The sequence below is a fragment of the Aristolochia californica genome, unplaced genomic scaffold (assembly GCF_029961685.1).
Source record: "Aristolochia californica isolate CCGP_79_NKW_82.1479 unplaced genomic scaffold, dmAriCali1.0.hap1 SCAF_12, whole genome shotgun sequence".
Classification (NCBI taxonomy): Eukaryota; Viridiplantae; Streptophyta; class Magnoliopsida; order Piperales; family Aristolochiaceae; genus Aristolochia; species Aristolochia californica.
In genome coordinates, this window is record NW_027181793.1 from 8,713,198 (window position 1) to 8,785,286 (window position 72,089).

General features: G+C 38.3%; 1 protein-coding gene across 3 annotated transcripts; it reads left to right on the forward strand.

Moving 5' to 3' along the window:
- The first annotated feature begins 20,783 nt into the window (after positions 1–20,783).
- On the forward strand, positions 20,784–43,487 carry LOC137945861 (la-related protein 1B-like). Of its 3 annotated transcripts, none has more exons than XM_068791925.1 (7): positions 20,784–21,174; positions 22,610–23,276; positions 23,364–23,661; positions 23,880–23,970; positions 41,939–42,010; positions 42,108–42,390; positions 42,839–43,487. In XM_068791925.1, exons 1-6 carry the CDS (start codon positions 20,908–20,910, stop codon positions 42,339–42,341), a joined length of 1,629 nt encoding a protein of 542 aa, XP_068648026.1. In that variant the 5' UTR covers positions 20,784–20,907; the 3' UTR covers positions 42,342–42,390; positions 42,839–43,487. The 3 variants fall into 3 exon arrangements, with proteins under 3 accessions (XP_068648026.1, XP_068648027.1, XP_068648028.1); XM_068791926.1 differs by lacking the exon at positions 42,839–43,487 and adding an exon at positions 42,472–42,807; XM_068791927.1 differs by lacking the exon at positions 42,839–43,487 and adding an exon at positions 42,475–42,807.
- Positions 43,488–72,089: the final 28,602 nt, after the last annotated feature.

Consider the following 72,089-nt stretch of genomic DNA (forward strand, 5'->3'; position numbering starts at 1 on the left):
ATCTATGTTATACCCCCCCCCATAATGGCTTTTATGTCTCTTTCCCCTTGAGAGTTTTTGTCCTGTGAAGGAACACGGTGGTGGACACTTCAGAGCAATGCCGATAGAAACACTACCGATAGAAGTGGTGTGTGTCCTACATCCAACATTAGGACTAGAGTATGAAGCAATGGCTTACCATCTAGGAGTGATTTTTACTCTCACTTATATAATGCCGCAGGGCCTCAATGCAGGACGCAATAGCGTGAGGGGGAGTATTGGAAGATGAAGGCATATTGGAAGATGTGCCATTTTACACAAAAATATTCTATACATCATTTGCAGTAAGTTGGGAGTTCATGTTTTTCTCTCACCCCCAGCTTGAGTGGGAGTGTTGAAAGATAATCTCAAGCCCACACGACCAAGGAAGACCTACATATCTAAGATTATTATAAGATGGGTCACACGACCAAGGAAGGCCACAAGATGGGCCCAAGCCCATTAGAAGTAGGACCCACAATGATTACCATGAGCTGACATCCTTATCACATCAATTGGAAGATCAAGAAGGACTCACAAAAGTATCTTATCTTATGGTCACATCAAAGAAGAGTTTTAGTTTTAGTTATGTTCGTATTTTATCTATATTAAGTTATTTAATTATGTTAGTACTTATCTTTAAGTGTTAGAGTTTGGGTGTAATTGGGACAAGGGTAGTTTAATTGTAATTGGACTCTACTACCTTCCTCTATTATAAATAGAGGTTCATGTACTCTGATTACAAAGAGTTATTGATGTCAATGAAATATTTCACTTTTCCATAAATTCAACATGAAATTTGTCACTTTGAGTTCTAAATTGGCCATTTCTGAATTATTTTTTTTCCATATAAATCCTTTGAAGATATCTACTGATGAAACTCACTTCATCTGAGCTTTCTTCACTAGTGTTGCTTTCAACACTCATCTGTTGGCCAAGGCGGCTTCTCAAGAGGGGGATGAATTTTAGATTATCAAGTTAAAAATGAGTTTTGCATGTAGTTAAAAAATTCGTGCATAAAAGAAATTCAAGATAAATATAACAACAACTCACCACAGGGACAAATTTAGTCACCGCCCAAGAACACTTACTTGGAAAATTTCCACTATTTGTTCTAATTGCTGGAAAAATACAAAAGAGATTCCAGCACTCTTTGGCCACATGTATCTAAATACGCAATTTGTACAAACCCTCCCAACAGATTGTTGCTAGATTCTAGCTCTAGCTAAGCTTTTCTATCTAGATAAACCTTTCACAAATACAAATAAAAGAAAGGTATAATCTTCCTCTTCCTTTGCAGTACGATGTGAAATGATCAAGGAACTTGGACTATATGAATTCAAAGATTGATTGAAAGAGAAAATGGATTTTTCAAAGTGTAAGGCTCTCTCTTTCACTCCAAAACACTTTAAAGGGAAGTTTGCAAGATAGAGAGTAATGGCTTGAAAAGCATATTAATGCTCATTAACTCCTCTACTCATAGTTTGGTGGGGTATTTATAGCTTTTCCAACTCAAACTAGTCGCATTTACCCATTTTCAAAAATTAGTACTTTGATTGATCGATCATTAAAAAGTGATTGATCGATCAATAATCATAATGGCTACTTTTTTGTCAGATAGTGATCTATTGATTGATGTCCTGATCAATCAAAATGTTACTGTTGGTCCAGAAAAGTTAAGATGATCGATCAATCAAGATTCCCACTAACTATTCAATACAAGTATGATTGATCAATGCATTTTCCTATGATCAATCATGCTTTAAGTCCCCTACTGGCGAGGTTCTTATTGGTCGATCAATTTGGTGGGATGATCGATCATTCCATTAGAAATTTGAATGTCTGAGTAGAGATGATTGATCAATCAGGTGGGATGATTGATCATGCGTTATAGCATGAAATAGCCATGTCCTAGATGATTGATCAATCAACTATGATTGATCGATCATGCTTTATATTTTTAGCCTACACAGTTCTGGATGATAGATCATTTACCAATGGCTGATCAATGATTCCAATGCCAATTCAAAAGTGTAAACTTTTAAAGCATGGGAATGTTTTTTTTTCTAAGTGTTCTAACATGTTCTAAATGATGTTTATAATGTCCCAAAAATGTATATATGCAATTTATAACCTAAAGATCTGATTTCACATATGTGCTTAAGGAAAGGGAGTTTAGAATGCTCTCTTACAAAAGTGATTGAGTTTAGACATTTGTCTGTTACACTTGAAATCTAATCTTCATCTTGTCTTCTTCCTTGTGGGTGCTTCTTCAAGAGACGTTCATCAAATATGCTTGAGGTCTCGAGTTTTGCTTGAAGTTTTACTCCTTTTACTCTTGAAGGTAAAGTATCTGAAATATTTAGATTTTCAAGTTGTTATTCCATTTAAGTTTTGTCATCATCAAAAGAAACTATGGGAGTCAACCTACATTCAACATCATCTTGGCCTTAAGAGCAATGTTTTTCTTCTTAGGTTGCCTTCCTCCACATCTTTTGGTTCCATCTCATATGTGAGAAGGATTCCTAGTGGCTCTTCTGAGCTTATAGTTCTAAAATAAGCATTCTCATGGATGGTTGTGACCTTGGAAGTGGCTTGAGAATCTTATCATTTTGCCTATATAAGGAAATCTCTTCTCCTATAATACTCAACTCATTGATTATATGAGTGAAATTTGAGTTCATTTAAACTATTGACTCAAGGTGAATTGAGTTGGGGAAGCTATAAATACCCCCACCAAATCATGAGTAAAGGTTTGAATGAGCATTTATTATCACATCTTCAAACCACTACTCTTTACCTTGCAAATTTCCATCTAAAGTGTTGACTTTAGGATTCCATACTATCACGATCCTGAACTTAAAGTTTTAGAGAGAAGAGGGAAGAAGGAGAAGAGAAGAGCATAGGTGGAGAAGAGGAGAAGAGAAGGAGAAGAGAAGTGAGGACGACTGAGAGATAAAGGGAGAGAAGTGGTCAAGTGGAGAAGAGAAGTGTAGGAGAGAATTAGGGTTGTGATAGATATCCAAACATTCTCCCTTACCCTTTATTTATAGATGTCAAGAGTACATAAATTACAAGTTTATCCTTCACCCTAGAGAGAGTGAAGAAGAGACAAAAACATAAGATATTTATAATAATGACACATAAGCTCTTCTATGTCTTTCAACACTCCACCTCAAGCTGGTGGTGAAAAAACATCGTATATCCCCAGCTTGGTACATGTAGTGGAGAGAATTTTAGAGTTGACTGACTTCGTCAACATATAAACAAATTGTCTATGAGTTGAGACATGTTTAAGGCTTATGATTCATGTTTGCAAGTTTTCTCTCATGAAGTGATTGTCCACCTTCTGTCATGAGAAATTGGGTTAGAGGCAATGTGCATCACTGCTTGGTTATCAAAATAGAGTTCCATAGGGCATTCTTTGTGGAATCCCAATTTTGGTAGAAGAGATTAAATCCATAGAAGCTCACTTGCAGCATGTATCATGGCTCTGTATTCTGCTTCTATAATTTGACCTTCTAACCTCATTTTGTTTTTTACTCCTTCATTTAATAAGGTTGTCTCCAACTAGAGTACAATATCCTAAAATATATTTTCTATCATCTGGTGATCCAACCCAATCTGCATCTACAAAGCTTTCAATATTGAGATGATTATGACACTTATATAAGAGCCCTTGTCCCAGTGTCTTTTTCAAGTACCAGAGAATCCTCTCCAATGCCTGCAAATGAGAATATGATGTTTATGTATTTATTGACTGACCACACTAACTACAAAAGAAATATCTGGTCTAGTCACAGTGGGATAGATAAGCTTTCCAACTAGCCTTTGGTACTTGTTAACATCACCTTCTTCACCCGATCCAGCAAATAGTTTTGTATTTGTCTCCATAGAGGTGTCAGTAGGACGACATCCCATCATTCTTGTTTCTTCAATCAAGTTGTAGAATTTAAGATCCCATGAAAAGAACCTCAACCAAAGTAAGAAGAAGAAGGAAACAAGAGGAAGAAGAAGGGGAAGAGAAGAGAGAGGAGAGCTTCAAGGAGAGCTTGGCTACCAAAGAGAGAGGGAAAGAGCTTGATGCTATACCTCTTAGCCAAGGGCCTCTATTTATAGTTTTAGAGAGTGTGTTACAATGACTATAATGCCCTTGGGACTACAAGCTTTACAAAAGAAAATGTATATCTCTTTAACTAATTACACTCTCATGCCATCTTTATGAAAAGTCTTCTTATTACCAATATGCCACCTCTTGGACATGTGGGCTTGAGCCCATCTTCTAACACTCCCCCTCAAGCTGGAGGTGATACAACATCATAAATACCCAATTTATCATATATACATGATAGGATTTTAGTTGTAACTGGTTTTTTAAGAATATAGACTACTTTCTCTTGTGATGAAACATGCTTGAGAGATATTATACCAACTTGAAATTTCTCCTGTGTAAAATGGCAGTCCACCTCAATGTGTTTTATACTTTCATGGAAGATTGGATTTGAAGTGATATGAATAGTTGCTTGGTTATCACAGTATAAACCCATAGAACCTTCTTTATAGAATCCAAATTTAGTAAGAAGAGACCTGATCCATAGGAGTTCATTGACTGTGTGAGCCATTGCCCAATATTTTGCTTTTGCACTAGATCTTGCAACCACATTTTCCTTCTTACTTATCCATGTAACCAGGTTCGCTCCAACAAGAGTGCAATATCTTGCAAATTACTTCTCTTAGTATGTGGTTAACTTTAGTAGAGTTAAAATAAGTTGCTCGAATGTTTTTCTTAGTATGTGGAAAACTGTGTAGAATATGCATATTAGAAATCTGATATCATTTCTTGTCATCCATGAGAATTCAATGGGATAACTTACTATTGCATTAGACTTGGAACTTAGTTGCAAAAGAGAACATGTAAATCTAGTGTTGATCTATGTTAGTCTGAATAGTCTTGTATGCCTATTTGATCTTATTCTTTTTTATATCTCAGTGAAATTCTTTGTTGTAATGTATGAATGCAAACGGAAATGCTCTTGCTTGCAAAACATAGATAACCTCGGAAACAGCCTGGGCAAACCCAGGGACATGCACCGGAATAGTCGGTTACTTAAAAAATAAGTGCATGTGCAGTGAGGATGAATACAAAATGGTGGTAATACCAAAAGTATTCAGTGTTAAACAATTATTATGTTGGTAATAGCGAAAAATGGGTTTAAATCTGGAAGCAATGAGTTTCCATAACTTTGATGATGAATTGTAAGTTGAAAGAAGTTGCAGGTCAAGATTGAAGTATGTATACTTCTTTTGTGAGATTGTTAGACAACAGGCATACTCTACTATTTTCTCTTAATTGTTATGTGACCAGGATTTTATTGTTATCTGTTGCCTCTTTGTTCTATTGAAGTAATTGTTTATGGGTCACATTGGTTCAGGTGGAGTACCCGTGAGTGTATTTGGATTGATATTGTGTTATATTTTACAAAGGTTTTCAAATTGAGCAGGGTTTCAAATGATTTTTAGACATTTTACGATACTAAGTGTTAGTCATATGCTAATGAGGAGTAGATTTCTTTAGTTTTCTTTTTATATTACTGATTTAGATGAATTTTGTGGGTAAATTCCATGCAAACCCTCACGAGACACAACTCGTCCACTACCGTAAAGTAGGGGTTTAACGGCTTGCTGCATACGTTAAATGCAATCATGTTCCCTACGAAAGTAGCATTTTTTTTTCTTAGGCTTAATTTTGGTTTTGTTGTTGTTTTGCTAGGGACTAGCAAAGATTTAGGTTTGGGGGTGTGATAGATGTCAGATTCTGACATGAGAACTAGGTTAATTATAATAGAATAACCCTTATAATTGTGTTATAGGTTATTTATCGGTTTTCAAATGAAACGTGCATTTATTGAATTTGGCATTAATCACAGCTTATATTGCATATTTTTCTCTCCTGACTTATATTTCATTGCTTTTTGGGTTTATTTCTTCCTGAAATGATTTTTATGGATTCAATTATGGAATTTCAGGAGAATTTTGGTGGAGAAGGAGATATTTACAAAAATGCCATTAGTGAAAGAGAGGGATTTTTAGGACAAAATCGATCAATAGAAAGGAGCTCGGGGGGGAGAAAAGGCGGAGCTATCGACCGAAAGAAGAGAGACCTGAGAGGATTTCGCTTCTAGCCGTCGTTTGCCGCACGCCACTGTCGTCCACCGTTGTCCGGCAAGCGAGAACAGACCCGAGGAGAGCTCGAGAGAGTCTCCATTACTACGAGTTCGACACTGCCATTTTCTGCTCACCAGGCCGAGAGGTGACTCGAGAGGGCTCCTTCGACTCCGATTCTGCATTTCGACCATCCTCTGGCATCGATTACGCATTTTCGACCACTTCCCGAACCTAGTCCGACTCCGACCGAGACTCGAGAGAGCCGGTCAGAGTATTTCGCTTCCATCTCGTCTTCCGCCGCACCACCTCCTCCAGCGCCGATTTCGATTCCTCTTCGCTGGCATCGCCTCCACTTCCGGTCGCTCACTCCTGCAACCGTGAGAACGGAATTGCTACCTGAGCGAGAGGAAGAAGAAGGGGAGTAATCCATCATTTTTTTAAATTTAATTAGTTTCATATAGTTTGAACTAAGGTTTGAATGTTTATTAAATTTGATTTGAGAATTGATGTTTATCAAATATTTGTTCTCCAAATTTTCCGAGTAATTAGCTAGTTAGGGCAGGATTATACTTTAGGTTGGATTCTGGTATTATAATCTGATCCTTTTCTTTAACACTAGGCGCCCGAGAGGGGCTAGAGGTAAGGATTGAGAATCTGGATTCGTGGTTACGTGGCACTCGAGAGAGGCACTAATTACGATAAAATCCAGAGTTGGCTTTTCCTATTGTGCAAGTAGTTAATTAGATCATTGTTTGATAATTTAGGATATAATCAGTGTTTAGTTCAGATTAATTCATCATATTTGGTTAGGCTAGTTGACTAAAGAACACACAAAATTCAGTCCTCCCTGTGGATATGACCTTCGCGTCCCGCTAAATTACATAAACGATTCGTACGCTTGCGAGGTATAAAAGCCAATGTAATTAAATTTCACATCAATGACCAACTAGGTCCTTTGTGATAAGAAACTAATGAACCGATGTGGACCAATTCATAAAATTTTGTAAGGGTATAGTGGTGATTCTAAGTATGTCACTCTTGTAACTCATATTATCTTCAACCATAGTAGGCAAACCAAGTAAAATAGTTCTCCAATTAAGTAATCAAAATATGACCAAGTGGAAGGCTTTAACCAACTCGGTTAATGGAGATGCTTAGCATAAATGCTAAGTAATTAATTTTAATGGATAATGACTAATAAAAGGCTCAACATCATCCTTCTTTATCCAAGAATCTTGTTCTTACAGATTTATAAAAAAAATCCAATATGCACTAGTCTTGGTCAAAGTATTGTGCAAACCGACAAAAATTGCCTTGATAAATCTCTTCTAATCAAATATAATCAAAGATGCATATATTATCATAATTTCATAAGATGAAAACATGCATAAGAACATCTCTAAACCACCTCTTAATATTAAAAACTAGTAGCATAAAATTAATAATATCATAAATAAATACTTATCTCTTGAGCTTCAATCTTGCTTCATAAGGAGCCTTCTATGAGCAGCTTTTAATCATATCTTCATACAGCATAATAAGGATCCTAAATTGGTAGCTCTGATACCATGTTGACTTTAGGATCCCATGAATAATACCTCGAACAAGGGGAGAGAGAAAGAAAAAAAGGAAAAAGAGAAGAGCTCTCGGGTAGAGAGAGAAGAGAAGGTAAATAAAAGAGAGTAGAGAGAGAATACTTCACACGAGAGAGAAGAAAAAAAATAAGAAACTTGCTTAATGAATTCCGAATTACAGTCACCTCTATTTATAGTTGAGGAAGTGATAGAGTCCATGTATAAGTAATTTTAGGACTCTTAATTACATTCCAACTAGAACTCTCCAAGATAAGCCTATCATGAAAAGATTACATTATCTATTTAAGAGATTAATTTAACTCAACTACAAACACCTTCTTTAAGGACGTGATTCAAGCTAGAGAGCCAACTCTTAATCTTATTCCACATGATCTTCCAGCTCATGTAGATAGAGATACCAGCTCGCGATATCTTTGTGGGTCCCACTTGATCTTCAAATCTTCTATTTTATTCCAGAACATGTTCCTTATATCTTAGTTAGAACCACTTTGTATGAGGAATCTTGTTGACACCTCTCGAGCTCATGGTGGGTCCCACCCGCTTGTAGGGCCATGGTGGGTCCCACATTGTAACAATCCCCTCTGTAATTTTTTTGTGCACCTCCTATAGGGCCAGAATAGTGGCATGTGCCTTCCGAACTAAGTATATTATGAGGAAACGAGGCTGGCTAATAGCATAGATGGGTTGTTGGTTCTCCAAACGATGTGACAAAGCATCTGTTGCCTTGTTTAATCTCCCAGAGCAGTACTCGACCAAAAAATCAAATCCCACCAACTTACTGATACAGTGGTATTGTGGAGAAGTAGTGAGTCGTTGTTCCAGCAAGAATTTAAGGTTGTAATGATCATTGCGGATGAGAAATGCATGTCCCCATAAGTAAAGTCGCCAGTGTTGGACAACCTTGGCCAACCCGATTAATTCTCGTTTATACGCAGCCAATTTGTAATGTCGTTTGACTAACTGCCTGCTGAAATATGCAATGGGGTGGGAGTGCTGATGTAAGATAGCCCCCATGCCCCCACCGGATGCGTCGCACTCGACCTCAAATAACTCATCAAAATTGGGAAGTTGTAGTACGGGTGTGGAGGCGAGAGCTAGTTTGAGTGCCTAGAAGGACTGTGTGGCTTCCTCATTCCAAATAAAGAAATTTTTCTTGAGGAGACTGGTCAATGGTGCTGCCAAGGGCCCATAATTTTGAATGAATTTGTGGTAGTATCCAGCTAGGCCCAAAAATCCTCTCAAAGCTGAGCTATTATGGGGTTGTGGCCAATTGCTAACTGCTTGAATCTTCTCAGGATCAACCATGCCCCCTGCGTGGGATATAATATGGCCAAGATATGCGACATGTGACTTTCCAAAAGATCATTTAGATTTCTTCAAATAGAGCTGGTGGGCTCATAATAATTCAAATACGACCCGTAAATCCACTAAATGTTGTTCCCTGGACTTGTTGTATATGAGTATATCGCAAAAAAAAAACACAAATTTTCATAGATAGTTGCGGAATACCTCATTCATCAACGCCAGGAAAGTGGATGGGGCATTTGATAACCCAAACGACATCACCACCAACTCAAATGGCCATGATGTGTGTGGAAAGCCGTCTTCTTGATGTCGGACGAGTGCATACGAAGCTGATGATATCCTGAGCGCAAGTCCAATTTGATGAAAACCAATGAACCGTGTAATTCATCTAGGAGTTCCTCAACTACCGATGTAGCAAACTTATCCTTGATAGTTTGGGCATTTAATTCCCTGTAATCGATACAAAAGCGCCATGTGCCATCGTGTTTCTTCATGAGCAAGACTAGTGAAGAGAATGGGGAGCGATTGTTGTGAATAAGGCCCTGTTGCAGCATGGCTTGGCATTGCCATTCGATTTTATCCTTCTGGAGATGTGGATATGTTATGGACTCCATAGCATCAAGAGTGGCGAACCGGAGAAGAGAATAGATGGAGTAAACTTGTATTTCAGTACCTTAGGGGTTTAATTGTAATTTGAAGTTCAATAAGGGTCTAATTGTAATTATAAAACCTTTGACGTTTTCCCTGATCTATTTAGGGCGTCAAGTGATTGAAGGAAAGACAAGCATTGATCAATTAGTATAGATGAGATCAGGTACTCTCTCTAAAGAGGCCTAAGGTTGGAGCTCCTTCAAAGGCTCACGTTCCTTCATCATTGGGTGTTCTAAGACCCCCAAATCCTTCCCTTCTTCGTCAGCCAATCTGAAAGCTAGAGGAGATCGCCGGGTGACTCGATCCATGGCGAGAGAACCTAACATCGTGGTATCAGAGCGGACCACCATTGGCGATTCCTCTTCCCCTACAGAAATTCAAAATTTTGTGGAAGAGAACCATGCTGATCTACAATCTCAAATCAATGGCCTAGAGGGAAAATTCCAGATGTTGATGTCCCGAATGGAAGAGGGTTTTGCCCAGCTTTTCGCCCAGATGGCATCTTTGTTAAGCACTTAGCCAATACTACCTAAAAGACCGGCCTGTTAGGAGCGGAAGGCATAGGTAATTAACCCTAGAACCATAATAGTAAACCCTGCCCTCCCGAGCCGACGACCACGGCGGCCTTAACACAGCAACGAGGACTGGGTCAGGAGCCCATACTCCCTTACGGCTCCCCGCCAGGGGCATGCAGTCCACCTGCGCATACGGGGACTCAAAGTCAGGACGTAGCTCCTATTCTGATACCAAATGTTAAGCACCTAGCCAATACTACCTAAAAGACCGGTCTGTTAGGAGCGGAAGGCATAGGTACTTAACCCCATGACCATAACAGTGTTATCGTATGGTCTTGGTCATGGTTACTTGCTTCCAAGTTTTTCATGTTAAGCTTCAGCAACTTCATGAGTCCAAGCAAATGAACAACTTCATTTCGTGTTACATGTAAAGCCTGTGACAATAATCCAACACAGTCATCCATATAAGAAGAGAAACATTCAAACTTGTCAGTAATACGGTTATTTAGCACTTTTTTTTGGTCATGGTTACTTGCTTCCAAGTTTTTCATGTTAAGCTTCAGCAACTTCATGAGTCCAAGCAAATGAACAACTTCATTTCGTGTTACATGTAAAGCCTGTGACAATAATCCAACACACTCATCCATATAAGAAGAGAAACATTCAAACTTGTCAGTAATACGATTATTTAGCACACTGAATCCTGCCAAAAAATTTGGGATGTAAAATGAGATACTTCCAGAAATATCTCCAGCACTTCTCTCACTGTTCTCCACTAGAGGATTTAGATTGTCTCCATTTTCTGGGCCCAAATATAGTTTGGCCATGTGAGGATAATTCTCAATGTCAAGGCAATTTTGAAGCCAATCAGAACCTTTCTCCACAAATTGTGTTCTTATTTCTTCCATGGTGAAATGGGTATCATCACAATCAAATGTAAGATTGCGTGCAAGATCAATTGCTGCTTTACTGTAAGCAGTTCCCGACATGTCACAAAACCCTTCTTTTTCAAGTTCCTAGAGAAGGACACCATGTCCAGTGCCAATGTCAAGGACACTCCAACTAGACAACCAGTTGTTGACCTCTTCAACTGACTCACATTTGGAGCTGGCTTCATCAGCAAGATTCTGTGTACAATTGTTGGATATGTTGACGCACAAAATTTTGGTCCAATTGACAACAATCTCCATAACTTCAGATCCAAACCAAATTTCACCTACATGACCATGCTCATAAAAATTTTCCAGGTCATCTGCATACGCAACTTCCCAATAGCTTTGCAAGCCTAACATAGAAGGCTCAACTCCATCATCTGCCTCATCCTTGGCAGATCTATAATTAGACGCAGCAGGGAAGGTTCCAACGGAAAGCACCTGAATGGTCTGAATTGCCAATGAATCACAGAAGAACTTGCACTCCTCTAGAAGGCCGATTCTACCATCTAAACCAGTTGTAATTAAAAAGGAATTAAAATGCCATCCAACATCCATTTGGCAGAATCCCAATTTGCCAATTTGACAATGCCCTCCCAAAAAAATAAGCCCAATTTGAAGGCAGCGTTGCTGCTGCTCCGGGCCTGGGAGCCCCATCCATTGCATGGAAGAATCGAATTGAGTGGAAAATAGAGGACGTTGTAAAGGCTTACCCACGATTGCGTGGACGAGGGGGTTCCCCACTGGCTAGCCGAGAAGGAGATTGAGACTGATTGCAGTTGGCCGGAAGCCAACTCCCCCCGAAAAATTTTTTGAAGCCGCGCCCACCCAATTTGGAATTTGGGTTCCCTCGGTTCTGCCAAGAGGGGGACGACGAGTGGGAGGGAATGGTTGGAAGTCACATCCCACCGGACATGTTTTCGACGGCGCTTCCTCTTTTTTCGGTGGAATCTTGTGGCTGCCGGAGCTGGTCGATGTACGGAGATAGAGGAGGAAGGGTTGAATTGCTTCGCCGTGACCGAGGAAGATGAGAAGACTTCCATCTGCGGTGCTGGAAGAGGTGTAGCTGGCCGTGAGAAGGTGACTTGGGAGGTCAAACCCATCGACGGGATTGGGGCAGAAATTTCTGCTGATTTCCCAAAATCTGGGTCCTTGTCATTTGATTTCGGGATTTTGAAAATCTCTTCTGAAAGGGCGAGCTTTCAGACTTGAGGGGGACCTGTAAACGGTGTTCCGTGGGTGTCGCCGAAGGGATTTCGTGATATTCTTTTGATTTAGGACATGTTGAGTCCCCAATTTCGGAGGTCATCGTCGCGAAATTGACGCCAGTGGTCGGCACTGGTGGAGGTGAGGGTGGTTGGTGGTGCTGAGGCATTTGGGGTGAATCTGGATTTGAGGTTTCCCCCAAATCCTTCGCAAGAGTCTTGGTCGGTAGATGGAATGTAGCCAAAGCCTTGGCGTTACCCTTTTTCCTGTCAGAGACAGTTTTTCCATGGGATGCCTCTCTATACCTCTTCATTCGCCATAATTTTACTCCGTCGGAGATATCTTCTCTGAAGAATACCTCTCTGTACTCCGTCGTCAACCAATATTGCACCCAGCCAACACGCCACATCTGTATACTTTCCAGCGTCTCACCATCTTCAACCATTTCACGGACTTGTCTGTGCATTGCCAAATATGGGTCTTCGATGGCCATCATGTTCCTGCTCTGATACCAGTTGTTACGGTCCCGGATCTGACACAAGGATTCTTTGGGAGGATCTGGGGTCTGCCACGGGTTACGGGTCTTCCAAGCATTACCATAGGGATAGTAGGAAAACATGGGGAAGACGAAGATCAATGGAGGATGAAAGAATACGTGGGTTTTTTAGGAAAACCCTAACCTCGGATCTAACCTCTTTACGCTAGATTTAACCTAATTCTTAATACTTCAATGCTTGTATTTCTCATTACTCATACCCCTTAAATAGGGTTCACCCTGTTAGGGTTTAAGAGAAACTATTACAAAAATACCCCTATGGCTTAAAACTGAAATAAATAAAGTAAATTAAAGAAAACACTAAAATAATAATGTTATTGCGTGCATAAAAATCTTCCTCACGCACAGCAGATCATCTCAACCCTCATCCACCGCCACCACCTCCTCCCCTGCGCCAAACACCTCCACCTCGTGGGGGTATCAATCCAGCACCCCCTACCGTGCCCAGGTACACAAAGCTTGATTTTCCAACGTATGATGGGTCTTCCGACCCTTTAATGTGGTTACACAGGTGTGATCATTTCTTTTCCAATCAAGGAACTCTGCCCGAGGGCAAGGTTCAATTAGCTGCCTTCCACATGCTCGATGAAGCGCTTATGTGGTTTTATCAATTCAAAAACGAGTTTGTGGTCTATGATTGGGAATTTTTCAAGGAAAATTGTATGCTACGGTTTGGTCCTCCACTTCACAGCAACCCAGTTGGGGATTTGGTTAATTTAAAACAGCTTGGAACTATAGAACAATATCAAAAATTGTTCTAAGAAAAACTTGCCCGTGCAAGTCATTTGGTGCGACCTGAACTTTATGTCAGTTTGTTCACTGCTGGCCTTGTTGAACCACTTCGCCTAGAAGTGGAATTGGAAGCCCCCACCTCCCTAGCCCACGCCATGAATTTGGCAAGAGCATTGGACACCAAACAGCTCCTCTTCCGAGATTCATTAACCAAACGTCCCCCATGGCAACCTCGCCCACAACCCACTGGCCCTTTTTCCACTAACCCAAGGCCTCAACCCCACACCCCCTCTCCAACACCACCACCTGGATTTATCAAACGTCTTACAAAAGCAGAAATTGATCAAAAAAGGGCTCAGGGACTATGTTTCAATTGTGATGAAAAATTTGTAAGGGCCCATCAATGCAAAAGATTTTTTTGGGTAGAAATAGAAGACCCCTCAGAGGATGACTTTCAGGAGGATGTGGACCAAACTGTGGATATCGGTACGGTCTAACCACCACCACATCTGAACCTGGTTTTAAATAGATCATATGGTCATAGTGCCTCAAGGAAGGCAATCCTGAAGGCTCGTGGAAGAGGTCTGAGAACTTGTCGAGGAGTTTGTCCATAGTATTGTCCAGTTGGTCCTGTGTGTAGATGGTATGAAGGTGATGGGGCTTGTCCACTTGACTACCTTGTAATAGCACTTGGCGTCCGCCCATAGCAAAGCTCATAGTTAACGCAGAGAAGTCCCACAAGATCGGTTCCAATGTTTGTAACCATTTGATGCCCAATACCATATCAAATTCTGCCAAAGGAATTACAAAAAAATTTGAATGAAAGAAAGACGTACCAATTGAGAATTTTACCGCTTTTCTGATCCCATAGCTTGGGACTTTCTCCCCATTGGCCATTGAAACTGTGGTTGTTGGGTGAGGATGGATCTACAACCGAAGATGTTGAGCAGTTGTTAAACTGAGAAAATTGTGCTTATTGCCCAAATCCACGAGTCCCATGAGTTCCTGGTCCATGACTCGAGCTCAGACTTGCATAGTTTTTGCCAATTTCTGCCATGTAATGGCATTTAGAGAAATTTCTGGTGGGTCCTCCTCAATAGGACCATCACTGTAGTCTATTTCCTCGGCTTCCTCTACTTCGAGCCAGAACAATCGTTTACATTGATGGCTTGCCCTGTATGGTTCATCATCGTTGTAGCACAGGTTCTTGGACCTCCGTTCCGCCATCTCCAAACTTGTTAATTTTCTAATATACTGCGATGGTGGATTGCTAGGGCATGTCTCAGCTGCAAGAGTAGTGATCAGATTATTTTTTGGTGGTGTTAATGCTGGATGTGCCACTTGAGGGGAAGTATTTCACCTCCCTTGCCAAGGCGTAGAAGTGTTCTGGTCCCCTTGCCAAACTGGTCTTCAAAGTTGAAGCCATTGCCTTTGTTCCATTGCTCGAGCTAAATTCATTGCCCGAGCCAAGTCTAAAGGTGAGTGAAGTTCCACCTTAGCCTCAGAGATTTATTGAGGCCTGTTGTAAATAAGTTGACTTGCTGGTCTACCCGCACCAATCGGCCAGCTCGAGCCAATATTTCTTGGAATTGTTTCAAAAACAGTTCAACAGATGCGGTTTGTCTCAACAACACCAAATCTCCTAAGGGGTTTCTGTGGGCGGGAGGGCCAAATCTAATTGTGCATAACTCTTTAAATTCCTCCCAATCCAACACTAATCTTTCTAGTTCCACTTGATGAAATCATAGTTGTGCCTCATCTAGCATGTGGAAGGCAGCTAGTCCCACCTTGTCAAACTCAGCAGTCCCTTGATTTGAAAAATAATTCTCACATCTATGCAACCAAATTAAGGGATCGATTGACCCAATAAATGTAGGAAAATCCAATTTTGTATACCTGGGTATTGTGCCTCCACTCTGTGGTGCATGGATTGGGGTGTGCCCAACAAACTGCTCTTCCCTTGGGCTGTGCAAATTATCCTCCCCCCTTCGGTCAGGTGATGCGAACAAAGGTTGGTTTTACAAACCAACCTTTGTTCGCATCATCTGGGGTAGTGTGTCACTCTGCCATGATATCAGACTGTTATGGACTCCATAGTCTCGAGAGTAATTAGTAGACGTAGCTGGTAGAATATGTAATTTCAAGCTTTATTCCATTAGCATGTTTTATGTAATTTCCTTGAAACTTATGGCCTCTTGTTTGGCCTGTGTTGGTGTCGTTTCCTAATCCTTTTATAGGGACATCGGGTTATGAATGAATTAAGCATTGGTCAATTAGAGTAAACGAGGTCGGATTCTCTCTCTGACGAGGTCCAACGCTGAGCTCCTTCGAAAGGTTCAAACTGTTACAACAATAGGTCGTTCTAAGCATTCCAAATCATCTTCAACGTCACCATTCAATCTGGAATCTAGAGGTGATCGTCGGGTGACTCGATACATGGCAAGAGAACACAACAACTTGGTGCAACCATTTAATCCCCAACACCGAGTCAAATCCAGCGAGTGGAATGACTAAAAAGTCTGTCACAAATGTGTGGCCTTCAATTTCAAAAGGTACATCAGTGCAAACTCCAGCACTTGAAATTTTTTCTCCATTCACTACCGAGACCGACATTCCAGTGTTCTTCTGAATCGGTAAGCCCAGTTGGTGTGCTGCTGGTTGGCTAATAAAGTTGTGGGTACTGCCTGAGTCCACTAAGGCCAAAAACTATAGGTGGTGGAAGGTAGCTCGGACCTGCATTGTGTTGGTGTTGTGGAGTCCGGTCATAGCATGGAGGGAAATTTCAGGTTCTTCCAGCTCAGGCTGGACAACCTCTTCCAACGGTGTAGGCTTGTCTGAATCATCCACCTCTAACCAGAATAGGCGTTTGCGTCTATGACCCTGTGTGTATTTCTCATCACAATTATAACATAAGCCGTTGGCCCTTCGTTGCTCTATCTCTGGTCTGGACAGGCAACGAATGTATTGTGGTGGGGGTGCCTTGGCCACCTCCGATATGGAGGTCGTAGTAGTGCCTTGGCGCTGTGGTGATGCAAAGGTGGGTGGGGCAGCAGGGGCAACCCGACCTGTCCATGGAGGCCTACGCCCCAGGGACTCTTTTAAGACCCATTGTTTAGCATCTAAAGTGCAGGCAAGATTCATGGCATGTGCTAGGTCCGGTGGGTCGTGTAATTCCACTTCAAGACGAAGGGCCTCAACTAATCCAACAGTGAATAAATGCACATATTGAGTAGGATGCACATACCTACTGGCGCGGGTCAGCCATTCCTGAAATTGTTTTTGATACGCCTCGATGGAATCGGTCTGTTTTAAATTGACCAAATCGCCCAAGGGATTGCTGCGGGCGGGGGGACTGAATCTTAACATGCAATAATCCTTGAAAATCTCTCAATCGTGGATATGATGCTCTGAATCAAACTAATGGCACCATAGTTGTGCTTCGTCGAGCATGTGGAAGGCGGCTAAAGGTACCTTGTCCTCTGCTTGTGTTCGTTGTTCCAAAAAAATTGGTCACATCTATGTAACCAGACCAGAGGATTGGAGGAGCCATCATATGTGGGAAAATCTAACTTGGTATACCTAGGAACCGTGGTGGGGCTGGGGCCATGGCCACCCCCAGCAGTTGGGTGGGGTGGACGCCTGGGCATATGCGGAGGGGGTGGATGAAGAGGTGGTTGTTCGGTGGTTCCGTTAGAGCTTCCAGGTAGAGCAGCCTCTCTCGCAAACCATTCCCCAATCCGATGATTTATCTGCATGATTGCATCTTTGAGTTCCACCATTTCATTCCGGAGGGTGTTTGTACGAGTTTGGCCTTCTAGCCGAACTTCATCAATGAGATTTCGAAAATCAATGGGAGAAGATGAATCGCCGATAGTGGTCCTGTATGATACCAAGTTGTTGTGTTCTCTCGCCATGGATCGAGTCACCCGGCGATCACCTCTAGATTCTAGATTGAATGGCGACGTTGAAGAGGATTTGGAATGCTTAGAACAACCTATTGCTGTAACAGTTTGAGCCTTTTGAAGGAGCTCAGCCTTGGACTTGTCAGAGAGAGAATCCGACCTCGTTTACTCTAATTGATCAATGCTTAATTCATTCATAACTCAATGTCCCTATAAAAGGATTAGGGAACGATGCCAACACAGGGCAAACAAGAGGCCATAAGTTTCAAGGAAATTACATAAAACCTGCTAATGGAATAAAGTTGGAAATTACATATTCTACCCTCTGCGTCTACTAATTACTCTTGATGCTATGGAGTCCATAACACAGACTTCATGCTAGAGAGTCACTGGAGTTGCAAGTTAATGCCAAGAAGTTGTTCCAACTGCTGTCATGTTTCAGCTTGTGCATCTTGCACCTCTTTGATTATGCTTCTCAATTCTTCATTGTTGGATGTATCCCCCATGTTACTGTTAGGTTCTCTGGCCATGGATCGTGTCACCCAACGATCTCCTCTGGCTTCTAGATTGGATGACAAGGGAGAGAAGGATTTTGGATGCTTGGAACGACCTATGCTTGAGGAACGTGAGCTTTTGAAGGAGCTCCACCCTTAGGCCTTGTGAGAGAGAGTACCTGATCTCGTTTAGACTAAATTGGAGTAATGCTTACCCTTTTCATTAATCTCACGTCCCTATATAGGGAATTAGGGAAAGACACACATGGGCCTAAGCATGGGCCATAAAGTTCAACCAAATTACAAGAAAACCACTAATGACTTAAAAGTGCAAATTACACAATCTATCCTCTTTGTCGACTAGCCACTCTAGATGCTATGGAGTTCATAACAGTTACCCTGCTCTAATACCACGTTGTTATGGTCCTTTGTCATGGATCGAGTAACTCGGCGTGGGATTGGTAAATCCAGCGTTGGGAGAAAGAGATGCTACTCTCGGATATGAGGAAAGCAACCTCCTTTTTGCAGCTAGACTGTTGTTCTCGATAAGGGGCAGGGAGCCCTTGCTGTTGTTGTTCGGATGAGAGGGGAAGAGCCCCTTGCTGCTCACGGCTGCGAAGGGTTAGAACCCTCCTTGTTGTTGTTCAGGTTAGGGGCTGAAAAGCCTCTAACTTAGATAGTCCTCAAATAAGAGGTTTGGAGTCCCTAACCCTGTTGCTTGCTGGCTTTGAGGCTGAAGAACCTTTGATTTTGGCTGCTCTAGCTATAGTGGTTGGAAAGCCTCTATCTTTGCTCAGAAAGAGAGAGAGAGACCCTCTCTTGCTGTTGTGGATCGATGAGAGGCTGAAGCCCCTGGTTGAACTCTGAAAAGGGAAAGAAATTCCCCCCTTGTTTTTGGTAAGGAGCAAGGTAAAGCCGAAATCAAAGAGAGAAGGAAGAAACTCAGATTCTAGAGGGAACCTGGACCTGGAGCTCATCAAGGAGACCCCCAAACCCTAGAGCTCGTCAAGGAGAACTCCAAACCCTGTTTAACCTAATTCAAGACTTTCATTTTCTCATTCTCCTCCCCCTCTAAGTAGGATTTATGCCAACATAGTTTTAGGGTTTAATTTTATAATTTTTCCCCTATGGTAATTTAACTTAAAATAATGCATAAAAACGAATTTAAAACAATATGAAAATAAATCAATTTACTCAATGACTCAATGCACCTCCTTTGGATGACTCAATTAGCTATTGAGTCCTCAACATTAGAGGCTTTTCAGCCCCTAACCCAAACAACAGTAGGGAGGGTTCTAACCCCTCTCAGCTGTGAGTAGCAAGGGGCTTTTCCCCTCTCATCCGAACAGTAGCAGCAAGGGCTCCCTGCACTTACCGAGAACAACAGTCTAGCTGCAAAAATGAGGTTGCTTTCCTCCTATCCGAGAGCAGCAACTTTCTCTCCCAACGCTGGATTTACCAATCCCATGCCGAGTTACTCGATCCATGACAAGGGACCACAACATTAAATTTCTAAAATCCAATAGATAAAAAAATACTCATAATAGGCTTAAGAACAAATTTTTTCATTAGGAAAATCTTGTTCCTACAAGATTGTAAATTTTTATGCAGAAAATCTCAACATAGACCGATTTTTAGTCAAGAACTTTCAAACCGAGAAAACTGCTTTGATAAACTTTTTCTAATCCGATATGCATACATCTCAATAATTTCATAGGATAAAGACAACAATAAAATCATCTTAGAACCATCTTCTAAAGATCTGAAAACCAAGAGCATGAAGTAATAATAACAATCATGAAAAACTTATCTCACAAACTTCAATCTTGCTTCACCTATGAGTAGCTTTGATCATAACTTCTTAGAGCATTTTTTTGACGTGGGGATCCTAAATTTGATGCTCTGATACCATGTTGAATTTAGGAGCCTATGATTGAAACCTCAAGCCAGATGAAAGAGGGAGAAGAAATGGAGCAAAGAGAGAGAGAGAGAGAGAGAGCTCGGGAAGAGTGGACAAAAGAGAAAAGAGAGAAAAAAAGTTTAGGCTAGAGAGAGATTCTTCACGAGTTGAGAAGTGGAGAGCATGATTGAATCCTTCAACCAAGACCCCTATTTATACTATTTCAATTACATATTAAGAGATAAGATAAGATCCCTAATATCCCTAATTATATCAATCATGATTATCCAAATATACATAAATCAAAGGAAGATAAATCGATTACATTAATCAAGGAATATTACCAAATCTTCTAATTCATGTGATAAGGATTCTAACTCGTGTGATGACTCATCATGCCACCTCACGTGATCATGGTGGGTCCCACCAGCTCGTGCGATCATGGTGGGTCCCACCAGCTCGTGCGATCATGGTGGGTCCTACCTTGTAACAAATTTATCTCGTCCCGCATGACCAACTCCCACCTGGTTGATTCATCAGCTTATACTGGTTTACTTTTATTAGTTAACAAAATATAATTTAGTGCAGGGGAGTACCTCTGTGGTGGTCTGCTAATTCTAGTAGATCTCTCGAGTTCAGTTACAGGAATGTTCTTATTCACATACTTCGTCACCATTGTCACGCTGGGGCATAATCGTAATTAGACAAGAGTACGGAATCAAGCATATGGTTTTCTCAGTCAAGAGTCCCCCTGCGATTGCAACTGATTTGGGGAAATTAAAATTTGAGATTCCTTTCGTTTTTGGCCCACAATGGATCTCTTTCTAACTCCCCATTTTTCCTTCTTGCTCTCACCCCAATACCAAAACAATATTTAGCTTCTTTATTTCTCTACGAAAGAGAAGAAACAGAGGAAAACGCTCGGTGCAAGCGAGGATGATTGGTAGGTCATCACCGACTTCTTCTCCGTCGTCTTCGTCGTCTCGTGGTGCTTCTTCACTGTCGGTTGATGAGACAGTGTCCGGCTCCGCCGCTCACAATGGCAGCGGCGGCGACGGAATAGAGAGTGTGAGAAATAGTAACGGAGGTAACGCAGTCTGGAAGAAACCCGTCGAGGGCGAGAAGGAGAAAGTGCCGGTTGTAATGGGAGCGTCTTCCTGGCCTGCGCTTTCCAATTCCTTTAAGAAGATCTCAACCCAGCAGGTAGTCTATGATCTTGTACACTGTCTAATTATTAATATATTTATATGTATTACTATATATATATATATTTATTTATTCTTCTTCCTTGCTTTTCAGTTTTGGGCTTTCGGGGTTTTCTTTTCTTTTCAGTTTCTAGGTTTTTCTTCCTTTCACTGTTCATCATTGTTGTAGTTTTTTGTTTTGTGCATTCTAATGCTTTTTATGCTTTTTTGTCCGTACTGCTGTTTTTTATTCTCTAATTTGGTTGTGGTTTCTTCGTTATCTTATTATATTTTCTTATGTTTTTCACATTTTTATATTTTTAGTTCTTCGACAGATTTTCGTTCCTTAATCCAGAAATATAGAGAACGTATATAGTGTGCTTTCAGGGTGTGCGATCTTACTATTCGAGAGGAAAGCAGATAACCCAAGTTCCCTCATCAAAGAGAATGCAATTAGTTTCCTGTAGATTGATTGTTCAATTCTAATGTGAATTTAATGACTGACTGCTTTTTGTGTCCGATATGAGAATGAACACTTGATTGCATAGGTGTATGATCCTCTTTTTTGCATAGGTGTATGATCCTCTTTTTTGCATTATCCTGCCACCAACACTCTTCAATGTAAACTTAAGGAAGTGTCTTTTCACAAACTTTAAGAAACACATTAGCAGGAAAGGATAAATATGCAGAACATGTATGAACTTGGACAAACTGGTCCAACTTTAATATTAGAATTATGATATGTTTGAGGCTCAAGCTCTAAAATGAGGTCAAATGTGCTTGTTTGAGCTCAGGCAAGCATGTGCTAACCATAGTGTCCTTAAAGCTTTTTTGAGTTCTGAACTGAATTGCTATGTGTTTTTTCTTAAGTTTGAAGCTCATGCCAAAAATGTTTTTTAACATGCAATTATTAGATGTTGAAAACCTAAGCTCAATGTGTATTTGTATAAGGGTACCTTTCTATTTTAGTGTGGCATTATTTCTATGTTTCTGTTGGGCAGGAAAGATAGTAGTCGTTCTTCTAGGGTGGAAATTTGAATGGAATGAATAAAAACACTAATAACTGAAGCAGGTAGGCTTGTTCATACTTCTCTATTGTCTGAATTTCAGATAAGCTCAAGTCTAGTCCTTTGTTGCTTAGAAACTTGTTTAGAGGCTTGGGGGTTAAAGGAGCTCATCTGAACTGAGAAAAGAAGCTCCAACTAGATGTTTACCTTTTACTCTATGGTTTTATGTTTATAATTTAATTTTTTATGTAGTTGGAAATACAGAAGGCACGGAAGTAATTTTCTTTTCCATTTATCTGAAAATGGTATTTTCTTAAATTCTTAAGTGTTTTATAAGGTGCATTTGTACAAAGAGCCATCATTTGTTTTGCTTTAAAGATTTTTCTTCTTTTTCTTTCTTCTGTAGTTTTAAAAGAACTCATTTTTTGTCTTACTCTTTTGATTCAGGATTGTCTTCTTAAGTGCGCAGCAGAAACTGCAATCACTCCTCAGAGTGTTCCATGTTTGGAATCAGCCAGTGAGAGTCTGAACAATTCATCATCTGACCTTGTTGAGAATAATCAACATTTTCCTTCTTCAGGGAAAAACCTGTCAACTGTTTCGTCTTCTGAAAACCAGACAACAACGGTTTATGGTGACAGCACTTCTTCAAACTCTGCTACAATCACTACTTCAAATTCTGGCCCCATCTCTGATCAAAAGAAGACTGGCGGGGTGGGCCCTCATTCAGGTCCACCCCGCCCATCCAGACCCTACCACCATCATCGAGCCCACCATTACAATCCTCGATATCCTCCGCACCAGAGAGGAAAGGAATCTTTCAACCATGACAGCAACAACAATCACAGTACCAACAACAATAACCACTACTCGACCAACAAAAGAAACCAAAATCGTTTCCATGAGTTCAATTCTAATCGCCTAAAACATTTTCATCCTCCTTTCCATCCTCCACTGCAAGGATTGTCTAATGGCCCCCATCAGTTTTTAATGCCCCGTCCTCCACCACCACCTCCTTACACTCCTATTAATTTTCCTTACTACAATGCGCCCCTTCCCCCTCCGGGTTACATCTTTCCATATAACTATGTTAGTGAACACCCATATGTTGCAGGTGACTAGAAACAGCTTAAACTTCACTTCTTTATATACATTGTTTATTTCATGTTTTAGGTTTTAAAATTATTGCATAATTGTGCAGATAATTCTTGGCAATTTACTCTGCCACCATTTATGGATATGAATCATATGATTAGAGGGGTCCCACCTAGTAATCTTCGTCCGCCTCTCACAACTCAAGCAGTGACTCCAACTATTAATCCTCAACCTCAAACCTCACCGACTAATCCTCAGCCTCAACCTCAGCCAGTTAGTTCTGAGCCTCCACTGAGTAATCCTCAATCTCAACCTCCCCTTGTTATTCCACCAGGCCAATTTGTTGCAGCATCCCAAGCTGAATTATGCCGAATCTTACGCTCTCAAATTGAGTATTACTTCAGGTAATTTGTAGAAGTTTCAAATTTCCATCTTTGGCTCAAGAAGTTTATACTTTGATATGCGATACCTTTTCTCAGTCTTATTTCATGTGTTTGTTGCTTGTCATAGTTCGTAGTTTTAAAGAATCAATTATCATTGCCTTCTGAATAGTACATTCATTCAATAGCTTTGTGCTTATGCATTTGTTTTGTTGTATAATATTGTCTGTGCAACATTGCAGTGATGAAAACTTAGTCAAAGATACATACTTGAAAGGACAGATGAATGAACAAGGCTGGGTGTCTGTCCATCTTATTGCAGGGTTCAGAAGAGTAAGTTTCTTAATGCTGCATTCATGGCAATTTAATGGAAGTGGGATAGCTTAATTGTCTCATGTTTGGTTGGTAATACTTCCTGTCTATAAATGAGGAATTACACTTGGACACCTTTTTTTCGTCTTTGGGCAAAAAGAAGTGCAATGGTGTTGCCAATAGGCTTGCACCTGTTTTTCTTTTTATACTTTTCAACTTTAGTATTAATTTTTCATCCTCTTGAAGGATTCCTTACTGCGTAATATTACTGAGGTAATCTAGAAATAGTCCAATGAAATGATGTGATGAGCATACAATTTTGTTGTGTCAATTGATCAACATTTTCAAGAGTTATCTGACTTTGTAAATTTTATTTCTATTTACTTGAATTGCTACAAGGAGATGCCTGGTTAGGATAGGAATAGACTCTTACTGAGTAAATGAGTTAATACTTGATGATCTGTTGTTAGTGACTGATGAGTTAACTGACCATTACAGAGATAATCTAGAAATGGCATAATGAAATGATGAGATAGTGTATGTTTTTGTGTTGTCAATTGATCAACATTTTCAAGAGTTATCTGACTTTGTAAGTTTTATTTGTATTTATTGGAATAGCCACAAGGAGATGCCTAGTTGGGATATGAATTGACTCTTGCTGAGCAGATGAGTTAATACTTGGTGATCTGTTGTTATGACTGATGATTTAACTGACCAGATAGCAAAGCGCTACTGTCCTAGCCTGAAGGATTTCATCTACTTCACAGATTCAATCTGGATTACCTTCAATTTTTTGGAAAAAATTCTTCTTTTTAGAAAATGAATAGTTGAATTTTGTGCGGTTTCCTAATTTCCAAATGTCATTTAGGTAACTTTCCCATTGTATGGGATTAGGGCTGTGGACATAAGAATGGGATCAGTAAGTGCTATTTATTTTCCTTCTATTCAGCTTAAACTCATTCATTTTTTTTTTCAATTTCTTCATGTCCAGTTCTTATAAAAAATCAAGATTTTCTTGAGTGAATAATAAAAATGAGACAAAAGGATTTCCTATCATACTCACGTAATAGGTTGAGTAATGGCTACACTGTTTCCATTCATTCATCTAATTTCCTTTCAGATAATTTTGTAATTATTGGAAGTTATCTATACGATGCATAGCATTAAATGAATCTTTAAGATATGTGTAAATCAACAAGAAAAAAACCTACTTTTTTTTGGTTGAACTGGTGGTTTTGTTATTTTTATTAAAAGACAAAGTTTACAAATTTTTAAGGAGGGAGAGGCATCACCTAGAGCCTCCAAGTATGGGTTTCAATTTTACTGGTTTACCGGTTATTAAATGGAATGAAAACGGAATAAAAATTGTTACCCGATTAGGCATTTGGATAATTTTACCTGATTACTGATTTGCCGTTTATTACATGGAATGGAAATGGACAAGGGTTATTCCATATCTAATTAACTAATTATAATTATATATAAGAGTATTTCAATAAATTTTTATGGTGAGTAAATATGTATATTTGATGTAAAATATGATTGAAGTGTCTTTTTTCTAAGGATTGTGTAATATTCCTTTAAAGATTTTGTTATATATTATAATAATATTGTTCTTTGGCTTCTATGTACATAATATAATGATTTTTTATACTTTTTTTGATTTATAAATTTAGAAGTTGTTTGGTTATTATTCCATTTATTTACCTGATTAAACAGATAAATGAACAGTATATGGAACAACTTATTCAATGTACCAATAATACTATACACCAATATACCAAATATAAATGGAACAGTATATGGAATATCTTATTCGGTTGCATTTCTTTATAGTTTACAGCCTTAACTCCAAGAGAAGGTAGATAAATTCCCAAAACACTAGAGAGTGATGTGAAATTATGTCCTTTGTAAGTCTACCAGAGACTATTTGCAGTCCAAAGGGTGGCTGCCATATAACTTGTAAAAAAGAACATGTTACAATAATCTAACACTAGATGGGTCTGAGTCGCCATGGGGAGGGGAATGCTTTGCAAACCTGCTGGTTACTAGCGCTGCTACAAATTGAGGGAGAGTATAACCTAAAGTCTCCAAGGGAAGAGGGACAAATTCCCCAAACACTAGATAGTGACAAGAAAAGTATGTCCTTCGCAAGGTCTCAGAATACTATTTGCAGCCTGAAAGGTGTACCATCGTACAACTTGTTGCAACAATCTAATTATAGAAGGGACTGAGTCTTGAATCTTCTTCTATGATCACTTGACAAAAAATCTGTCAAAAGAGCTGGGTTCAAGTTACAAATGCTTTGGTTTCGCTTCAGATGAGTTGCATCGTCCTACTGGACCAGGAGAATGCGAGAAACCATTTGAACATTGTTTCTCACCATACAACTAGTACCTGTTGGGGTGAGGTCACCAAAGGAGCTTCCGTTGAAGTTAACTTGAGCCAATTGGTGTTGGAGTGGGGGGTTCTCTATACCATGTGACCTGGATAAAATAGAGTGAGTAACACATTCAACAACCTCCCTACTGACTTTTGCAATCCTTTAAGCGTTCTTCCATTTTGCCTCTTCCGATGGTGCTGTAAGACAGTGACAATAGACAACTTCCAGAGGTTATGGCTTGTCTTGGAGAAAGAACCAGATTGATTATTGATGAGTTCTTCTATGCTAAAAGGGAAATATCTGCTGATGCTGAACTTCTTCGTAGTGGCTCCCTAAACCTCTATATTTTATTAACAATGCAACAATATTTGGTTTGCTAATTCTTCTACCTGCTCACATGGTCTGGACAGCGTGTTAATGACTTTCTGGCTTCTTTTACCTAGCTCATTACAGATCAGAATTCTGCCATGAGCTGCTGTCCAAATTAAAATGGATGACTTTGGCTTGCTCATCAACTTTTAGGCTGTTGCTGCACTGTCAGGAATTTCGACTAATGGGGGAGCTAGTAAGAGAAAAGAGAGTGATGCCGTCGTGTACTGACCTAAAGTTCAGCACTCCAGATGATCACTTCAGTCCCTTCCTCTTCATAACAGTGGTGTCATTCTGCTGTTGTAATTGAACTAATTCACCAGTTTTTTAATAATTTAGTGGCCTTTTAAACTTGAGGTCCCATGCTGTACTAGGGACACAGAGATCTGGAAACACCAGTTGAGAGTTGCCGATTGCTATTGGGCGGAATAGCCTCAGGAATGTGTAGTAAAAAGTATACAGAAATGACTTAAACTTGAAACATTTGAATATCTTAGTTTCTATAGTGTGATGTTGATAATGTTTCCTGTAATTCTCTATGTGATTATCTTAGACAATTTGTGTTCTGTCATAGCATTTACATTATAGCCATTGAAAATGTCACAGGGTAGTTTGTAAATAGATAGTTATGTAAACATCTTCAAATTATTTGGATAAAAAGTTAACAGGTAAATTATAGAATGCTTCCCACCTGTATTTGATTAATAATTCGTTATTAATTGGGTACATTATCCAAATACTTGAGGGATTTTTTCCCCATACCCTATTGTAAACGAACATGTAATCTGATAAAATTGCCACTCCGTGTGGGATCTTCATTCTGAAACTTTACATTAGCAGTTGAATGGGTTCCGTTAGATTTGTTTCATAGCCAAGGGGGCGGATGGGAGAGTACCACAATAATATTTGTAGTACCACAATTATATGTTATCTAAGGTTGTAAAGTATAAGTGCATGTATGAAAGGAAATGGTTTCTGTTTGGTTTGAGGTGTTAAATTTTTATGGATGCTGTAAAAAAATTGTTGACTTGTTACTGAACTTCATTTATAGTTGTAGAAATGAAGGGTATTTTTCTAACATTAGTCTTAGAGTTTAAACCGAAAACAGAGTTACAAATAAGGGTGTTTAAGTTATCATATTGTGAACTAGTACATGTCCATCTTGAGCTGCCTTCAGTGCTGCCATTGCTTGCCACTGAGTAGATGACTCTGTTTTCACAAAATCGTTTTGACTTTAGTTAACTCTTAGTTTTTTTTTTTTTTTTTTTTTCTGGCCTCAGCTTCTGTTCCCTCAGCTTGAATATGGTTTTGTTTTTTTTAAAAGCAATGCAAATGAGATTTCATTAAAGGGAACTCCTCTGGAAAAGATTACATAAAGAAGATTTACAAAAAAGAAAGGTGAATAATCAAATAGGAAAACAAATGCCTACAACAAGATGTTGCCTATTAAACAACTTTAGCTAGAGAATCAACCAACCAAATAGCACCACTTAGTGTGTGGCATCAAGTAATGATTGAGCTTCTATAAATATCAATCATGTCATCAAAATACAAAAGAAATCTGCCTGGCGCATTCTTGTAGCTTGATTATGCTTGAGATAAACTAGTTGAAAATAGCATAAAAATGTAGGAGGGAGAGGAGATATACAATTATCGAACTTTAATTAGTTAGTTTAGTTTTTGGAAAGTTTATTTTAGTAATTTTGGTAGCAAGTCTACACTTGAGTTTTAATGGGAACTCAGTTCTAGGATGTGCTTATAAATATGGGGTTCAAGCCTGTAACTTGGTTTTTCAGATTGAAACTAATAGAATGCCAGAACACTTCTGGTGCAGCTTGTCTTCTTCACCTCTGTTTTCTTAGTTTTATTTTACTGAATTTATTCACAGTCCAACTGTAGCTTCTAAGTTGCATCATCCTATCATTCAGATCCTGCTTCATATCTAGTTTTGAAGGATTAACCTTTTTGTTTTTGAAGACCATGTCTTTCACTATAGTGATGAGCGAGATCAAGAGAGAGCGACGAGAGATGGGCGACACTAGCACCGCCGTGAGAGTCGAGCTCGCTCGGTTTCTTGCAGTTGCCCGTCGGATTCCGTCACCGTCAATGTGAGCGGAAGAGATTCTAATCAAAGACACGACCAAGACAGGAGGCGCAGCACCAGCGAACAACCTCCTCGCCGGTGCCGCGACAGATGTGCGGAAGAAATAAGTAACAGGGTGAAAAGAGATCGGAGATCCTTCCCCGACTACGACCTTGAACGACTTGATCGATGTGGTCGGGAGGTTTTGTGCTCAGTTAGTTCGAATCTTTGCTGGAATTCTAATGGAGAGAATCAGAATCGCTGCATTGGCATACAAGACAACATTCCGAGAACCGCTGAGACAGAAGAAGACGATGAAGATTGGACGATTGTCTGTCGAAGACCACTGTGTACCAAAACCCACCCAGACTTGCCGCTCCTAAACCCCGATGACTACCCCTTCTCTTACGATCGCACCACCCTCACAATTGGCAGGAAACATTTGCAAGACTGATCCTTGTATTCATGTCACAATCCGCAATGGTGAGAGGAGATCTTTCACCTCTATCCCATTGACGGCTTGCGATTCTTTCATCCATCAATTTCTAGCTGCCACCGCTACTCTCCACACCAGCGCAACATCGACAAAGGAGCTTTGGATTGGACCACTCTGCTTCACCTTTGGCACCGGTTGCTGAAAAATTCTAGAGATTGCTGGATTGTGCAACACTGTGGAAGCATTACCATGGCACACATCTTGATCCTAGAAACCACCAACACCAATTTCGGATGGGACCGCTTCCCCACCACCCACCCGGAATCTAAACTCCAGCAACACTCCTGCTCTCCTCTCCATCCCCCTCCCTCCTTGTCTCTGTTCAAAACCAGGAAACTACCAAAATATCCCCCTTCGTTAGCCCATTCCATCTCCTCCCCTCCAAGCCAACACCACCTCTGAAATCAATAGCCAACCATTGAACTTACTGCTGCCACCATTGAAACCTCTTGCTAACATGGTTCTGCTGCATCACGATGGTTTGCCCAGGCGCTGATGTTGAACTACCTCTTTTCTCACTTCTAGGCCCTGGTGATTGGTTAGTCAAATTTTGCTCCATTGGAGATCGTTGGATGGCTACAAAACTTTTTGTTGCTGACAATTCTGTCGTGCAATGTATTGTGGCCTGCAATGCCGCGCACATTCCATGAGATTGTGATCATGGTCGACGGTTTTTGGTGACTTCAGAAGTGGGTCCGTCCCCCAAAAAATTACCCTGATAAACCATGCCCAATTTCTTGGCTAATTCCATCATGGGATTCCATGTACCCTCATCGTACTTGCTTCTTTCAGAGTGTAATGCCTCGATCAATTCATGGGTCCGCTCGTCAGGTGGCAAAAAAGGAATTCTACCAAGTTCTGAGGGGGTATGCTCATTGGTAGAGGTGTTGGAGTCACCTTGACAAGTGATGTTGGGACCGTCAGCGTCTCTGAAATGTAGCCCATGGTGGAGGAGGGTGAAGACGGGTGTTTGGGACCGTCGACGTCTCTGATATGTAGCCTATGGTGTGTGTGTGTGTGTGGGGGGGGGGGGGGGGGGGGGGGGAGGGTGTTCGGAATGAGAGGTGACCATTGGACTTCGACTGGGATGGCTGGGGGTGGAGTTTTGAGAATTCACTATCAGAGTGGACTTCAGCTTGGGGGTGAGCAAACAGAGGTGGGGAAGGGGGGATCCATGTCTGCTGGGGGCAGTGGTGTTGACACGGTGAATCGGTTCGGTGGTTAGGCTGATGGAGTCTGGTTCAGACTCATGATGGTGGTGAGAAACTTGGGGGTACCAGTTGCAGAAGGAGAATTCCTCACCTTCCAAACGTGGGCAAAAGTGGGGAAAGACCTCGGGAGGATTATATATGGGAGGGGTGGGGGGGACGTTATGAAGGGAGCTGTTGGGGGTGGGCGGGAAGTGATTGTTGTTTGAGGAATTAGGTGGTGAGGTCGCAGGCCTTTCGGGTAGAGAAAGTTCTACATGTGAAAGGCTAAAAATGGTGCGAGGAGGGGGTGGGTGCTGGTTTCTGTCCGAGGGGCATGCTTGTAAAATGCTACTGACAGATTTTAGAGGCATTGAAATGTCTGATAGGGGGATGTTTGCTTTCTGAAGGTTGCTTTAAATTTGAATTGGAGGGGTGTTGGAGGGTGCAGAGAGGGGTAGAGGGTGGTCAGAGAGGCGGAAAACGGTGCTGGGGGCTGAGTTAGATTGCGGGTTGAGCAGGGATCAGGCCTGGTCAAGTGAGTTACCTCCAAGAGATCAGTGGGGTGAGTTGGGGGGGTTCTGACCTGCTTCTGGCCACTGGCGGTCCTCCAACAATCTTCCCAGAGATCATCGAAGGGGACCAAGATCCAAAACACTTCATTGTCAACCGTGATCTTCATTGGAAATTGACCAGTGTGGAGCTTATCAGCCCCCAATTGTAAACCATCAATTGTAATCCTTCAAGAAACAAAATGTTAAAACATGAATGATTCCCTCGCCCACGATCTCTAGGCATGTGGCACTCTTGAATGGAAAGCTGTTAATGCTACTGGGCTTTCTGGTGGCATTTTAATGTTTTGGAATTCCAACACTATTGACATGCTGGATTACACTATTGGTATCTATTCCGTTGGGCTTATGTTGCGTGACTTGACTTCGGGTCTTTCTTGGGGGCTTGCTGGAGTCTATGGACCCACCTGCTAGCATGAAAGGCGCTTATTTTGGGATGAACTATTTGATCTCATTCAAAAATGGTAGCTCCCATGGCTCATTGTTGGAGATTTTAACGCTATTTGCTTTTGCAACGAGAAATTCCCTCAGACCACTTTAATAACCTCTAACATGCATTGCTTTGCGGACTTTATTGGTGGATGTGAGTTGGAGGAGATTAACCTTTCTGGTAAATCTTTTACTTGGTCAAATGGGCACCAATCGCCTATTCTCTCCAGACTGGACCGCTTTTTCACCATCAGTTACTAGTTGAGACTTTATGAAGATACTCACAGTTCAGTCCTTAATCGTGTTGGCTTTGATCATTGGCCCATCCAAATCAACACTAATGGGGTCCCCCTTATTCCTGTTTGACAATGTTTGACTGTTTGAAAAGAATTTTGATGAATGCATCAAAACCTGGTGGTCTGAATTAAATGGTACCTACTATGATGGCTGGGTTTTCCCTCGTAAACAGCAGTTGCTTAAGAGCTAGCTAAAAGTTTAGTCCCCGGATTGTCGCCTATGTGCCAATAATGAGAAGACTTCTCTCCAATCTCAAATTGCCGACCTAGATTCCCTTGAAGAGCAAAGTTGCTCTCACCCACTGAGTTTTCTAATTGTGTTCTCCTTAAGAACAATTTTTAATCTCTTATCTATAATGAGCGCATGCATTGGAAGCAAAGAGCCAAATTCAAATGGCTCGCCGAAGGAGACGTTAATACAAAATTCTTCCATGCCATTGCCTCGGCTCGTCGGAGGACTTATTGAGTGACTTCCTTGGTTGTTGGCAACGAAGTCACTTCGGATAGAGCCTTCATTACTAATGCATTAATAAGCTTCTTTGCAGGCCTATATACCTCGGAGTGTCACTCCCGACCGAGATTTCTAGACATTCAATTATCTTCAATCTCTCCCACTTTGGCCGCCTTTCTGGAGCTTCCTTTTTTTGAGCGGGAGATTGAAGACGCGGTACTTGGCCTCCTCACCGATCGTGCCATTGCCCACATCCTCGCCCATAGGCTCAAGGTGGTTCTTCCAGTGGTCACTCATCGTGGGCAAAGTGCCTTCGTTAGGGGAAGAGATATTTTGGATTCTACCATGGCTGCTCATGAGCTTCTCAGCCATCTCTCAAAATCTGGCCTCTCATGCTTCATCATCAAACTCGACCTTGAGAAGGCTTTTGATCGGGTCAGCTGGTCTCTTCTTGATGAGATTTTGGACCGTATGAACTTTGGACACCGTTGGAGATTTTGGATACGTAGCTGCATCTCCTCTACTTCGTACTCACTCCTTCTCTATGGCACTGTTTGTGGGTATTTCCGTGGCTCCAAAGGACTTCGTCAGGGTGGACCCCTCTCCCCTCTCCTATTCAATCTGTTGCTGAATACTTATCCTCTATGATCCTTTCTGCCAAGGACTTGGGGGTTGGCACAACTCTATCTCCAACCAGAGAGAATTTGACATCTCTCTTCTACAATTTGCTAAGTTGTCGTTGGCTCTTTCGAGCAAGTTATTTGTCTTAAAGCACTCATTGGGCTCTTTGAGCTCACCTTGGGACAAAAGCTTAACTGGGGGAAGACTGCTATCTTGGGGCTTTACATCCATCCGGATCTCCCTCAGACTATGGCAGATACCCTCGGATGCAGTTTTATATCACTCCCCTCTACCTACCTTGGCCTTCCTTTGATTGATAGCAAACCTCAGATGAACCTTTGGGCCCCGGTTATTGAGAGACTTGAGCACCGCCTGTCCACCTAGAAGGGCCAACTTCTCTCGAAGACGGGAAGACTTACTCTTCTTAACTCTTGTATTGCTGGAATCCCTAATTATTACCTCTTTTTTTTTATGAAATGTGAAATTTATTAAGAGAAACAAAAGGAGCTAACTCCTGAAAACAAGAGATTGCAAGGTGGCTCCTTGCAAGGGCTAGAGCATCAGCCACAAAATTTGCTGATCTCGAAATGAGAGACCAGAAACACTCCAAGAGATTTACAATATCCAAAACTTCAAAAAAAGCATCCCAGTGATGCCACAGAGCAGTAGAGGCATGCTGGCACCAACCGATCACCACCTTAGAGTCTCCCTTGATCAGGACAGGTCCGGAGCAATGATCACGAAAAACACGAAGCCCATTGAGGACGCTTTGGAGTTCAGCCATTGTGGAGTTTGCAATACCAAGGGGCTCGGAGAAAGAGACGATCTGGTTCCCAAGAGAGTCCCGGATCACGCCACCAAACCCAGCTAAGCCAGGGTTACCAAGAGAAGAGCCGTCGAAATTCAGCTTAAGGACTCCAGTAGGAGGCGGGGTCCATTCGCATATGACAGGAGGCTTCGAGGAGAGGTGGAGTTGGGTTAAGCTTCTCCAATTATCCCTGATGGATGTTCCAGAGAACGGGGAGAAGGCCTTTCTTGAGTGAAGCCAAGTAGCAATACTGCCTGAGATGGTTTCAATAACTCTATCTTGAGTGCTGGGTTTGGCATTGAATCTTCGTTGATTTCGCTCCAGCCAAAGACCCCACGGGATGAATGCGGATATAGCAGAGATCATCAGTTTCCCTATACCGGGGATAGGAGTTCCAGCAAGCATACGGCAGGTGGCTGACAAATCCTCAGGGAAGCAGAGTTGGAGCCCAATTTTGTTAAGAATCGAGTCCAAATCCCCCAAGAGAAAGGGCACAAAAAGAGCAGGTGGCTTACAATTTCTTCCTGTGCATGGCAGAAGGGGCAACTGGGGTCAACTCCGCGGTTGCCACAAATTTTGAGGTTGTCAGCAGAGAGAATCTTATTACGGCAAGCACTCCACATGAAGAATTTTGTTTTTTTGGGGGGGGAGGGGCACTAAGACGCCAATTGAATTCCATAGCATGTTTGGGACCCCGAGTGATCTCTCCTCGAATAACAAGATAGGCGGATCTGATAGAGAAGGAGCCACTTTTATCTGGCCACCAGATTAGCTTGTCTGATTTGTTAGCTTGGATTCTGGTTGACTGCAAAGTGTCCAACAGTTGACTGGCTTCAAGACTTTCTAAATCAGATAAGCCACGACGAGGCTGAATGTTCCATCCCCCATTATTAGCAACTTCACTAATGTTACTATTCCTCAATCTTGAAATACTGTGGAGGCTAGGAAAAGTGCACTGAAGAGGCATATCCCCCAACCATAAATCTTCCCAAAATCTGATATGATGGCCATCTCCCACATAAATTCGACTGTTGCTGAGAATGTAGGAGTCAAGAGATAAAGCGACCACCATATAGGAGATAAATTCCTTCTGTTTTCCCCATTTATCCACCATTTTGAGGAGATGCCGAGCTTTGAAAGCACCATATTTTTCCAAAGGTTTGGAGCTGATGAATTGAGTCGCCAAATCCATTTAAGGAGTAAAGCCTGATTCATGTCTTTGGAGAGCCGAATTCCGAGACCTCCAAAATTTTTTGGAAGGCAAACTTCCTCCCAGTTGACCAAATGGTACTTGAAATCCGGGCTATTCCCTCTTCAAAGAAAACGTTTCTTCATGTTATCAAGCTGCTGACAAATAGAAGCTGGGCAAGGCATGAACGAGAGATAATAGTTTGGGATGCCAGCGATACATGATTTAAATAGAGTCAACCTTCCTGCCTTCCTAAGCAGGCGACCCTTCCATGATGCAAGACGTAATTCCATCTTCTCTATGACTGGAATCCAAAGATCTTTGCATATACAACTAGTGAACAGAGGGAGGCCAAGGTAAGTGCAAGGGGTGGATGGGATTACACACCCAAGCACCTCTGCCATTTCTGAGAGAGAGTTTGGGTTGATATTGAATCCAATCAAAGAAGTTTTCCTCCAATTGACTTTCTGACTTGAGCAGATTTCAAAGAGCCCCAAAACTGCCTTTACTTTTTTTATGTTGTCTAGCATTCCTGCACCAAAAATCAAAGTGTCGTCCGCATATTGAAGCACCGGAATGTTGAAAGCTGAAGAGCTGCTAGTTGGATGCAACCATCCACATTCTTTGGCCGAGACTAGCATAGCAGAAAGAAATTCCGCCACAATGTTGAAAAGAAGAGGGGAAAGAGGGTCACCCTATCTCAATCCTCTAGATTCCTTGAAGCATCCACAATCTGTTTCATTTAAGATAAGAGAGTACGGAGGCGGAAGACAAACAGCTCCTAATCCAATATCTCCAACGATCTCCAAAGCCCATCCTACTCATAATGTCATCCAGTAGACTCCAATTTACCCGGTCAAATGCCTTTTCTAAATCCAGCTTAAGAATAAAGATTGGATCCTTCGAGCGAGAAAATTTATCAAACAACTCGTGCGCCGCCATAGCCGAGTCCTAGATGTTTCTGCCCTTCAAGAAAGTACTCTGGCCATGGCTAATAACAAGTGGGAGAACTATTTTGAGTCTGTTTGCGAGGAGTCTAGCAATGATCTTGTATGAACTTGAAATCAGGCTGATAGGACGAAAGTCACCAGGGTCTCGACATTTCTCTTCTTGGGGATTAGAGAGATAAAAGAAGCTCCCATGCTGAGGAAGGAGATGCCAGTCATGAAGAAGCCTTCAACCATTTTATAAATATCTCCCTTGATAATCGGCCAAGCACGGTGGTAGAATTCACCATTAAAACCATCGGGTCCTGGAGCCCGATCACGAGCCATGCCTAAGATTGCCTTCTCAATTTCCTTTTGGGAGAAAGGGGCTTCGCGGATAGATGAGGCAGAGATGGGAAGCTGCCCGAAATGAAGCTGCTGGACTTTGGGCCAGTTAATAACATCATCAGTATATAGATTTGTGAAAAAACTGAGCAGCTCATTAGTAATTTGGGTCCGATCTGACGTTACCTCATTATTGATACATAAGGAGGTAATTCGGTTAGATCTCCTCCTCGTTGATGCGAGGGAGTGAAAAAACTTTGTATTGACATCTCCTTCTATTAACCATTTAAAGCGGGCTATTTGTTTCCAACTGATTCTTTCCTGAACAAGGAGAGCTTGCAGCTTCCTTTGAAGAGAAAGGTGAGAAGAGAATTCAGATGGAGACAAGGACCTTTGTTCTTCCGAAGAGTCCAGCTAGCAATGCGGGAGAGAAGAGTGGATTTTTTCTTTGGCAGATTTGCGGAAGGACCAATCCTTAAGTTTCTTTTTTAGGGATTTGAGCTTTATCGGAAGAGACCACTCTAGTCGACCCCAATCTAGAAGATTTGACCACCAATCTTTCAAGAGCACATCAAAGTCAGGATCCGAGAGCCAAATTTTTTCAAATCTGAATGGGGGTGGACCCCATTGTCCACAAGAGGTGGATAATAGAATGGGCCAATGGTCGGATCCTACCCGATTGAGGACTTTCTCCGAAATATCTTCGTAAAGATGGAGCTAATTCCCGTCTTTCTTGCCGTGTCCTGTTGCCATCTGTTGCAAAATTGACCAGATAAGCGGTAATTCTTATGGCGGGGTGCTAGTAATGAGTTTAAATACCCACTTGGTCATTTGGAAAGATGTTTGCTAGCCCAAGCACCTTGGTGGGCTCGGTATCAGGAGCACTTTGGAGATGGGCCATGCCTTCCTTCTAAAATGGTTCTGGAAGCTCAATATTGCCACCGAGTCTATTTGGCAGCCCATGGTTGCTGCTAACCTATAGTTGACTGGGGCGAGGTGGATCGCTATAGCCAGACGACATTTCTTGTCACCCATTTGGAGATCCATGTTCCACCTGTTCTTGACTTTTGGATCCGCTAGCCCTTTTTTTCTTGGCGACGGTTTCAATTTGAATTTTTGGATTGATTGGTGGTGTGGGAGCAAAACAACAAAATGTTTAATTTCAAAATTTGCAATGTGGAGGAGGTCAAAAGCATCATCATTGGTCACGTCTCCTCATGGCTCCATACCACAAAAGAGTTCATCAGCCTTTCAGGCACCTCTCTTTGCACAAATTGGTGTGCCATTGCAAATATGTCTGCCCCTCCGTGTCCTCTTGCTAACATCACTTGGAGACCTTGGCTTAGTTCGGTTGAACTAAACTTTGAGGGAGCGCTTGTGGAAATCCAGGTATTACTGGATTCGATGGAGCTTTCTGAGATGCTGATGGAACCATTCTTATCTCCTATGCTGGATCGATGTGTATTTCTGATTTTACCTCAGCTGAGCTCTTCGCTCTTCTTCTGGGTCTCATCATCTTCCATGATCACCTAAGTGGTCCCCTCATCATTGAATGAGACTTGCAAGTGGTTATCAGGGTGCTCTTCCTTTATGTCCCGCCTTGGAGACATTGGACTATCTTTCATCAAATTTCTGAAATTGTTTCTCTTCTTCAATGTTTGTGGCCGATCTGTTCTTTTAAGGAATAGTCCCACATGGATTAGTGAGTACAAAGATTTTGAGTTTATTAGTTGGGTAAGAAGTTTCCTAAGTTGGCTAGTCATTTTGGAATGAGCCTTGGACCCAACTTCACATGGTATCAGAGTAGGTACTCATATGTGGGCCTACACCTAAACTATCCTCTTGTAGAGCCACAAAAGAGGGCTTACACCTGAACTATCCACTTGTAGAGCCACAAAAGAGGGCCTACACCTAAAACTATCCACTTGTAGAGCCACAAAAGAGGGCCTACATGTGGGGGGAAGTGTTAAGAAATAGTTCCACATGGATTAGTGAGTACAAAGATCTTGAGTTTATTAGTTGGGTAAGAGGTGTTCTAAGTTTGGCTAGTCATTTTGGGATGGGCCTTGGACCCAACTTGACATGTTCTATTGATAAAGGAATTTGATTCCATTACCTTTGATACATGGGTGATCAAGTAAGATAGTTGCTTCTCTCTGTTGGCTCTGGTGCTATCAAACCAAAATAGAGGTGTATAGATACCGATATGCAACTGAAATAACTTTTTTCGGGGTATCAATATGGGCAAGGTGCTTCTTTTTCGACTCGGTTGAACAAATTCTCTTACCGGATTCCAAAAAAGTTGGCTTAGAGTGCCAGTCAGGCTTGTAGCAAGGAAGAGTTTGATATGATATTTGAGGAGGGATTGAAGGTATAAGGTTTGCTCCTCCACTTATGGTATAAAAAAGTCTTAGACTCTTTCTTGTTCAGCTAATTCCTTAGCTGACTTGCTTGTCAGTAGGGAGCCTCCCTCCAATCTCTTGTTGTAAAGGGAGGCCTCCTCTAGCAGGTTTTGTATCTCTTTTGTTTTCCTAATAATTGATCCATTTCTCTAAAAAAAAGTCACTTTATCACAAAAAATAATTAATATTTTTGTTAATAAAAATTATTTTATCCACACTTCCTAAAAGAGTTATTATTATCTGATTTAAATTTAGCATAATATATAATAATTTAAACATTTATATAATATAGTTATTTAATTAATTATTTGAAATTAATGTTAAGAATAAAACATTAAATTATATTATAAAAACTGCCCTGGTCATTGACTTGGTTTGAGCCAACCGGCTATGACTGCTGGTTGATTTGTATGATGTCATAATGATGCCATTTTGGTTTTCAATGAGGTTTAAAAGCGAAAAGGAAAAAAACAGCTCGGTAGGAAGCTTGTTTGCCCAATATGCATTTGGGGGAGGGGGAGGGATGCCCTGCCTCTTTCCTCTTTTATCGGTAGGGGAAGGGGTCATTGTTAGAAGAAGGGGACTCCCCTCCCTTTGTTTTTATGACAGAGGAATTCTTAGGCCTGCTTGCCGTCCTCCCCTAGCCTTGTTTTTGTGGAGGAAATCTCAAGCTTCCCTGTTGTCGCACGATGGCGAGGAGGCCGAAGGATTCCTTCCCTGTCTAGATGGAATAGGGGGAAAAGAGGGCTGCTGTCTCTCTCCTCCCCCTCTATTTGGGAGGTGGGTTGGTTGTGCCCTCCTCTTCATCAAACAGAAGAGAAACATTCTTGTGTGTGTCAGGCTGACTGGCCTGGTTGACTGGTTTGCTAGTTGAGCCGATCCTATGCTGGGTCTTGTATATGTGTGGCATGGACAAGGGGTTGGGTTTATAACCCTATATTATATTTCTCAATAAATAGTTTAATTTAAATTATCTTTGTCATACAACTGAATATTTTGTGACAATAACAAGTTATTATCCATTTTTGAAAAAATAAAACTTAGTTATTTTCATATTTATTAAAAAAGGTTATGTAAAATTTTAAAATATATGATAATATGAAGAATTATCAATAATTTAGTTTAAATAAAGATAAAACTATAATTTTAATTTATATTAACTAAATAATATGCCAATTCAAGTAAAAATAAAATATATTGTGAAATAGAAGAAGGATGAGGTTGGCCCCCTCATTGCTTGCTTGGGAGGAAGGCGCATGCCACCCTCATGTCGGGAGAGTGGTGGCCCTCCAGTTTTCGTCAGTAGGGAGGAGGAGAGCACTGGCTGCCATTGTTCAGTCTAATGAAGGAAACTGACTGGCCCTCTCCTGTTTTCACTTTTATTTTTTTATTTGTTCCCTCTTATTTCTCTTCTATAAGGAATTCTTTTTCAGTTCTTGTAGAACTAAATTGAATTCTGCAGTTGCTGGAAAAATTGGGGCTTTCTAGAAAATATTTTCAAATTGGGATCTTGTAGAAATATTTCCACATCTAATTCAAGACACTGATACTAGAATTACTGTTGATATTGAATTCCAATGTTACAGTAATTCCAAATACAGAAACTCCCTTCTCCCCAATAATTCTGAAATGGGTGATGCAGAGCAGAGCTTTATTCTTTTTTTGAAAATGCTTTTCCATGTCTAGTTTGAATTGGATTTTGTAGAACTAATATATTTTGAACTCTTGTTATAAGTTTTAGGATTTTCATGTGTTTAAATTGGTTAAATGGTTTGTAACACTCAATGGAAGATTGTAGCAGTGACTGTAGTTAGTGGAAGCATTAATTAGTGAACTTACTGCATATAAATGGTGTTAGATTATATTGTTGGTCATTTTGTTTTGGCTTAATTACTCTCACCTCTGGGTTAAATATCAAAGTTACTCTTCACCCCCCCTGGAAATTCCTTTGTTTTCAAAAATCATATTGATCGCACACTTAGCCTCTCTTTGTACTGGAAATGGACAAAAAACTCTTCATTAATGTATTTACAATTAATAGTAACATTCCTTAAAATAAGAACAAACCTCTTCCCTCCCTCCCAGTGTGATGAGAGAGGGGAGGGAGAGGGATTTAGGGCCCTTCTGCAGAAAAAGAGAGATGGAATTGAGAGAGGCATACCCTTCTTTGACATGCTCATTGCAAAAGGGGAAGAGGGAAAAGCTGCCAACTTCCCCTGCTGAGAAAGAGGTGGAGATTGGTGGTCCTCCCTCAGTTTGAACAGAGAGGGACAGGGACAGGGAGGACATTATTTTCACTTGCTGTTTTTTATTACTTCCTATGCTTTTTATTCTTAGTTAGGAATTGCCTGCATGGCTCGATCCTGATTGAACAATTATTACCATGAGCTTGGTTACCTTTGGTTTGATATTATGTTGATTTGATTTGATATTTTTCTGCAAGCTTTAAAAAACTAATTTATTTGTGTTGAATTTAGGACCCACCCCATGATTGAAACCTCGAGCAAGATGAGAGAGGGAGAAGAAAAAGAGTAAAGAGAGAGAGAGAGAGAGAGAGAGCTCGGGAAGAGATGAGAGAAGAGAAAAGAGAAAACAAATTTTGGCTAGAGAGAAATTCTTCATGAGTTGAGAAGTGGAGAGCTTGATTGAATCCTTCAACCGAGACCCCTATTTATACTATTTCAGTTACATATTAAGAGATAAGATAGGATCTCTAATATCCCTAAGTACATCGATCATGATTATCCAAATCTACATAAATCAAGGGAAGATAAATCGATTACATTAGTCAAGGAAAATTGCCAAATCTTCCAACTCATGTGATTAGGATTCCAGCTCGTGTGATGACTCATCATGCCACTTCACGTGATCATGGTGGGTCCCACCTTGTAACAACCTGGACTATTTGGTCTTCTTAATTTTTTAGGAATCTCTTGTAATGGCTTGTTTACAGTTCCTTGTTAAGCCCCCCTTACACCGTCTACAGATTTGTTGAGGGGATGCTATTTTTGTTCTTCTTTGTTATGTCTCTGTAGCCTTTTGTCTTTGTTTGTCCTCAGTAGTTTCTCATTTGATTGGTCATCTACGTGGTCTTTACCGTGACTAATTATTATTGTTATTATCTTTTTTCCAAAATAAATGGAAAATATTCTTGACACTAATGCTTAAGGTTTGTTATTTTCTTTTCCGTCTTCTGAATATGCTTAAGAACAGAACAAGATTGACGCTTATGAATTAATAAACTCAGCAACCTTCAACATTGTGCTCAAATGCGTTTTGTTGCATTCTGTCTTGGCTTACATAGCTGCTGCCTCATTAATACCCTAGTAAAATGCCATGTTTCAGCTGTGGAAATGGTGCTTCCTTTCAATTGATTAAAGTGCCCTCCTACTGCTGAAGGTCCAATCAAGTTTTTTATGTTTAATCTTTCAGGTTAAGGCTATGACTGAAGATATTAGCTTGATTCTGAAAGCATTGGAGCTATCAACTCGTATAGAAGTCCAGGTGTGATTGCAGATTTTTCCATTTGAAGCAGTTCTCATAGGAAAATTTTATTATTTGAATACGAAATGAATCGAAATGGCCATCTTATTTGGTCCAGGACGACAAGATCAGAAGATCCAGTGGAGTGGCTCAAAATGCTGCTGATGGCTCTGTAAACTCTTCACTGCCTACTGAAACCATGCTGGTAACTCAATTGGACAACTTGGTATTGGATGGGGGTTTCAGATTAGAATCGTTGGCAACTCAGTCACAGCTCTCTGACAGTCTTGTTGGCCATGACATCGATAGTAATTCAAGTGAGCATGCCAAAGAGAAGCCATCTGCTACATAAAGCATTTTTTGACGCATGCCATAGGGGTTGAAATCACCTAAAATGTCAGGTATGCAGCACTATCAAGAACCCTTTCGTCTTTTTATAGCTTTGGAGCCTCTTTATATTTTCGTTATTTGTCTGTGCGTAGTAGGATTTGGCGGAGGATTCCAGTTCTAACCTTTCTCCTTATTAACCAAACAACAGACTGAACTAAGTGGGGAGAGGCTAACCTGTTTATATAGGTGTAAAGTTCTTTTTGTTTGTTGGCTGGGGGAAAATGGCAGGTTTGGCAATGTTATTTTATTCATGAGGGGAAAATTCAATTTTTATGTGGTGTCGACTGTCAAAGATTCCTGTCTGACACACTAAGTTCTATTTTTCTTTTCTTTTTTCAGCCAAATTCTTTTATAGGGGACTGTTGTTGGAAGGTGGCATATGTATATTGCTTCTCTCAATGAATATTCTTTAACTTCTGTAGCTAAATTACTTCATAGATTATTTTATTGCAAGTGCAGTGGCATGATTCAAATTCATGGAAGGTCTACTGCAGAGGACTGCAATGACGTTGAGTCACTGCAAACAGTGCTATTTCTATCCTATTGAAAAATTTTCTGTCAATGTTCTTCAACTGGTCTTGCTGGTGCAACGAGCTGCTGCCTCTCTGAATGACGAGGATTTGCTGATGTGTGTGAGGGATAGTAGAAGCAAGCAAGGGCAGCTGAAATGGAATCTAGTCTTCCGTCAGGATAAATCCCTTGACCCAAGTCCCTGCAAAAGGTTCTCTAGAGATGCTTCTATTTCGATTAAAGGTTCCCTGGGTTGACTCGTCGTCTTTTACGTTTTCTACCATGAGTTTCAGTATATATTTGTGAAAAAGTAACCACGGGGAAAGAAACAGGTAGAACAATGGTTCAGCCAAAGTGGATGACCATTACCAAGTTTTCCTTTAGAAGCACATCTAATGTTAGAATATTATCTGGAGCGTAATTCCATGCAGGCTAGGTGGATCCCTATTTTTAAACGAAATACATGTAAATCTATTGGCAAAGTTTTTAGTTTTTATTTTTTATTTTTATTTTTTATGTTTGCATAATTTATGCTCACATTAGTACTTTTTTCAATTTATATTAATTATAGATAATAAAATGAAGATAAAGGGCTGTGAATATGGCAGTTAAAGGTGGTATTTTGTTTTTTTAACAAAGAAAGCTTGGGTGCAGATAACTTCGCTAGACTTATATGTCCAGTGTCTTTTCCCTCGTTAAAAGATGAAATTAAACGAGTCGAATCTCGTCATCCTGTTTGTTTGTAAGCATTAGCATTGTCACTTCTATAAATCACTTGTACAAAAGAAAAACTTTATTTGATAAATCGAAACTAAGTTGATTACATTTTCCAGTGCTAAATTTGGAAATTGATTTCATCATGTGTGAAACTACACTTAATTCCCTTAATAGAATTTGGGTGTATTTAATGACCTATAACTACGGTATCATCTCACCCTTAATTTTTTATACTTATACTCAATAAACTTAGTATATAAATAAAGACGTGTCCATTTTTCAACCTTCTACCTCTGGATGTTGCAAGAAGGGACTCTTAGTTTCCAATAAAAAGGAATAGGTCAGGTCAGTCAAGGAAGGGGGAGGGTGCCTCCTTGGTCACTAGATAACAAGAGGCACATGTTGATGCCATAGTTTTCCTGACATGGGATTAGGACCAAACCTGGGTGCTTCAAAATCTGAGTTGGGTTGGCAGAGGGGTGGCTCAACCTAGTCTAGCGCTGGACCAAGGGTGGGTTGGAGTGGAGTAACCCAAAACAGGGTGATGAAGAAATGCCTTTTTGAGAGTCCTATCATACTACCCTGTTTATTATTTATTTTTTTTCTTTTTTCACTTGGAGAGAAAGTACCAACAGAAATAAATAAAAAACATGATTTTGTTTTACTTTATTAATCTCTAGCAATACAAGGGGCAATCTTATTTTTTATCTTTTTGCACTTGAAACGAATGAACCAAGAAGAAGAAAAAAATTACGATAATATTTATTGGTTTTATTTTTGTACTTGGAACGAAAGAACCAAGAAGAAACAAAAAAAGTACGCCAATATTTATTTTTTTCTTTTTGCACTATGATAGAAAGAACCAACAGAAGCAAAAAATAATTATGGCTTTGTTTTACTTTATTAAGCTCTTGCATTGTAAAGGGTAATATTTATAGTTTTTTTGTTTGAACTTGGAATGAAAGTACCAAGAAGAAGTAAAAAAAATGTACAACTTTGTTTTGTTTTATTAAGATCTCGGAATGCAAGGGGCAATATTTATTGTTTTTCTTTTTGCACTTAGAACTAAAGTACCAAAAAGAATAAAAAAAAAGTACAACTATATTTTTTGGTTTTCTTTTGGCACTTGGAATGATAGTACCAAGAAGAAGCAAAAAAAAAAAAGAAAGTACGACCTTGTTTCACTTTATTAAGCTCTTGGAATGCAAGTGGATACATTTATTGTTTTTCTTTTTGCACTTGGATTGAAAGTACCAAGCATAAGCGCATATATATATATATATATATATATATATATATATATATATATATAATTACTAAAATATTTTTTGGTTTTCTTTTTGGACTTGGAACAAAAGTACCAATAAAATAAAAAAAAAAGTATGACTTTTTTTCCTTTATGAAGCTCTTGCAATACATGGGTTTTTAATTCATTGTTTCTCTATATTTATTTGGAACGAAAGTATCTTGAAGAAGCAAAAACAAAATATGATAGTATTTATTCTTTTTTTATTTCACTTGGAGAGAAAGTACCAAAAAAAAAAAGATAATATTATTATTATTATTTTGCACTTGGAACAAAAGTACTCAAATAAGCGAAAAAAAGGATGACTTAGTTTTGCTTTATTAAGCTCTCCCAATGTAGGGGGCAACATTTTTTTTTTTTTCTGTTTGCACTTGGAACGCAAAAAGTATTAATATATATATATATTTTTCTTTTTTCACTTGGAGGAAAAGAAACAACAGAAGCAAAAAAATAATAAAAAAATAATAAAAAAATAAAGTATGACTTTGTTTTTGTTTATTGAGCATTCGTAATGTAACAGGCAACATTCATTATTTTTCTATTCACACTTGAAACTAAAGTACACCAAATAAGCAAGAAAAAAAGGTTGACTATGTTTTGGTTTTTTAAGCTCTCGCAATCCAAGGGGTAATTTTTTTTGTTTTTCTATTTGCACTTGGAATGAAAGTACCACGAAGAAGCAAAAATAGAAAGAATGTGTTGGAAGATAAGGCCAAAACCCACACCACCAAGGAAGACTCACATATCTAAGAGTATTATAAGATGGGCCACATGACCAAAGAAGACCCACAAGATGGGCCCAAACACATAAGAAGTAGGACCCACAATGATTACCATGAGCTGGCATCCTTACCACATCAGTTGGAAGATAAAGAAAGACTCACAAAAGTATCTTTATCATATGGTTACATCCAAGAAGAGTTTTAGTTTGAGTTATGTTTGTCCTTTTTCTATATTGAGTTATTTAATTATGATAGGACTTATCTTTAAGTATTAGAGTTTGAGAGTAATTGGGACAATGGTAGTTTTATTATAATTGGACTCTACTACCTTCCTCTATTATAAATAAAGGTTCATGTACTCTAATTATGATAAGTTAAACAAGTCAGAGAAGTATTTCTCTTTTCCATAAATTCAACATGGTATCAGAGCAGGTTGTGTGATTTGACTTGGTCAACCCACAGAGATAATGAGATCCTTTTCCCTAAACCCTAATCCCTAAGTCTAGGTTCATAGTTATATTTTTCAGTCCCTACACCCGTAGTTTTCTTTGCATTTTTAACCTCTATAATGAGTTTTTTTATATTGCAAATTAGATATTGACGGAAATATATTTGAGTCTAATTTCTAAGGAAAAATGATTTTTTTCAATCGGAGTTATTTACAGAGAGATATCGATATTTGAATGAGTGAAGGTTAGATTGCAAAAAGGTTCGAGCAGTAGCAGAAAGCTTCAGATTCTGAGGTATTTTTTGCTATCAAGAACTATACTTTATATGGAGAATTATATATCAAAAGAAAGATTTGTAAGTCTATTTTCTTATCTATTCAACACATTCTTTTATGATTTTTTTATAAGGAGATATTGATATTGGAAGAGTCAATGGTTATTCTAGAAAAAAAGGAGAAATCGTACATAGTTCATCCAGATGATAGAGACCAAAATCTATATTTAAAGAAATATTTGCATTGGAAGAATCAAAGGTCATCCTGGTATTCTATTGTATTGAAAAATCCGAATTTATGCTCATTGTTTTGAGTCACTTTTTGAGTTGATATATCAGGAAAATATCTCACTTCTCCCTAGTTTGAGGGCTTATTTATACGTCTCTGTTATTTGGGCTTATTGCAACATCAATGATATTTGGTTAAAGTTGGGGTCACTGCTATTAAATCCCAGCTTGAGGGGGGAGAAGTAGAAGAAGTACAAGAAAAAAGTATTTTATTTCATATGTTGTGGATAAGTTTATGTGACCAAAATATTCAAGAAAGGGGGAGTACAAAAGATGATGCTTGTGAATCTAAGAAGAAATTTTTATATCGGATTATTTCATGGGTTCTTTTACAAAGTTTATTATTTGGTTCGTGTTATATGTGCTGGAAGATGGTCATGTTATATACAGTTGCTGCTATTATGTCTCTTTGGGGAAATTATTATTGAAGAAGAGGTGGCTTCATATCATCATTTACTTTACCCCGTAAAAAAATATCACGGTTGGAAAACCATGACAGAGGATACCCTATAAAAAAATATCATGATTGGGAAACCAAGATGGGCCCTGTAAAAAAATATCACGGTTGGGAAACCATGACGGAGGATACGCTGTCAAAAAATATCACGGTTGGGAAACCATGATAGGCCCTGTAAAAAAATATCACGGTTGGGAAACCATGACGGATGAACTTATTATTACATTTATGTTATACCCCCCTGAATTGGCCAACTGGGCCTCATGGAAGAGAGCACCAATGTGAGGGGGAGTGTTAGAAGAAGGGATGACTGCCATTTTATACAAAAAGATTCTATATGTCATTTGCAGCAAGCTGGGAGTTCATGATGTTCTCTCACCCCTAGTTTGAGGGGGAATGTTGGAAGATAAGGCCCAAGCCCACACGACCAAGGAAGACCCACATATCTAAGAGTATTATAAGATGGGTTACACGACCAAAGAAGTCCCACAAGATGGGCCCAAGTACATAAGAAGTTGGACCCACAATGATTACCATGAGCTGGCATCCTTACCACATCAGTTGGAAGATCAAGAAGGACTCATAAAAGTATCTTTATCTTATGGTTATGTCCAAGAAGAGTTTTAGTTTGAGTTATGTTTGTCCTTTATCTATATTAAGTTATTTAATTATGCTAGGACTTATCTTTAAGTGTTTGAGTTTGGGTGTAATTGGGACAATGATACTTTTATTGTAATTGGACTCTACTACCTTCCTCTATTATAAATAGAGGTTCATGTACTCTGATGATGATAAGTTAAACAAGTCAGTGAAGTATTTATCTTTTCCATAAATTCAACAAAATATACAATAATATTTATTGTTTTTCTTCTTGAACTTGGAGAGAAAGTACCAACATAAGCAACAAAAAAAAAGTATGACTTTGTTTTGCATTATTAAGTTCTCACAATGCAAGGGGCAATTTTTATAATTTTTCTTTTTGCACTTGGAACGAAAGTACCAATTTGAAGAAAAAAAAAAAAAGTAAGACAATATTTTTTATTTTTTTAGCACCTAGAACTAAAGTACCAAGAAGAACCAAAAAAAGAAAAAAATTACCATAATATTTATTTATTTATTTTTTTCACTTGGAGAGAAAGTACTAACAGAATAAAAAAGAATGTATGACTTTGTTTTGCTTTATTAAGCTCTCGCAATGCAAAGGACAATATTTATTTATTTTTGTTTGCTTTAGGAATGAAAGTACCAAGGAGAATAAAAACAAGTACGATAATATTTATTATTTTTCTTTTTTCAATTGGAGAGAATGTGCCAATAGAAGAAAAAAAAATTACAACTTGGTTTGGCTTTATTAAGCTCTTGCAATGCATGGGGAAATTTTTTTTATTTTTCTTTTTTCACTAGGAGCGAAATTACCAAGAAGAACCAAAAAAAAATAAAAAAAAATTAGAACAATATTTATTGAATTTCTGTTTGCTTGTCAACTAAAGTACCAAGAAGAAGAAAACAATTTACACCAATATTTATTGTTTTCTATTTGAACTAGGAAAGAAAGTACCAATAGAATAAAAAAAAAGTATGACTTTTTCTTTCTTTATTAAGCTCTCGCAATGCAAGGGGCAATATTTAATATTTTTCTTGTTGCACTTGGAACGAATGTACCACGAAGAAGCCAAATAAAGTACGTCAATATTTATCATTCTTTTTTGCTCTTGGAGAGAAAGTACCATTAGAAGAAAAAAAAGACTTTTTTTTTGCTTTATGAAGCTCTCACAATTCTAGGGATAATATTTATTATTTTTCATTTTGCACTTGGAATGAATGTACCAAGAAGAAACCAAAAAAAAAAAAAAAAAAGAAAAAACAAAAACAAAATAGTATGAGAATAGTTTTTTTGTCTTTTTGTACTTGGAGAGAAAGTATCAACAGAAGTGAAAAAAAGGAAGTACGACTTTGTTTTGCTTTATTAAGCTCTCACAATGCAAGGGGTAATATTTATTGTTTTTTGTTTTGCACTTGGAACAAAAGAACCAAGATGAGGAAAAAAAAATATTTATTGGTTTTATTTTTTTTACTTGGAACGAAAGTACCAAGAAGAAGCAAAAAAAATGACAATATTTATTATTTTTTGATTTTCACTAAGATTGAATTTCACTAAGATTGAAAGTACGAAGAAGAAGCAAAAAAAAAATACAACAATTTTTATTGTTTTTCTTTTTGAACTTGAAGAGAAAGTACCACATAAGCCAAAAAAAAAGAGGACGACTTTGTTTTGCTTTATCAAGCTCTCACAATGCAAGAGGCAATATTTATGCACTTGGAATGAATGTACCAACAAGAAGGAAAAAAGGACAAGAATAGTTAATGTTTTCATTATGCACTTGGAGAGAAAGTACCAACCAAAGCAAAAAAAAAGTACGACTTTTTTTTGCTTTATAAAGCTCTCGCAGTGCAAGGGGCAATATTTTTTGTTTTTATTTTTTGCAATTTGAGCAAGGTACCAAGAAGAAACAAAAAAAAGTAGGACTTTGTTTTGCTTTATTAAGCTCTTGCAATGCAAGGGGCAATTTTTTTTTTTTTTTTTTTTTTGCACTTGGAAAGAAAGTACCAAGTTGAAGAAAAAAAAGTACGAGAATATTTATTTCTTTCTTTTAGCACTAGGAACAAAAGTACCAAGAAGTAGCAAAAAAAAAAAGTATGACAATATTTATTTATTTTTATTTTTCACTTGGACAGAAAGTACCAACAAAAGCAAAAAAAAGAATGTACAACTTCATTTTGCTTTATTAAGCTCTCAATGCAAATGGTGATATTTAATATTTTTTGTTTGCACAAGTAACAAAAGTACCAAGAAGGAAAAAAAATCAATAATATTGGTGTGCTGTCGCGGGCAACCAAAAATAAAACCTATACTCCTGAAAATATATGTAGTAGTGCGAGTAAGGATCGATCCCACGAAGAGTGATTAGTCTACTTTTATGTTCCGTGAACAAGTATGGGGGGCTTTGAGTATAACGAAAACACTTTAATAAAAACAACTTAGAAACAATTCAAATTAAAAGAATCAAAATCAATCAAGAGAACAAACCTTGGTCTTAAGTCAACATCCACCATCGGAATTTCACTACTAATCATCGATGCAAGCATATGTCAATTCACACTTGAATATTCACTGTTGGATCTATCTTCATATCTCTCCTTTCGTAGTTAATTAGAAAACAAGCGATCCAATTAACCCTAACTACTAAACAACCCAAGACAAGCGCTAAAGGTCTAATCTAGTAGTAACCTTAAGAATTAGAGAGATCGATGAAGTTAAACAACACAAGTACAAGCGGCTGCATTTAATTTAGTCCAGCGTTCTTCTCAAGATCTAATAATTCCTGACATAACAAATCATCAAATCTCGGTTGTTTCATAGGTTAGAGAGATCAAACAATTACGGATTTGACTTCTAACCTAGCAGTAGATTGCAACGAGTAATAAACTAGTAGGCCTCCTAGGGATTAAACCAGACAATCATGAACGAAAATTTCAGAAGAACACCAGATACTCAAAACATAAATTGAATGATGAAAATAAATCAGATCTCACAGTTGTATTGATACTGAGGCTTCAGTTTCCTTGGACCAAGTCTGAAAGTTTAGCCACACAGGGCCATGAAGAAATTTGAAGGAAAAAACTAGAGAAAATAGAGAGGAGAAGCTGGAGAAGTGAAAATAAGGTTTGGGGCACCGAACTCCATTTCTCCTTTTATTCCCCTTCTTTCTTCCGGTTTAGGGTTTTTCTTTTCATGCATCCGGTTTGGGTTAGAGTGCACGTGCCAGGACTACAAGCCCGGTTTAGACCAAGATGCAGCCAGTATTTCTCAAAACACAAAACATTAAAGTTGTAGAAAGTTTTCTTGGAATTCCATAGCATCATGAATCATCTCCATCAGTGCTCGGACGAGAGAGTTATTCCCAAAATTACGCAGAAATGTTGAAACTGTCCAGAATCGCCCAATTAACTTCGTTTTGCACTTAATGCTTTCATTTGCATCCTAAATCAAAATATAAGAATAATGAATATATTTAGGCACCAAATAATTATAAAATCCTAAGAATTAAGGGATAATAATATGACATTTTGCATTCTCATCAAATTCCCCCACACTTAGCTTTTCTCGTCCTCGAGCAACAATCAAAGTCACTTTCCCCAAAATACAAAGGTTGTAACGCCATCAACAAAAAACAACTAAGCTCTTCAAAAATCATAACATTTCATGAACAAAAATTCTTAAACAACTTACAATTACTTAGTAAGAATTTTCATTCAAAGATGGAGTAAACTAAATAAGTAGACCTTCACAGAAATAAACACTTGACTCTCATGTGTTTGAAGGGTATGTGTTTCTCTCAAATTCATTCCAATGAAAATGATCTACCATAGGCTTGCATATCTTCTCATTCTCCACCACTCAGATCACATGCATAACACAAATCATATGGACTTTTCAAGGGTTGTAATGGGGTTTAGGATCAAGGTGGGAAATATTTGGGAATGTAGCTCAAAAGCCATCGAAACTAGTGGAGCAAAATTGAATAAACTCAAACTCGAATATATTAGACATGTAAAACCAATCACTCCACTCAACATCTTCTTCAATTTGTATCTATCTTGTATAAATAGACCCCTTTCTTGGAATTTTAGGAAGAATTATGAACACGAACAATGTGTAACTTTAAAAGCCATTCCCTACATCACTTCTTTTCATCTTTTCTTTTTCTCTTCACTTTTTTTTTTACTAACAATGAAACTCCTGAATTGAGGATGAAAACATGTTCCATTTCACTAGTCATTGCCATACCACAAATCCAGACACCCCCACAGTTATTTCTTGCACACCCATCCGAACCATAATGATGAACAATGATCCACTAGCTCTACGGCTTGGGTAAAGGTTTTTCTTTTTTCTTTTGGTTTAAAGCTTGTAACGTGGGTTCACAAAAAAAAAACCCAATAAATCTCTAAGGGGTTCAACAAAAGGAAAAAAATAATTACAAGGTAGGCTATTTGGCTTATGTAGATTATAACAAAGATGGCCTTAATCATGTTCATGCATACATGTGTCAATGTGACCTCAAAGAGAATCAAGGCAAGTTCTAGAGAAACAAATCCATGGAAGATTATCTCTCATGAAAGAAAATAGTGAGACTGATATGGATGTGTCAGTCTAAAAGCTCAAAATCTCACTGGCTTTTGTCTACCAAATTTAGTCACTACCATCCTCAAAGAAAATAACTAGACTAATTCATTCTCAGTTGGAAGATTACTTATTCAATCATGTTATGAATCTTTCAAGAGCCTAATTTAATCTTGCTCATGACATACATAACCAAAAATCATTAAAAACCACAAAAACAAAGAAATGTCTTTTCGGATTTTTTTTAAACAGAATTGGAACACAACCTAAATCCCCTCCCCCACACTTAGAACTTACATTGTCTCAAATGTAAGGAAAAATATAAAGAGAAGGAACAAATAACCAAAATATAAATTCGAAAATAAAGAGAAAAAGGAACGAACTCCCCTTGGGTTGCCTCCCAAACATTGCCTTTTTTTATTGTCATTGGCTCGACTCAATGCTTCCATAATTATGGGTCATCCCACACATAGTATTTGGCATCACTCTTGACCTTATCTCTTTGAGCCCTAGACAAACTGGAAGGTAACATATTAATAACCAAATAATTTCAAATATTCGCATACCAAGGTAATGTCACACTCGTGGCGAGCAATTGCTCATCAGGGAACGTTTCCTACAAATGAAGTTCATCCTGCACATGCTTTTCTTCTTACAGTGCACTAAGTTTATTGAAGATGATTACTAGTAACATTCCTCCATCTCCAAGGAACACGTACTTGAGGTGACTGTGGATAGGCTTCAAATCTGGAGTGGGAGCCTGCAAAATAGAGGGTAAAGGCCTCTCATTAGAAACTGGTAACGCAATATAAAAAATGTTATCTGACTATTGTAACTGTGGAATATCATTCAACGCTGCAACAGTTTCTTGAAAATCAGAACTCAAGGCTAACTCCTCATTATCTTTCTCAAGATGCTTACTAATGGCAACTTTCATTTCATCTTTTCTATCAAGTTCAAAAATTTCCTGTGCAAAAGAATCAACCACATCAATAGAATAAACATGATTATCATCACCAGGATTTTTATGGCATCATAAATATCAAACTTAACAATTTCACATCTATCTTAGTCTTGGATGTCTTTATGAATGGTTTTCCTAACAAACTAGGAGTAGTTTGGTCACCCTTTTCCATATCAAGCACATAGAAATCAATAGGAAAAATCAAATCATTAACTTGCATAAGAACATCCTCAACTACACCCTTAGGATAGGCATTGGATCTATCAGCCAATTGAATCACAACACCAATTTTATTCAAAGGTCCAAGTTTCAAAGAAGCATATATAGAATATGGCATGACATTAATCGAAGCTCCTAAATCTATCATGACCTTCTCAAATTTGATGTTACCTAACGTACAAGGAATAGTAAACATACTTGGATCTTTGCAAATTACAGAGAGTTTTCTTTGAATAATTGCGGATACATTCTCTCGTACTCTCACCTTCTCACATCCTTTAAGTTTTTGTTTCCTTTTAATTTTGTGCACAGTTCTTTCAAGAATTTAGCATAATGAGGCACTTGTTTAATAGCATCTAAAAATGGAATATTTTCCTCACATCTACGAAAAGTCTCATATAAATCTTTATTTTGCTTATATTTTCTAGAATCTGCTAAAGCCTGATGAAAAGGAGGAACTCGTTTATAATCAGAAAGAGGTGGAAAACTTACGCTTAGGTACGTCATCATCATTGGGAACATTCCTGTTTGCAACGACTTTTTTCTCCTTTTCTTGCTTCGACGATGCAGGGGTTGCCTTTATCAGAATCTCAACCTCTTTACCACTATCCAAAAAGATTGCACTTGCTTTTTCTCTTGGATTTACTACTGTTTGAGAGGGTAATTTCCCTGAACTTTGTGCCTCTAACCGACTAATTGCGATTGCCATCTGACCCATTTGATTGTCCAAAATTTGAATATTGGCCCTTGTCTCCTGTTGAAATTGCGAATTATTAGTGGCAAGAGATTTAACAATATATTCTAAAGACATACCAGAATTGGAAGTTTGGCCCTGTTGTTGCAAAAAAAACATGATTTTGGTTTGGATTATTAAGATCTCGCAATGCAAGTGGTAATATGTATCATTTTTCTTTTTGCACTTGGAATGAATGTATTAAGAAGAAGCAAAAAAAAAAAAAAAAAAAATGACAATATTTATTGTTTTTCTTTTTGCACTTGGAGAGAAAGTACCAACAAGAAAAAGAAGAACGACTTTGTTTTACTTTATTAAGCTCTCGCAATGCTAGGGGCAATATTTTTTGTTTTTTTTTTGCATTTGAAACAAATGAACCAAGAAAAAAAATAAAAAATAAAAAAATCTATGACTTTGTTTTGCTTTACTAAGCTCTCGCAAGGCAAGACACAATATTTTTTTTATTTTTTTGTTTGCACTTGGAACGAAAGTACCAAGAACATGCAAAAAAAAGTATGACAATTTTTATTTGTTTTATTTTTGCACTTGGAATAAAACTTCCAAGAAGATGCAAAAAAAAAAAAAAAAGTATGATAATATGTTTTATTGTTCTGTTCGCACTTGGAACATAAGTACCAAGAACCAAAAAAAGTAAAAAATAAAAATAGAATGGCAATATTTATTGGTTTTCTTTTTGCACTGGGAATGAAAGTACCATGGAGAAGCAATACAAAAGTACAACAATATTTTTTGGTTCTTTGTTAGCACTTGGAAAGAAAGTACAAACAAGAAGCCAAAAAAAATGTATAACAATATTTTTTTCTTTTTGCACTTGGAGAGAAAGTACCAACAAAAGCAAAAGAAGTACAATTTTGTTTTGCATTACTAAGCTCTCGCAATGCACGGGGGAATATTTATTGTTTTTCTTTTTGTGCATGGAACTAATGTGCCAAGAAGTTGCACAAAACACAAGTATGACAAATTTTATTGTTTTTATTTTTGTACTTGGAGAGAAAGTACGAAAAAAAGCAAAAAAAAGCACAACTTTGTTTTACTTTATTAAGCTCTCGTAATGCAATGGGCATTATTTATTGTTTTTTTTTTTTTGCACTTGGAGAGAAAGTACCAAAAGAAGCAAAAAAAAAAAAAAAATGAAGTTCAACTTTGATTCACTTTATTAAGCTCTGGCAATGCAAGGGAAAATATATTTATTGTTTTTTTGTTTGCACTTGGAATGAATGAACCTAGAAGAAGCAAAAACAATGTACCTCAATATTTATTGTTTTACTTTATGCACATGGTGTTATGGACTCAATAACACTGAGTAATCTACTTTACTTTTATTATTTATGTTGCTTTTAATTTTGAATTTTATGGATTTGTAATAAGACTTAAGGTAGAATTGGGTTTTATAACCCTAACCTATGTTGATGCTAATAACCCTATTTAAGGGGTAAGGATGGAGAAATAAAGCAAATTCGGATTTAGATTAAAATAGAGTAATTAGGTTCTTGCTAGGTTCCCTATCCTAGGGTTCTTGGCATGAACTATCCTTGGTGGTTTGCTGCATCCATTGGGGGGGTCTTTGAGGAGATCGTGGAAGAAAAAGGAAGAGGAATCATCCTTCTCTTCCAAGCTGCAATAGTTATCCATCTCTTCCACGAACCAACAGTGAGGGAAGGAGGTTTTGCGTGAGCCTTAGCATCAAGAAAGAGGTTTTCAAGTTGCTGATTGAAGGAGGTCTTCAAGAAGTATTTTTATCTATCTTTTCCGAGTTTAGAAGAGCTATAGACCGTCTTCTTTACGTACAACATTGGTAGTTGCATGAATTCAGAAACCCTACTCATTGACCTGAGGTATAAAGTGGGGTTTCATAATTGAATCCTTAAACAGTCTCTTGATTGATTTGGTGCATCTATAATTGAAAAAGAGGAAACTCCTTTTCAATTATAACGTGTGAGGGAAGTAAAAGAGAGTTTCTTTTCACAAAAACGTGTTAAGAAACCCTCTAACAATGCTGGATCCTTATTTAACTCGCCGAGTTACTAGATCCATGGCTAGGGACCATAACACATGGAGATAAATTACCAACAGAAACAAAAAAAAATACGACATTGTTTTACTTTATTAAGCTCTCGCAATGCATGGGAAAATATTCATTATTTTTTTTTTTCATTTTGAAAAAAATTACCAAGAAGAAGCAAAAGAAATAATGTATGACAATATTTATTGTTTTTCTGTTTCCACTTGGAATGAAATAAGAGAAGAAGCAAAAAAATTATGACAATATTTATTTGTTTTCTTTATGCACTTTGAATGAAAGTACCAAGAAGAAGCAAAAAAAAACTATGACTTTGTTTTACTTTATTACGATCTGGCAATGGAAGGGGTAATATTTAATATTTTTCTTTTTGCATTTGGAATGAAAGTACGACATCATTAAGAAAAAAATGTATGAAAAAATTTATTTGTCTTCTTTTTGCACTCGGAAAGAAAATTTCAAGAAGATGCAACAAAAAAAAAAAAATAGAATGTCAATATTTATTGTTATTCTTTTTGTATTTTGAACAAAAGTACCAAGAAGAAAAAAAAAGTACGATAATATTTATTGGTATTCTTTTTTCACTTGGAACAAAAGTCCCAAAAAGAAGCAAAAAAAAAGTATGACAATATTTATTTGTTTTCTATTTGCACTTGGAAAGAAAGTACCATGAAGAGTAAAAAAATAGTAGGACAATATTTATTATTATTATTTTCACTTGGAGTGAAAGTACCAATCGAAGAAAAACAAATGTACGACTTTATTTTTCTTTATTAAGCTCTCTCAAAGAAAATTGAAATATTTAATATTTTTTGTTTACACTTGGAGTGAAAGTACAAATGAGAAAAAAAATATATGACTTTGTTTTGCTTTATTAAGTGGTCGCAATGCTAGGGGAAATATTTATTTATTTATTTTTACACAAGGAGCGAAAGTAACATGAAGAATCGAAAAAAAACGTTTGATAGTATTTTTTTTTCTTTTTGCAATTGGAACAAAAGTACTTAGAAGAAGCAAAAAAAAAGTAGGATAATATTTATTGGTTTTCTTTTTGCACTTGGAATGAAAGTACCTAGAAGAAGGAAAAAAATTACGAAAATATTTATGTTTTTCTGTTTGCACTTGGAAAGAAAGAACCAAGAAGAAGAAAAAAAAAGTATGACAAAATTTATAGTTTTTCTTTTTGCACATGGAGAGAAAGTATAAACAAAAGAAAAAACAAGTTTAACTTTATTTTGCTTTATTAAGTTCTCACATTGTAAGGCCAATATTTATTGTTTTTCTTTTTGCATTTGGAACGAAGGTATCAAGAACAACAAAAAAAAAAGTAGAATTTTGTTTTTCTTTATTAAGCTCACACAATGCAAGGGGCAATATTTAATTTTTTTATGTTTGCACTTGGAATGAAAGTTCCAAGAAGATGTTGTTGGAACCAAGCCCACATGACCAAGGAAGGCTCACATATCCAAGTGTATTAGAAGATGAGCCCAAACCCATATGACCAAGGAAGACCCATTCATCCAAGAGATAAAGAAGATGGGCTTAAGGCCCACATATCAAGGAGAAGGCCCATAGGCCCACATACAAGATGGTAAGATGGTAAATAAAGAATCATCTCATAGAGATGGTATTGATGTAATTAAATTAAAGTTCCAGGGTTAAAACCCTAAACCCTAAACCCTAAGTTCAGGGGTATTATTGTAATACAGTAGTTTCATAAATCTATAAATTGAGCTTCAAGGGGAGGGTTAGGAATAAAGTCCATAACCTCTTCTCCTCTACTTTTCTCCCAATGGTGTCTCTCTCATTTTTTCTCCATGACCTAAATTCATGGAGTCCTGAAAATAAACATGGTATCAGAGAAAGTCACTCAGTATGTGGTCCTCCACCTAAATTATCCACTTGTTGAGCCACAAAAGAGAGTGGGCCTACACGGAAAAAGGGTTTCCTAAGTAGCTAATCATTTTAGGATAAGTCCTTAGACCCAATTTAACATAGTATCAGACCATGTTCGCTGCTAGTTCCATAGGCCTTCTGCCAAAGTGGTTTCTTGGGCTAAAGTTCTGTTTCTTAGTCTCTGGCCTCCCTCTCCCAGCATATGAGCACAGGCCCCCTTGGCTGGCCACCCTGCTGCTGAGACATTATTTCTACTTCTTCTCTGCACATCCAGCCCGAGACTACAAGCATCACTACTATGATTTCTTCTGCTCAGTGATCCCAGCATCCAGAAAATTTTCCGTTGATGTATCTCTTAATACTAAGCTGAATGATAAAGCTCTGTCTCACTGGCTTTTGCTCTGGTCGTCATCTTCAACAGCTCCGAACAGAGTGACAAAGAAGAAAATATTTGGCACCATTGCCAGAGACAATGACACCAATCTCCGATAAATACTGTTGTTTTATTTTTTCTTCGTCGACCTACCAGTTCGGCTTACTACCCTCTGTCGAAGCAACCAAACCAGCGCAACAGTGATCCAGTCCTGTTTGATTCTCTATTTTTCCCGTTGATCATGGGTTGATTAAGAACACCAAATCCCGAGCTTCCTGCGTTGCTGTCTAGAAGGTTGCCATCCAAAAACTCCGTCGAAAATTCGTTTATTTTCGGAAGGTCCCGATTGCTGTCAAGCCGAAGCTCATTATATGCTGCCGTCCGAAGTCTCTCGTGCTCTATTATCCCATTGCCATTGTCAGAGAAGACAACTGGACCTTTCATACCGAGCTGGGCGGAATTATCTCTCCGCCGTGTTGTTGCTGTTTTTGGAAGCAACAAGGTCAGGATCAAAGTCCATCAATCCTGTTGTGCCACGCTGTTCAGGGAAGAAGAGATGGCTGAGATTACATTCTGCATACATTTTTCTGTTGTCCCGAGCTCTTTCGGCGCCATGAGGAAGACGAATGTATTCCGAGCTGTTCAGAACTATGGAGAAGAAGGAGATGTTTTCCCGATTCTTGCCGATGATATTGGGAAAGAGTCCAGAATTTGAAAACAAATTTAGAACCGCCGAGTCCTTCGGCCACGTGAAGAAGAAGACTGTTTAAAAATTAAACGTTTCCTAACTTAGGGAACTGGTTTGATTGAGCACTTGCCCAACCCGGACCCGGACCAGCCCGGGTTAACCCAACGATGGTTCTGTTGACCCGAGGATGCTCCTGTTCTGCTGAGGCAACTCGGTCCGGGTCAACTCAGGTTCGGGTCAATCTGACTTGGGCCACTTATGTTTTCTGCCTCTGGACCAAATCTTATACATATTTCTGCCACGACTCCGATATATTGATCTATTATTTGACTCGGCACGACTTGGTAAATTTTTTTTTTTGGCTAGATTATTACTTTGAAGAATTAACAGATTATTCCTTGGTCAACATATTATTTGGTATAACTACTTGCATTAGATTATTTCATGGGTGAATTTTACAAGGATTATTTTGGTTCATGTTATATGGGCCCAAACCCATTAAAGCTGTTGCTATTGTGTCTCTTTTGATGAGACATTATTATTGAAGGAGAGGTGGCCTCAATACCTTTTCTCATATCATAATTTATTTGACTCTCAAAAATATCACGGTTGGGATACCATGAGAGTCGGTGTCCGGATTGGGACACCATTATAAATAAATTGACTACCCCCTGTAATGACTTTTATTACTCCTACCACTTGAGAGTCGTTGTCCTGTGGAGGGACAAGGTGGTGGATATTTCAGAACAAAGGCAATAGACACACTACCTACAGAAGACGGAGTGTGCCCTACATCCAACATTTGGACTGGAGTATGGAGCAATGTCTTACCGGGTAAGAGTGATTTTACTCTCACTTATATTATGCCAGCAGGGCATCATGGAATGACACAATAGTGTGAGGGGGAGTGTTGGAAGATGAAGACATATTGGAAGATGTGTCATTTTATACAAAGATTTTATACATCATTTGCAGCAGGCTGGGAGTTCGTGTTGTTATCTCACTCCCAGCTTGAGGGGAGTGTTGGAAGATAGGGCCCAAGCCCACATGACCAAGGAAGGCTCACATATCCAAGTGTATTAGAAGATGGGCCCAAGCCCATAAGACTAAGGAAGACCCATGCATCCAAGAGATATAGAAGACGGGTTTAAGGCCCACAAATCAATGAGAAGGCCCATAGGCCCACATACAAGATGACAAGATGGTAAATAAAGAGTCATCTCATAGAGATGGCATTGATGTAATTAAGTTAAAGTTCTAGGGTTAAAACCTTAAACCCTAATTTCAGGGGTATTATTGTAATACAATAGTTTCATAAATCTATAAATTGAGTTTCAAGGTAAGGGTTAGGAATCAAGTCCATAACCTCTTCTCCTCCAGTTTTCTCCCAATGGTGTCTCTCTCATTTTTCTCCATGACCTAAATTCATGGAGTCCTGAAAATCAACAAATGCAAAAAAAAAAAGTAAGATGATCTTTATTGTTTTTATGTTCCCGCTTGGAACGAAAGTACCAAGATGAAACAAACAAAAAAAGTACCTCAATATTTATTTTATTACTTTTTGTACTTGGTGTTAGGAATTAGACGCCATAATTTCAAACTAAAGAGAGAAATAATAATAAACATAGAAGAAGGAAAAAACAAGCACAAGAACAAACAACAAGATTTATACAAGTTCGCCTCAAGGTGAGACTATGTCCTATCTTCCCCTACTGTAGTAATCCACTATGAATATGAAATAGTTTACAAGAGAAATTGCACACATTTATAGGTATTTTTCTCTAACCTCTAGGGCTGCAACTTGTCATGCTCATCGAATGATAATCATAAAAACCCTAACTGCCGTTAATGAAACAACAGTTAATATATCGTGGATCTGTGTACTGACTCAGCATAGGGCATTGATTAGGCTCCACAACTTAACAATCTTCCACTTGGAGAATAATCCATCATCAATATCTCCTCTGTAGCGGCATCAACTTCTCAATCCTCAAAAGAGAAGTCCAACTGAAGTTTCACACTACTTTAGTTTCTCAATCGTAACAGTCTTTGTCAACATATCAGTCGGATTCTGACTTCCTTGAATCTTCTCAAGTGCTAAGCTTCATCCTCCAGAGCCAATAAGATGAAGTGATAATGCACCTGGATATGCTTTGTTCTGGTATGATAAATATGATTCTTTGCTAAATGAAAAAACACTCTAACTATCACAATACAACACATTCTTCCCATGCTTGAGATCTAATTCTTCCCAGAAAGACTACAACCATACCATCTCTTTGCTGGCTTCAGTCACGGTGACATATCTTGCCTCAGTAGTGGAAAGATCAACTATCTTCTGCAACTTATAAACCCAACTTTTTTTGTACTACCCAATGTGTATACATATCCAGTGGTAGTCTTCCTACCATCAATGTCTCCTACCATGTCAGCATCTACATAACCTTGTAATCCCAAGTCTGACTTTCTGGAACATAAGGCTAAGTCTACAGTGCCTCTCAAATACTTGAGAATCCACTTCACTGATTCCCTATGTTGCTTACATGGATTACTCATATATCTGCTCACAACTCCCACTGCATGAGCTATGTCTGGTCTAGTGCACACCATGGCATACATGAGATTGCCAATAGCAGAAGCATAAGGCACATTGGCCATGTAGGCTCTCTCATACTCTGTAGAAGGTGACTACTCCTTAGATAGCCTAAAGTGACTAGGCAAAGGAGTACTCACTGGTTTTGCAATATTCGTGTTGAATCTGCTCAACACCTTCTTCACATATTCTTCTTGTGACAGTTTCAATATATCAATGTCCCTAGTAATCCTCATCCCAAGGAATTGCAAACTTCTTGGATAACTCCCTTTTCAACTTATCTATTACCTATTTACAAGCACCCGTTATCAACATGTCATCAACATATAGTAGTAGGATGATGTAGGAGTCATCAAGCTTCTTCACATAACAACAATGATCCACCTGGCACCTCAAGAAACCATTACTACTCATAAAGGTGTCAAACTTCTTATTCCATTGCCTTGGAGCTTGTTTAAGATTATACAAGATCTTTTGAATTTTGCATACCATTTAGAATTGTGCTTTGAAACCCTGTGGTTGCATCATGTAAATTTCATCCTCCAAATCACCATGAAAAAAAGTTTTCTTTACATCCAACTGCTCTAAGTACAAGTTTTCATTTGCACTATTCCAAGCATTGTTCTAATACTAGTCAATTTTACTATTGGAGAGAAAATCTCAGTGTAGTCAATGCCTTTTTTTTTTTTGAAATCCCTTTACAACCTGTCTTGCCTTGTACCGCTTGCTGCCATCATGTTTGTATTTTATTTGGTACACCCATTTATTCTGCAAGGCATTCTTCTCTTTTGGTAACTCGGTAAACAACCATGTCTGATTGGATAAGAGTGAAATCATCTCATCCCACATGGTCAACTCCCACTTGATTGATTCATCAGCTTTTGCGGCTTCCTCATAGCTCTCTGGTTCACCTTTATCAGTCAGCAGAATGTAATTCAGTACAGGGGAGTACCTCTGTGGTGGTCTACTAGTTCTGGCAGATCTTCTGAGTTCAATCACATGAATGTTCTGATTTACTTCTAGGGTTATGTTTTCCTGGTCTTCCTAAACAATATTATCCATCTTAATAATTGGAAGATCTCTCAATTGAATCACTTCAGACTTCTTGGCTTCATCATGTGTGCTCTTAAACTCTATTCTCAACTTGTCTTTATATAGGGCACCTTCATTTAAGATCACGTCCTTGCTCTTGATAACCTTATGACTTTGGTCATTCCAGAAGCAATAACCAAACTCGGGACCACCATAGCCAATAAAGAAACGTATTTTAAATTTAGCATAAAGTTTACTTCTAACAACATAATCAATGTGAATATAAGAAACACAACCAAAAACTTTCAAAAAAGAAAGGTTTACCTCTTTGCTGCTCCAGACCTCTTCTGGTATTTTGCAATCTAATGGTGTTGAGGGACCTCTGTTCATCAAATAGGCAGTGGTGATAATATCATCTTACCAGAACATCTTTTGCAATTCCGCATGTAATCTCATACTCCTAGCACGCTCGTTCAAAGTTTTGTTCATCCTCTTCGCCACAACATTCTATTGAGGTTTTTTAGGAATGGTCTTTTTCATCTTAATTCCATTATCAGCACAATACTGCATGAAAACATCATCTATGTATTCTCCCCCAATATATGACTGCAGACACTTCACCTTCAAATCTGTCTCTGTTGAATTTATGAAAAAGTGAAATACTTCATTGACATCAATAACTTGTTGTAATCACAGTACATGAAACTCTATTTATAATAGAGGAAGGTAGTAGAGTCCAATTACAATAAAACTACCATTGTCCCAATTGTACCCAAACTCTAACGCTTAAGATAAGTCCTAACATAATTAGGTAACTCAATATGGATAAAAGACAAATATAACTTAAACTAAAACTCTTCTTGGTCGTGACCCTAAGATAAAGATACTTTTGTGAGTCCTTTTTGATCATCCAACTGATGTGATAAGGATGCCAACTCTTGGTAATCATAGTGGGTCCTACTTCTTATGGGCTTGGGCCCATCTTGTGGGCTTTCCTTGGTCATGTGGCCCATCTTATAATAATCTTACATATGTGGGCCTTCCTTGGTCGTTTGGGCTTGATCTTATCTTCCAACACTCCCCCTCAACCTGGGGGGTGAGAGAACAACTTGAACTCCCAACTTGCTGCAAATGATGTATAAAATATTTTTGTATAAAATGGCACATCTTCCAATATGCCTTCATCTTCCAACATTCCCCCTCACACTGTTGTGTCCTTCCATGAAGCCCTGCGGCCCTATAAGTGAGAGTAAAAATCACTCCTAGCCGGTAAGCCATTGCTTCAGACTCCAGTCTTAATGCTGGATGTAGGGCACACTCCACTGGTATCGGTAGTGTGTCTATCGGCATTGCTCTGAAGTGTCCACCATCATGTCCCTCCACAAGACAACGACTCTCAAGTGGTAGGAGACATAAAAACCATTACAGGGGGGGATAACATAGATGTAATCATAAGTTCCTCCGTCATGGACTTCCAACCACAAATAATTTTCATCTTTTTGACGGGGATGAAGTTCCTCCGTCATGGACTTCCAACCACAAATAATTTTCATCTCTTTGACGGAGATGAAGTTCTTCCGTCGTGGACTCCCAACCACAAACAATTTTGATCTTTTTGACGGGGTAAAATAAATGATGACATGAGGCCACCTCGTATTCAATAATAATGTCCCAAAAGAGACATAATAGCTGCAACTGAATATAACACGACCATCTTCCAATACATATAACACGAACCAAATAATAAATTTTGTAAAAGAACCCATGAAATAATCCGATATAAAATTTTCTTCATTGATGCACAAGCTTCATCTTTTGTGCTCCACCTTTCTTGAATATTTTGGTCACATAAACTTATCCACAACATAAGGAGTAAAATATCTCTTTCTTGTACTTCTTGTATTTCTCCCCCTCAAGCTGGGAGGTAATGACAGTGATCCCAACTTGAACCAAATATCATAGATGTAGCAATAAACCCAAATAACAGAGATTTGTAAATAAGTCCTCAAACCAGGGAGAAGTGAGATATTTTCCTAATATATCAACTCAAATAGTGACACAAAACAATCGGCATAAATTCGGATTTTTCAATGCAACAGGATACCAGCATGACCTTTGATTCTTCCAATTCGAATATATCTTTCAATATAGATCAGATTGACATGAAATTTTTTCCTTATAAAACTAGAATTAAATAAATTTCATCCAAGTATGAAATAACTTCATTAAATATAATTATCATAAGATAAATAATCTGATATTTTTCGATAAATAATCTGATATTTTTCGGTCTCTGTCATCTGACTGAACTAAGTTCTGTTTCTCATGTTTTTCCAGAACGACCATTGACTCTTCCAAGATCAATATCTCCTTATAAAAAATTCATACCGAGAATTGGTTGAATAGGTAAGAAAATAGACTTACTTATATTTCGTTTGATATATAATTCTCCATATAAAGTCTCTTTCTTGATAGCATAAAATACCTCAGAAATTGATACTTTCTGCTGTCGGTCGAACCTCTTTTTCAATCTGACCTTTCTTGCTTTAAATATCGATTTCTCTTTGTAGATAACTCTGATAAAAAATTGGTTGAGTAGGTAAAAGAATAGACTTACAGATATTTCTTTTGATATATATTTCTTCATATAAAATCTAGTTCTTGGTAGCAAAAAATTCCTCGGAATTTGAAGATTGCTGCTGCTGCTCGAACCTTTTTGCAAACTGACCTTCGTTCATTGAAATATCAATATATCTCTGTCGATAACTCCGATTGGAACAAATCATTTTCTTTGGAAAGTAGACTCAAATATCTTTCCGTCAATATATCTCTTGCAATGTGAAAAACTACATATAGAGGTGAAAATCGCAATGAAAACTACAAGTGTAGGGACTGAAAAATAAAATAACTACAAACCTAGACCTAGGGTTTAGGGTTTAGAGAAAAGGATCACATTACCTCCGTGAGTTGACCAAGTCAACTCACAGAACCTGCTCTAATACCATGTTGAATTTATGGAAAAGTGAAATACACATCAATAACTTGTTGTAATCAGAGTACATGAACCTCTATTTATAATAGAGGAAGGTAGTAGAGTCCAATTACAATAAAACTACCTTTGTCTCAATTACACCCATACTCGAACACTTAAGGTAAGTCCTAACATAATTAGGTAACTCAATATTGATAAGAGACAAATATAACTTAAACTAAAACTCTTCTTGGTCGTGACCCTAAGACAAAGATACTTTTGTGAGTCCTTGATCTTCTAACTGATGTGATAAGGATGCCAGCTCTTGGTAATCATTGTGGGTCCTACTTCTTATGGGCTTGGGCCCATCTTGTGGGCCTTCCTTGTTCATGTGGCCCATCTTATAATAATCTTACATATGTGGGCCTTCCTTGGTCGTTTGGGCTTGATATTATCTTCCAACAGTCTCATTCTCAACTATTGTTCTCCATCTCTTGAATGTATCAAAAACATCAAATTTCTTTTACAGAAAATAAACCCATACCTTTCTACTTCCATCATCAATAAATGTCACATAGTAGTTAGAATCACCAAGGTAGGTTACAGTTGAAGGCCCCCACCCATCAGTGTGAACCAACTCCAATTTTTATGTCTTTTGCTCCTTCCCAACCTTAGAAAAGCAAGCCCTTTTCTACTTGCCAAAAAGACAACCTTCACACAAACTATTGTGTATAGTTTTCATCACCGGTAGCTTCCCTTTTGACTGAAGCACTTTGATTCCCTTCTCACTCAAGTTACTGAGCCTATAATGCCCAAATCAGAATCAGTAACAGCATCAACAACTACAACCGTGTCTCTGCAATTTGAAGTGATGTTAAGAGTTCTAGTTTTATCTCCTCATGCAATAACCATGGCTCCCTTTGTGACTTCTCAGGAAGCACCATTAAAAGTCACATTATGACCTTCATCATCAAACTAACCCATTTTGGTACATGTCTCACCTTTTGAATTTTCCACACTGACTCATTTGACATCCTCAAACCGTCATTACCAATACCAACAATATCCAAAGGTTCTCCATCAGCAAGATACACCTTCCCGTGATCTCTAAAAACTTAATTCTCCATGATCTCACGATGTGCGGTGGTGTGAAAAAGAAGAGGCATTATTGTTGGTAAAGAGTAAAACATCTTGCACCTCTTCAGTCACTGCATTTGCAGCATCACTTTTCTTTTCATCCTTCTTCGGTGCTCTGTATGTTCTTCGTTATGTAACCTGACTTGGCACAATTCTAGCATTCCACATTCCTTCCAAATTTGGACTTACTTCAACCATTCTTTGACTTCCCTCTACCATTTCCCTTGTTGGAATTCCTCTCGAAGTTCTTGCCCCTAGTATCAACATTTAGGGCAGAATTAGATGTCAACAATTCTTAAAGCATCTTGTACCTCTTCAGTCACTGCACTTGCAACATCACTTTTCTTTTCGTCCTTCTTCGGTGCTCTGCAGTTCTTCTTTATGTGACTAAACTTGCCACAATTCTAGCATTCCACATTCCTTCCTAATTTAGACTTGCTTCTATCATTCTTTGACTTCCCTCTACCATTTCCCTTGTTGGAATTGCTTTCGAAGTTCTTGCCCCTAGTATCGACATTAAGGGCAGAATTAGATGTCAACGATTCTCTAAAGTCCTTTCTACGAACTTCCTCGGCAAGAATGGTATCCCAAACATCATTAAAGATCAACTTCCTATTGCCTATAGAGTTACTGACCGTATCCTCATTGGCTCCCAACAATTTGGCAAAGACACCAAAAGAATTAAAGCATGAACCTCATCATCAAATGTATTTTGAATGGAGGTCATTTGATTGACAATTGTGCTAAACTCATTCAAATGTGATGCCACTGATGTATTTTATGTCATCTTTAAATTGAAGAGTTTTTTCATGAGAAGTACCTTATAGTTTTTTCATGTTGGACAAAATCTTCATCATCCCTACTATGGTTTTCTCCGATGCCACATTGTGAGTAACGTTCTTCGATAGATTTAACCGGGTACGATAGTATTACTATTGTCGTAATTTTTATTATTTAATATTGGATTTTCTTTATCATGCCATCCATGTGGATAACCTATTGTTAGACAAACATTACTTTGTCCAGTTTTTAATTCTGACTCACCTTTTGTGGTCTTTGATACATTTGATATACAAATATTTTTGGGATGTGACCAGTTTTGGGTCGTAACTATTTTGGGAGTATGTAAACCTAAATAGAAGAACCAAAGCTAATCCTTGGCTCTAATACCATTTTAACACAACTAGACTCTCTCATCTAAAGTCTATCATGATTGATTGTAAACTTGGTTACGTGGCATTGTGACATCTGGGAACGATGTTTTTTTGTAGGGGAGACGGATTATATTTCTTCAAGCGAGTAGCCCTACACCTAGAAGTATTCCAGCCTATATAACCATTTTTCCAATCTTTCAACCTAATCAGACATTAGTAATCTATAACAAAAGTCATGTAACAAAGTCATTGATTTTTTTTTTTTTGTGGTTCTTCTTGGTACATTCATTCCAAGTGCAAAAAGAAAAATTATAAATATTGCCCCTTGCATTACAAGACCTTAATAAAGCAAAACAAAGTCGTACTTTTTTTTCTTTTCTTCTGTTGGTACTTTTTCTCCAAGTGTAAAAAGAAAAATAGTAAATATTGTCATTCCTTTTTATTTGTTTTGCTTTTTCTTGGTACATTCATTCCAAGTGCAAAACAAAAAATGATAAATATTTCCCCTTGCATTGAGAGAACCTAATATAGCAAAACAAAATCATGCTTTTTTTTTTGTTTCTGTATGTACTTTCTCTCCAAGTGCAAAAAGAAAAACATAAAATATTTTTGTACTTTTCTTATTTTTTCTTCTTCTTTGAACTCTCTTTCCATGTGAAAATAGAAAAATAATAAGTATTGTCATACTTTTTTTTGCTCTTCTTGGTTTTTTCAATCCAAGTGCAAAAAGAAAACCAATAAATATTGTCAAATTTTTTTTTCTTCTTCTTGGTACTTTCTTTCCAATTACAAATAGAAAAAACAATTAATATTATTATATTTTTTTATATTTTTGCTTCTTCTTTGTACTTTCGTTCTAAGGGAAAATAGAAAAACAATAAATATTGGCCCATTCATTGCAAGAGCTTAATAAAACAAAAACAAAGTCATAATTTTTTTTCCTTCTTAGCACATTCGTTCCAAGTGCAAAAAAAATAAAATAAAAAAATTAAACATTTCCATTTGCATAGGAAGAGCTTAATAAAGCAAAACAAAATCGAACATCTTTTTTTTACTCTCTTGGTAGTTTCTCCCCATGAGTAAAAAGAAAACAACAAATATTGTCTTACTTTTGTTAAACACCTAGCCAACTAGCCAATACTACCTAAAAGACCGGCCTATTAGGAGCAGAAGGCATAGGTACTCAACCCAGGACCATAACATCACACCCCACCTTTGCGAGCCGACGTCCACGACGGCCCACTCTAGTGACGGCCTACTCCACACCAAGGTCGCCCCCTCCGGTAGGTTGCCCCTTCCGCGAGGTTGCCCCCTCCAGGATTTGAACACGCAACGTGGGAGCTTGCTCTTATACCAAATGTTAAGCACTTAGCCAATACTACCCAAAAGACCGGCCTGTTAGGAGCGGAAGGCATAGGTACTTAACCGAGGACCATAACAACTTTTTTTTGCTTCTTATTGGTACTTTGTTTCCAAGTGAAAAATAAATAAATAAATATTGTCTTACTTGTTTTGCTTCTTCTTGGTACTATTGATCCAAGTGCAAAAAGAAAAATAATAAATATCACCGCTTGCATTGCGAGAGCTTAGTAAAGAAAAAAAAGTCAAACTTTTTTTTCCTCTCTTGGTACTTTCTCTCAAAGTGAAAAAAGAAAAAAATAAATATTTTGTATTTTTTTATTTTTTTTGCTTCTTCTTTGTACATTCGTTCTAAGTGAAAAAAGAAAAATGATAAATATTGCCCTATGTAATGCTAAAGCTTAATAAAGCAAAACAAAGTCGTACTTTTTTTTTGATACATTCTCTCCAAGTGAAAAAGAAAAAAAAATATTTTCATACATTTCTTTTTTTTGCTACTTCTTGGTACTTTCTTTCCAAGTGCGAGACGAAAACAAATATATTTTGTTGTACTCTTCATCTTTTTTCTTCTTCTTTGTGCCTTCTGTTGAAATAATGGAACAGAGAAATACTTCATTGACTTCATTAACTTATTATAATCAGAGTACATGAACCTCTATTTATAATAGAGGAAGGTAGTAGAGTCCAATTACAATAAAACTATCTTTGTCCCAATTACACCCAAACTCTAACACTTAAGGATAAGTCTTAGCATAATTAAGTGACTTAATATAAATAGAAGACAAACATAACTCAAACTAGAACTCTTCTATGATGTGAACATAAGATAAAGATGCTAGCTCATGGTTATCTTTGTGAGTCCATTTGATCTTCCAACTTATTTGATAAGGATGCCAACTCGTGGTAATCATGGTGGGTCCTACTTCATATGAGTTTGGGCCCATCTTGTGGACATTCCTCGGTTGTGTGGCCCATCTTATAATACTCTTAGATATGTGGGACTTCCTTGGTCGTGTGGGCTGGAGCCCATCTTCCAACACTCCCCCTCAAGCTGGGGGTGAGGGAACATCATGAACTCCAACTTGCTGCAAATGATGTGTAAAATATTTTCCCATCTTCCAACACTCCCCCTCATGCAGGTGCTCTCTTCCATGAGGCCCATTTTGCAAATTCAAGAGGGGTATAACATATATGTAATAATAAATTCCTCCGTCATGGTTTCCAAACCGTGATATTTTTTTGACAGGTTATCCTCCGTCATGGTTTCCCTATAGTGATATTTTTTTGACAAGGCCCATCACGGTTTACCAATCGTGATATTTTTTGATAGGGTATCCTCTGTCATGGTTTCTCAACCGTGATATTTTTTGACTGGGTATTAAGTTCCTCTGTCATGGTTTCCCAACCATGATATTTTTTGATAGGGTATCCTCCGTCATAGTTTCCCAACCGGGATATATATATATTTGATAGGGCCCATCATGGTTTTCCAATCATGGTATTTTTTAACGGGGTCAAATAAATGATGATATGAGAAAGGATACTGAGGCCACCTCTTCTTCAATAATAATGTTCCCAAAGAGACATAATAGCTGTAGTTGAATATAACACGACCATCTTCCAACACATATAACACGAACCAAAATAATAAACCTTGTAGAATGACCCATGAAATAATCATAATCCGATATAAATATTTTTTCTAAGATGTAGAAGTTTCATCTTTTGTGCTCCCTTTTCTTGAATATTTTGGTCACATAAACTTATCCACAAAATATGGAATAAAATACCTCTTTCTTGTACTTCTTGTACTTCTCCCCCCTCAAACTGGGATGTAATGGCAGTGATCCCAACTTGAACCAAATATCATAGATGTAGCAATAAGCCCAAATAAAAAAGATGTATAAATAAACCCTCAAATTAGGGAGAAATGAGATATTTTCCTGATATATTAACTAAAAAAATGACGCAAAAAATGGACATAAATTCGGATTCTTCAATACAACAGAATACCAACATGACCTTTGGTTCTTCCAATGTGAATATATCTTTAAATATATATCAAATTGACATAAAAGTTTCTCCATCTGAAACTAGACTTAAATAAATTTCATCCAAGTATAATTTCTCTTCATAAAATGTAATTATCAGAAGATAAATAATTTGATAGATTTCGGTTTCTGTCATCTAGCCGAACTAAGTATTGTTTCTCCTTTTTTTTAGCATGACCATTGACTCTTCCAAGATCAATATCTTCTTATAAAAAACTCAGATCTAGAATAGAATTGGTTGAATAGGTAAGAAAATATACTTAGAGTTTCTTTTTATATATAATTCTCCATATAAAGTCTCGTTCTTGATAGCATAAAATACCTCGGAAGTTGAAGCTTTGTGCTGGTGCTCGAACCTTTTTTCAATCTGACCTTCGTTGCTTCAAACATCAATTTATCTTTGTGGATAACTCCGATTGGAAAAAATCATTTTTCATTTGAAAGTAGAATCCAATATCTTTCTGTTATTATATAATTTTCAATATTAAAATCTCTGTATAGAGGTTAAAATGCAAAGCAAAATAACTGTGTAGGGACTAAAAAAAATAACTACAAACCTAGAGTTAGGGTTTAGGGTTTAGGGTTTAGAGA

Bases quoted from the DNA above. Each gene is read 5' to 3' on its own strand.
- LOC137945861 (XM_068791925.1), top strand. From the start codon at position 20,908: ATGATTGGTAGGTCATCACCGACTTCTTCTCCGTCGTCTTCGTCGTCT. The intron at 23,662-23,879 runs GTAATTTGTAGA...GCAACATTGCAG, and splicing joins CAAATTGAGTATTACTTCAG to TGATGAAAACTTAGTCAAAG. The intron at 23,971-41,938 runs GTAAGTTTCTTA...TTAATCTTTCAG, and splicing joins TTATTGCAGGGTTCAGAAGA to GTTAAGGCTATGACTGAAGA.